At 40.1% G+C, this 72,089-nt stretch overlaps 1 pseudogene; it reads left to right on the top strand.

The window, feature by feature from the left end:
- The first annotated feature begins 14,981 nt into the window (after positions 1-14,981).
- LOC149015727 (uncharacterized) lies at positions 14,982-67,212 on the top strand (annotated as a pseudogene).
- Positions 67,213-72,089: the final 4,877 nt, after the last annotated feature.

The following is a 72,089-nucleotide window of genomic DNA, read 5'->3' as shown; positions in this document are numbered from 1 at the left end:
AACTTTCCTCGGATTTTGCAAGAATATGGTAAAGGATTGCTCTGATCAAATATTTTCAGAAATCCTTAAGATTCATCCTGATTTAGATTTCAAACTGTTATCCCCAGAATTTCTCCCATCCAGAACCTTTTTTGACCTTAGGAACTTGAAATATCCCAACTCTGATTACTCATCAGAAGATGATTCTGACAATGATATGAGTGAGTCTTCCAGTTCTGGCCAAGACCATTCTGCTAGTGATTCAGATAACAATGGTGATGACAACTTACCTATTTAAGATGATAAAGAGACTGCTACTAATGATACTGCTGATGTTGATCCATCTGGTAATGTTACAAATGTTGATCCATCTGCAAAACCACAAGTTTGAAGAATGCACTTTTTTTTTTTGTTTATGAACTTACCTTTTTTCCTCCTTGTTTACCTCTTCTGCATACGAGGTTTTTGAAGTTGTCAATCTTTTATATTAATGAAATTTTCTTCCTTTCTTTTGCTCTTTTTGGCTTTGACAGAATAGTATCTTTTGCAATGCTGGCTATCATTCTTCTGATCAGATACCTAGGGATGATGATTTATAGATAATCTTTGAACTTCGATAAATAGCCTTCGATGTAACCTGATCCTTGAGTTATATTTTTTATTAATTCCGTTGTTCTAGATCCGAATGCTGCCTTAGAAAGATGGCTACGGGAGCCTGACTTCGGAAAGTCGGGATCATCCTCGGAAGGAGTGATCCAGGATCATCCTCGGAAGGAATGATCCGTGATTAGCTTAGCATGACCTGGCTACCTGAGCCTGACTCACGTAAAGTTGGGATCATCCTTGGAAGGAATGATCCGTGATCAGCTTCGGAAAGCATGACCAGGCCTCGGAAGGTTGGCTACTTGAGCCTAACTCACGAAGAGTCGGGACCACCCTCAGAAGGAATGATCCGTGATCAGCTTCGGAAAGCATGACCAGGCCTCGGAAGGCTGGCTACTTAAGCCTAACTCACGAAGAGTCGGGATCACCCTCGGAAGGAATGATCCGGATCAGCTAGCATAATCACGCCTCAGATGGCTGGCTACTTGAGCCTGACTTCGGAAAGCCGGGATCATCCTCGGAAGGAATGACCCTGAATCAGCGTTGAAAAGGCATGACGTGACCTCGTAAGGCTGACCACTTGGGCCTGACTTGAGAAAGTCGGGATCATCCTCGGAAGGAATGACCCTGGATCAGCGTTGAAATGGCATGATCAGATTTCATAAAGCTGACCACTTGGGCCTGACTTCGGAAAGTCGGGATCATCCTCGGAAGGAATGACCCTGGATCAGTGTTGAAATGGCATGATCAGAAGACTAGTTCGCAAAAATGTTCCTTATATTAATAATGAAGAAGAAATTTTAGATGACCACGCTTAATAAGATGATTTCTCCAAGAATACCAGAAAAATCCTGTCTCCTTTCTACTGATAATATTTCTTAAGGTGAATTACATTCCACAGTCGTTTCAAACAGCTCCCATGAGAATCTTTCAGCCAATACGTGTTTATGCTCACAGTTTTTGTCACCACATATGGCCCCTCCCAATTTGCAGAAAGCTTTCCACAGTTCCTTGGATCTGATGCTGACTTTTTCCTCAAAACCAAATCTCCTACTCTGAAAGACTTATGTCTGACTCGAGCATTATAATACGCCGTCGTTCTCCTCTGATATTCTATATTACGGTATAAGGCTTTTTCTCTGACTTAATCTAAAAATTCAAGGTTTGCTCGCAGTCCTTCTTCATTAGTTATTGGATCAAATCCCTCATATCTGTTTGATCCCACCATAACCTCCACTGGAGCCAATGCTTCTGACCCATATGCCAATCTGAAAGGTGTTTCTCCTGTTGGAGTCTTGATTGTAGTCCTATACGCCCATAGTACATGAGGTAGTTCATCAATCCACAAGCTATGTGCTTCATCCAGCCTCCTTTTTATTCCTTGCAAAAGTGTTCTGTTGGTTACCTCAATTTGGCCATTGCATTGAGGATATGCCACAGACGAGTGTTTGCATTCAATATGATAGTCTGCACAGAATTCTTTGAATCTTTCATTGTCAAATTGTGGTCCGTGATCAGTCAGTAGAATCTTTGGTAGGCCATATCTGAATATGACGTGATTTCTGAAGAACTTTTCAATTTGACTTGTGGTAGTTGTTGCCATTTCGTGAAATAATCGATTGCAGCCACTACAAACTTTTCCCCTCCAGTTGTAATAGGAAAAGGCCCCAACAAATCCATACCCCACATAGCAAATGGAAGGGGATTAAGAATTGATGTTAGATGCTCTATTGGCTGGTTCTGAATTGGTGCATGAATCTGACATTGATGACACCTTCTTACATATTCAATCGCCTCAGATTGCATACATGGCCAATAAAATCCTTGTCTTATAATTTTATAAGCCAAAGCTTTCCCACCTAAGTGGTTTCCACAGATTCCTTCGTGGACCTCCGCTAAGGCATAAAGAGCGTCAGAGGGTCCCAAACATTTCAAAAGTGGCCCAGAAACTGTTCTTTTATATAATAGCTCATTCTTTAAAATAAACCTGGCAGCTCTTCTTTTCACAGTTCTGGCCTTTTCCCCATCTTCAGGTAGAAAACCATCCTTCAGATACTGTATAATAGGATCCATCCAAGATATCTCTGCGTCAATTTCCATTATCTCTGGCTCTGAATATGCCTGAATATCTAGCTCCTCATAATATACAGCTTGTGGAATAGAAATAGATTTTGCAGATGCCAATTTTGCTAGAGAATTTGCTTCATTATTTTGATTTCGAGATATCCTCGTGACTGAGAATTGTGTGAACCACTCCTTACATTGCCATACTTTTTTAAGATAGCTGACCATTCGATCATCTTTCGCACCATACGCTCCCGTGACTTGACTGACCACCAGCTCAGAATCACTCTTTACTTCAATGCTTTGTACACAGAGGGATCTGGCCAGTCGTAATCCTGCAATAAGAGCTTCATACTCTGCTTCGTTGTTTGAAGCATGAAAATTAAACCGGAGTGCATTCTGAATTACAAATCCGAACGGACTTTGTAAAATCACCCCCGCTCCTGATCCCTATGAATGACTTGACCCATCTACATGTAAGGTCCACACAGAAGACACCTCACTAGAATCTTTTTCCCCTTCTAGTGATGAAATACTTTCAGCAATAAAATCAGCCAAAACTTGTGCTTTTATCACAGTTCTAGGTTTATAATCTATATCATGTTCTGTTAACTCTACTGCCCATGACACCATTCTCCCCGCCAAATCAGGCTTATGCAATATTTTCTTTAAAGGCCAGTTGGTAAGAACAATAATTGGATGAGCCTGAAAATAAGGTCTGAGCTTCCTGGCTACTATTATTAAGGCGAAAGCCTGTTTCTCAAATTCCGGATATCTAGATTATGCATCTAACAATGTATGACTTACAAAGTAGATAGGATTTTGGACAGTACCTTCTTCCCAGATTAACACCGCGCTTACTGTCGCCTTTGAAGAAGATAGATATATCTGCAAGCTCTCTCCGGGCTTTGGTCAAGATAAAACTGGTGGACTGGTCAGCCTCCTCTTTAGCTCTTCAAATGAATTCTAACAGTCCTCCAACCATTTGAATTCGTTGAGTGCATTTAGATTTTTCAACGCCTTGAAGAATGGTGCACACTTATCTCCTGATCTTGATATAAATCTACTTAATGCTGCAACTCTTCCTGTTAAGCTTTGAATTTCTTTCATACTACTGGGTGCTGTCATATTTAAGATAGCCCTGATTTTTTCTGGATTTGCCTCAATACCCCTCTGCGTGACCATGTAACCAAGGAATTTACCAGATGAAACCCCAAATGCACACTTCTCAGGGTTGAGTCTCATTTCATTTCTCCTCAATACATCAAAGCACTCTCTTAAATCAGCGAGATGATCATATCTAAAATGACTTTTTACAAGAAGATCGTCTACATAAACCTCCATATTTCTTCCAATCTGATTAGCAAACAGCTTGTTCATCGCCTTTTGGTATGTTGCACCGGCATTTTTTTAACCCAAAAGGCATAACCTTATAACAATAGCTTTCCCGATTGGTCATGAATGCCGCATGAGGTTGGTCTTCCTTTTTCATAAGAATTTGATTATAACCAGAATAAGCATCCATAAAACTCAACATTTGCTGACCTGATGTAGCATCAATTAATTGATCAATTCACGGCAAAGGATAGCAATCCTTGGGACATGCCTTGTTCAAATCAGTGTAATCTACACACATTCGCCATTTTCCATTATGCTTTTTTACCATTACCACATTTGCTAGCCACCTTGGACACTCGATTTGCTCAATAAACTCAGATCTCCTAAGCTTGTCCACTTCAACTTTAATTGTATCATGTTTTTCTAATGAGAAATTCCTTCGACTCTGTTTCACCGGCTTGATAGATTTATCTATCCAAAGGCAATGCTCCGCCACTTCTCTGCTTAAACCTGGCATGTCTTGTGCTGACCAGGCAAAGACATCTGTGTTTCGCTGAAGAAATTCTCTCAATTGCTCCTTGTCCTGACTGTTCTGATCAGCTCCTATCATGGTCCCTTTTTTTGGATTCTCCAAACCAAAACAAATTTTCTCCAGCTTTTCTACCGGTTCACCTCTTTGATTTTTTTCCTCATCCCTGTTATTTGTAACTTCCACAGTAAGGGCGAGTGCCTTACCTTGTGCTTTTGAATCCTTCAAAAAGGTTGTATAGCTTTGCCTTGAAGTTTTCTAATCCGATTTGCATTCTCCAATGCCTCCTTCAGTTGGGAAGTTGACCTTCAAATGTCTCGTCGAAACTATTGCCCCAATAGCATTCAACGTTGGTCTCCCGAGAATTATATTGTATGCTGATAGACTTTTTATTAACAAAAATTTAGTAACTGTAGTTACCATTTGTGGATGTGTTCCCAGTGTTATTGTTAGTTCCACAGTTCCTTCTACCGATTTAGACTCTCCAGAAAATCCAAATAGCCTTGTGCCGCAAGGTTTTATCTTGATTGTATCCAACTTTAATCGCTGAAAAGCTTCGTAAGACATTATGTCTACAGATGATCCTGTGTCGACCAGAACTCTGTGAATATCTCTATTTGCCACCTCAATGACCACCACAATGGCGTCATCGTGTGATTCTTGAATTCCTTCCATTTCTTCCTTCGTGAAGACTATCTCCTTCATCATTTTGATTCTTCTAGGAGTAACATGAGATTCAACAGGCATTTACGTACTGGCATGTGCCTTAGATTTTGAAATTGAATTCAAATCTAAACTTCCCAGGATGGTCATGACAGGAGACTGCTTCTGTTGAATCTGTCGATTTTCCTGTTGTTTAGCATTTTCCTCTGGAGAGTTGTACTGAAAATCTCCGTTGGTTTGATCTTCTCTAGCTGGTGTTTGATTATTCCACCTTCTCGGCTGATCAGCGGCATTTCTTCTGTTGCCTCCATTTCTCCTTTGAACAAACTGGTCTATGATCGTGTCGCTAACCAATCAAAAATAAAATCCTATGCTAATCTAGCAAGCAGAAAGTACGGGGTCGAACTATGGGGAACTGAAAGGCTAAGTCACTAAGATTGAATTCAACAAAACTAAATTTAAACTAAATCTACTAACTAATGTAAAACGTTAACTTTGAATATGTGAAGATCTTTGGGATTTCGAATCCCCAATGCTTTTCCCTAACCGATATAATTCTATACTTCAAAGCAAATTAGGGATGGTCTTCCTAGGTATGCCCTATCTTCGCAAGACTATCGTCCTTCGTGGAAGCTTGGCACGCTTAGTTCGCTGAGTTATAGAACATCTTTGGCCAAACTCAAACACAATCAACTAGAAGATATAGAACAATCAACTTAATGAAATAAGCATGGTTCATCTACATCCCAAAGCAAAGGAACTAGCTACTCATTATTACAAAGTTCATAAGAAAAAATAAAGATGAAACATAGGGAGAGAGAGAGAGAGAGAGTGTGGTCTTCTTCTTCAGCGGTGAGAGAGATGAGAGCCGCATTCGCCGTCCTCTTTTCTGTGGTTGGCTTCTCTTTTATGTCTCCCGCACACAATGAATCCCCCCTCTTTACCCGTCAATTTGACCTTTATTCTTTCGGAATTTGGAAAAACTCAAAACTGAAAAGTTGTATATATTTTCAATATTGTTTCATAGCATCTTGAATCATTGAAATCCAAGCTCATACGAGAGAGATATGCTCAAAATACTGAAGGTAGGTCTGTTTACCCGATTTTCAGATTTATTACCAATTTTGTTCCTTAGACCTCCACCTATTTCCAATTTGGCTAAGATCTCACTTTTCATGATTTCTTGAGCAGCAAGATTGAATGCCATGATTTAAAATCCACCAATATCTAATATATTTGCCAACTTTACTCCATATTATCTCTAATATCCAAAATCTCCTTATTCCTGAAAAATACACAAAAATACTCAATTAGATCTCTTTAATTAAATAAGTATGGGGAATTAAATCAAATAAATAATGGTAAATGCATGCTTATCAGTCTAATCTCCCCTGATTGATTAGTCGCTCGATTTCATTTTTCAAAATTCTGCGATCATCTGTGTCATGACCATGATCTTTGTGATATTTACAGAATCTATTCGGATTCCTCTCATCCGCCTTTGCTATCATAGGTAATGGCCATTTCATAAATCCTTGATGCTAAATTCGCATCAGAATTTCTGATCTTCTTGCGTTGAGAGGAGTGTAGTTTTCCTGGAATGGTCTTGGGATGTCCCTTCTGTATTGACGATCAGGAATATTTCTCAAAAAACTCCTGCTATTCCTCCGCTCTCTCTGATCTCTCTGATCAGATCTCAAAATTCCATCATCTTTCTTCTTAACTCCACTGCTGTCAGTTTCTTTTCTTGCCTGGAGAATGTCCTTTATATTTGCATACTGGTTACAACGAGTCGTCAATTCCACTATATTCGCCGGCTTGTTCATGATCAGGAATTCCAAAAGATGCTCATCTGTTAGGCCTCTGAACATAGCGTCATATGCCACCGCCTCATTCAAATTTTTAATTTGAATCGACTCCTGATTGAATCTCTTCATGTAATTTCGAATCGATTCTCCTGATTTTTTACGGATTGCAGCTAAATTATCAACAGTTTTGCTGCTATTCATGCTACTTTGGAATCTTGACAAAAATACTTTCGTCAAATCCTTAAAATCCTTAATGGAATCTGGTAATAAGCTGAAGAACCAGGTTATTGCAGATCCTTTCAAGGAAGATGGAAATGAGCGACACTTTAAAACATCAGAGTTACCTGCCAGCATCATGACAGAGTTGAACTGAGCCAGGTGTTCCATTGGATCTATGCTTCCATCATACATCGTGAATATCGGAAGTTTAAAATTGCGCGGCAATGGTGCTGACATAATGTCCTTAGCAAATGGATTTTGGTTCATCATTTCCTCAACTTTTTCTCCGTCATCTTTGTTCGACAGTCGCTGAATCTGATCATCAAGGATACGAAATCTTTTACTGATTTCCGATCCATAGACTTCAGATCTGCAATCTACTGATCTTCCTGTTTCTTTCTTATCTCTCCAATCCCCAACGCTTCTACTCTTTTTTCTCCAGATATGACTCAATTGATCATCCCTAGACGATTCTCTATCTTCACTCTCCAGTGGAATATAGTTTGGATCCGCACTCTCTCCTGATCCTTCCTTAAGAAATGACCTACTTCGGCTTCCTCCTAACTTTTGAATCTGAGAATTTGGGACAGAAGTCGTCTTTGCTCGGGAAAAAGTTCGAGATCTTCTAGCTGATAAGACCGAAACTCTTTCCTCAGGATGTACTCCGATTTGCTTGATGAATATCCTCATCAGATTTTGTGTGCCAGGATTTTATGCTGCATGCTCTCAAATCGCTCAGTGATCAGATTTGGATCTAACTCTGGACGAGATGCCGCCAATTGCTTCTCTTGCCTTTCAAACTGATCAGTTGGATGAGGTGAATGATCCTCCATCATTCTCTGCCTCTGTCGAGTCTGCATCATTGGGATTTGCGGTATCGGAACCACTTCTCTCGTCCTTCTTTTTGGATTTACTCTCCTCGGCTCCCTCTGGCTTGTTTCCGCCATTTCTATTGGTAATTCCTCCTCCCTCTCAGGTGATTGAGCCATAGCTTCTGCTTTGAACTTCTTTCCACAGACGGCGCCAAAATGTTGGTGCTATTTCTGCTGATCGCCTTGAACCGTAGTTTACTACACCGAACTCCTCAGATCTGATTCAATCTGGTTTGCTCTACGATCGATCAACCTCTCACTCCTGAAAGAAACAGAATACCAGTAAGAAACGGAGCCGATCGTCTTGATCAGCGTCTCGTCTCCGACGATCTAGTCAGTATGGTGAAGATGGTGTTTTAGAGCTCTCTGGAGCTTCTAAAAATGCTAGTAATGGAGTTCAATCAAAGTGAGCTTAGAGTTTGGTTGATCCTTTTTTTTTACCTTATTACGAATCTTCCCTCCCTTTTATACTGTTTTTCCCGCTTATAACACTTTTTCAATCACAGCCATTGGATCATCGCTCCTCTTTGGACGTCGCTGATCATCCTTCCTTTATCTCTCAATCGAACCCGGCTAAGATTGGTTTGGCTGGTATGAACCGGCAGTGGATATTTTAGTCACAACAAGTGGTACCATTAAGTATGGTTCCGTGAGGTATGTCTTCATTCTCAGTACCGCTAGTACCAACATGGCGATTCCTCAAATTAACCATTCTGCAAAAATCGAAAGAAATAAAAAACACCGAAAATCGAGGATTCGTCAATATCCAATTGAATCAAATGTTTGGACAACTCAAATCAGCCTTAGAATCATCAATATATGCTTCAAATAATCAATCATAGGCCCAAAAATCAAAATTTCCAAAATCCAACAGCATTTGGGCTTTTTACCCTGGTTGGTCGACTGCCTAGTCGACCAATCACTCACAACATACGAAAATCAGGGTTTTAAGGCTTGTTTCTTCATTCCAAACTCATTCTAAAGAGTCAAGACTCGGGATTGAGCTCTGGAGAAAAGTTTTGTTAGGATTTCTAAGTGTTCCAAAGCTTGTAAGAGGCTTCAACAACAATTAAAGGACAACTTTCCATTCAATTCCATGCCTTAACAAACAAGTTCTATTGAAATCTTGCTCACTTTTACTATTCATACAATAAAAAATTCCTAATTTGAAAAACTTCGATTATTTTCAAAATGCTAGAAATTTTAACACCAAATCAATTCCTACATGTTTGATATGATATGGTGGTTATGTGCATGTACTTTGATTGAGCAAATTCCAAAAAAAAATAAAAAAATAAAAAAATAAAAAAATCCAATTTTGACTTGATTTGCAAAATCCCCTCTTTTCTACTTGCTGAATTTTTGCTTTTAGACCATGAATTTGATAGATTTCTCTCAAATAAACTTTTCTAACATGTTAATCCAAGTATTATGCACATGCTAGTATGTTCAATTTGCGATTTCGGCAAAATCAAAAGGTTTCAAAAAATTATGAAAATGCCCTTCTTGCTGAATTTTTCGCAAGTATACTAACATCAGTCTTCTTTTTGTCTTCTTAAGAGACATTATCATCATGCCGCCACGAGATGAGGACGAGGACGAGGATGAGGGTGACTAGTAGGTGCTAGGAGAGGCAGGGGTCGAGTACCAGCTCATCCACGAGTGGAGATCATTCGATTTGATCGATTCGATATGCCGCAGGCAGAGTTTCTGTATGAGACATATTTTGAGTACTGTCACATAGAGTATGGCCGGCTGCTCCATCTACAATAGCTTAGGATCTTTAGGATTCGGTAGAGGTTCGATCATGCGGTGGACACATCTTTTCACTGCGGATCTTCTTGTATACCCTGAGTTAGTGAGGTTGTTCTTCAGCAACCTTACATCCGTCGAGGAGGCCAGAGGTTAGGGTGCTTTTCGATTGATCCTTCAGAGTAGGGTCCGGGAGACACAGATCAGGTTTTCCACAAGGACATTGGCTGAAATTTTACAGGTACTGTATTATCCACATGAGTGTAGGTGGATACCTATTGGTGTTGAGGTGGACAACCACTTACTACCTTATGAGTTTCACGAGATATGTTCCACTCTTTGGAATGACTATCGGTGATATCATCCACAGAACAGGTGTCAAATGACAGATTCGCCTAGTGTCATCTGTCGCATTGTGGGCCGAAACATCATGCCTAAAGCCGATCATCACCATCGGGTCACAGTGATGGAGGCTCTTGTCATCTATCGCATCTACATGGGGTTCGAGATCGACTTGTCTTATATCATCTAGAACACTATGCTAGATATAGTAGAGCATCCGGACGGCTTCTGACATTTGTCTTCCGGTACTTCGAGGTGAGGCTGGGGGGCACAAATGAGGTTACTGGAGATCTGGGCTATGCCATTGGGACTAGGAATATCTGTCACATGTAGCATACACAAACAGAGAGATCTGAGGGTGAGGATGATGATAACTTTGAGGATGACGATGAGGATCTGGAGGATGAGGGTGATGCTGGTCCAAATTTTGATGATCAGGCAGGAGATGACACTGAGATGCATGAGGCTGATCCAGAGCATCTGAGATTCCCGCATCTTCACACTTTGAGGTTGGAGATCCTTCACACACAGCTCCATAGACACTAGATTTGTATGCATAGATGTTAGCTATGACTTCCATCCTGGAAAGGATAAAGGTTAGACAAGAGCGAATGGAGGCTCAGCTGACATAGGTCGTAGAGGATGTTCGGATTCTTAGAGAGCAGAGATAGTTTCTTAGATAGATTGTACTAGGATTTTCCTTTTATGCTTTATCAGATGTAACTCATTGTAGAAATTTCCTAGAAATTAATAAAGTTCATTTTGTTTCACTTTGTTATTGTGTATTATGCATTTTCTTTTATTGCATTAAGTGATGTTTGTTAAATCATAATTATTGTGCATTATTCAACAAACATATTATGCTACATTTAACAAATTTCTAGTCCAAGTTCTCTATTATTCACTTCTAAGAATACTTGAGTCACTTTTGGATCTATGACTCAGGAATGTTCCATTATTGTTTCATGTGGTTAGGATTTCCTTGAACTATGGGCTCTGATACCTCTCTGTCACATCCACCCAGCCAGTACCCTGTCTAAAATACCCAAGTGTGTGATCCACAGTCTCGAAGATCCAGTATTCGAGGATATCATCCTCCCACATTTAGAATAATATAATCAAGAACATGATTAAATCAAATGTTACTTTATTAATCAAAAGATCTAGATAAGGTTCAAGAATATAATCGAGTGTGAAAAAAATGATACCAATAGAATAAATCAAAATGTAGAGTGTAGCGGAAATATATACTTTACAGTAGTAGCAGAAAAGTAGATCAAAAGCAAAACAAAGATTACAACCGGTTCCCATTTTAAAAGGTGAACAAACAACTAAGGTCTCAACGAATCTAATAAATATAAAAAGAGAATGAGACGATGTCCCATCAATGGCACATAAGTGCTAGAGTTGAACTAATCCTGATAAATATCAGTCTTGTACTAGTAATTATCACCGACGTAGTCACCTTAGCCAGTACCTTGAGTACCATACGAATCATCAAGTTGGTCTTCATAGTATTGACCATCATAATATCAATTCCCGCAGACAAGTCTAACAAAAGATGTTGCAAAAATGAGTGAATTCAAAAGAACTCAACAAGGCAGTCATTCCATAGTAACATAATAACACATGGTAGCAAATCATACAGAAGGCAATATCATATAAAGCAGACAATGCAAATATGTGTCTAACTCTATGTATGCTGGTCTCTATTGGCAGACATGCTTTAAGTCATAGCACCATACTCCCATGGGTAGGGTCCATATCACACTCCCTCAACCATCTCGGTATCTTGGGTTCTCCTGGTTGGAAATGGGTAATGAAACCTTCTTGGACAACCTTGGCTGGGGTTTAGGTCAACACTCTCTCACGCCTCTGTTTGGTCAGAGTATTGGCGCATGTCAGGGTAAAGCGTAGCCAAATGCAAGTCTTCTACTTAGTTATATCAACTTAGATCCATATACTTTCATTCCTCACCCCGGGCGATCCTTTCATTCCTACGGACTCATCAACCCTATTGGTCAATTTCATCAAGTTAACTGAAAGTTCCTATATCTTCTCACGGGTTGGTTACCGGTATTGATGTCCAAGGGCCCATGTTCCACTTCTACAACCGTACCAATGGATGGCCCCCACAATGTGATTTGTGTCCTCTCACGGATATAACTCACCAGTCTTGAGCACCCACAAATCCCCATTGCTACCACGGGTTGCTCGGTCTCAATTCCCTTTCGATCAGCTTTGATATAACAGGGATATCCTAGCCAAACATTTCTAGACATGCCCTAGGTATGTCAACCAATAATTAGAGCCCACAATTCAAGGAAATCCTAACCACAGGAAACAATAATGGAACATTCCTGAGTCATAGATCCAAAAGTGACTCAAGTATTCTTAGAGTGAATAATAGAGAACTTGGACTAGATTGTTAAATAAAGCATAATATGTTTGTTGAATAATGCACAATAATTACGATTTAACAAACGTCACTTAATGCAATAAAAGAAAATGCATAATACACAATAACAAAGTGAAACAAAATGAACTTCATTAATTTCTAGGAAATTTCTACAATGAGTTACATCTGATAAAGCATAAAAGGAAAATCCTAGTACAATCTATCTAGGAGATTGTCTCTGCTCTCTAAGTATCCGAACATCCTCTATGACCTGTGTCAGCTGAGCCTCCATCCGCTACTGTATGACCTCTATCCTCTCCAGTATGGAAGTCATAGCTAACATCTGTGCATACAAATCCGGTGTCTCTGGAGCTATATGTGAAGGACCTCCAACCTCAAAATGTGATGGTGCAGGAATCTTAGGATGCTCTGGATGAGCCTCATGCGTCTTAGTGTTGTCTCCTGCCTGATCATCAGAATCTGGACCAGCATCATCCTCATCCTCTGGATCCTCATCGTCATCATCATCCTCACCCTTAGATCTCTTTGTTTGGGTAAGTTGCATCTGACGAATAGTCCTAGTCCCAACGGCATAGCCCAGATCTCCAGTAACCTCATTAGTTCCCCCCAACCTCACCTCGATGTATCGGAAGACTAATGTCAGTAGCCGTCCGAAGCAAAGGTTCTGCTTACTTGGATGCTCTTCTATATCTAGCAAAGTATTCTGAATGATATAAGACAAGTCAATCTCGAACCCCATGTAAATGCGATAGATGCCAAGAGCCTCCATCACCGTGACCCGATGGTGATGTCCAGCTTTAGGCATGATGTTTTGACCCACAATGCGACCGATAACCCTAGCCGAATCTATCATTTGACTTCCATGGACGATAGCACCGATCATCGTTCCAAAGAGTGGAACGTATCTCGTGAAGCTCGTAGGGTAGTAAGTGGCTGTCCACCTCAACACCCGTAGGTATCCACCTACACTTGTGTGGATAGTACAGTACCTGTAAAATCTTAGCCAATGTCCTCGTGAAAAACCTGATCCGTTGATCCCGGACCCTACTTTGAAGGATCAATCGAAAAGCACCCTGACCTCTGGCCTCCTCAACGGATGTAAGGTTGCTGAAAAACAACTTCACTAACTTAAGGTATACAGGAAGATCCGCAGTGAATATATGTGTCCACTACAAGACATTGAACCTCTGCCGAATTCGAAAGATCCTAAGCTGTCGTAGATGGAGTAGCCGTCCATACTCTATGTGACAGTACTCAAAATATGCCTCGTAGAGAAACTTTGCCTGGGGGTATCGAATCGATCAAATCGAATGATCTCCGCTCGTGGCCGAGCTGGTAACTCGATCCCTGCCTCTCCTAGCACCTACTAGTCGCCCTCATCCTCGTCCTCATGGCCACATTATGATAATGTCTATTATGAAGACAAAAAGAAGACTGATGTTAGTATACTGGCAAAAAATTCAGCAAGAAGGGCATTTTCGTAATTTTTCAAAAATTTTCAATTTTGCCAAAATTGCAATTTGAACATACTAGCATGTGCATAATACTTGGACGGACATGTTATGAAAGTTTTTTTGAGAGAAATCCATCAAATTTATGGTCTAAAAGCCAAAATTCAACAAGAAGAAAAGAGAGGATTTTGCAATTTAGGTCAAAATAGGAATTTTGAAGTTTTTGGAATTTGCTCAATCAAAGTACATGCACATAACCACCATATCATATCAAACATGTAGAAATTGATTTGGTGTTAAAATTACTTACGGTTTGAAAATAATCAAAGTTTTTCAAATTAGGGATTTTCAGGTGTGTGAATAGTAAAAGTGAGCAAGATTTCAATAGAACTTACTATTAAGGCATGGAATTGAATAGAAAATTGTTAGAGCATGATTCTAAACATATCTAGGCAGGATTCTAACCAAAAAGAACAAGCATTGCTTAGTTTTGAAAGAAATCTAAGTGAAAATCATGATATGAGAGAGTTGAATAGTACTTACCTTGAGCTGAAGATCAATGTAAGCAATGGAGTGTTTGCTGAAGCTCTTGCAAGCTTTGGAACACTTAGAAACCCTAGCAAAACTTTTCTTCAGAGCTCAATCCCAAGTCTTGACTCTTTAGAATGAGTTTGGAATGAAGAAACAAGCCTTAAAACCCTGATTTTCGTATGTTGTGAGTGATTGGTCGACTGGGCAGTCGACCAACCAATCGACCAACCAGGGTAAAAAGCCCAAATGTTGTTGGATTTGGGAAATTTTGATTTTTGGGCCTATGATTGATTGTTTGAAGGCTATATTAATGATTTTAAGCCTATTTTGAGTTGTCCAAACATTTGATTCAATTGGATATTGACGAATCCTCGATTTTTGCTGTTTTTGATTTCTTTCAATTTTTGCAAAATGGTTAATTTGAGGAATCACCATGTTGGTACTGGCAGTATTGAGAATGAAGACATACCTCACAGAACCATAACTGATGGTACCACTGATCAGCAGACTCCACTGACTGATCAAACTGCTACTAATGCACTTGGTGCTCCCCCAGTAAATAATTTCCAGGATATTGCCAACATCATGGGCAATATCATGCAGCAGCAAGCTACGTAGTTTAATCAGATGATGATGGGTTTTATTACTCTACATAATGAGACCCTTACTGCTGCTAATGGAAATCCTAATGCCGCTGTCCCTAATGCAGAAAGGCTAGCAGGAACTCCCCACACTCGGCTGATGGAGAGTTTTCTGAAGTTGCAAGTGCCTACTTTTACTGGCGTTACTAAGGACACATTGTTTCTGAACAAGTGGTTGCGGGAACTAGAGAAGGCTTTTTGCAACCTGCAGTGCTCTGAAGCTCAAAAGATTCTGTTTGGTAACAGAAGCTCCAGCATGAAGCTGATGCTTGGTGGACCTCCACCTGTCCGGTTCTTGAAGAGTTACATGCTGGTGTAGTTACTTTGGAAATTTTTAAGGAATCATTTTGTAAGAACTATTTCCTAGAAGCAGTAAAGGATGCTAAAGAAGCCGAGTTCATGGCTCTAGCTCAAGGAACTGTGTTGGTACTTGACTACTAGCAGAAATTTGAGGAACTATTTTTCTTTGTCTTGGAATCTATGAGAGCTGATCGTGCGAAGGGCAAAGAAGTTTATCAAGGGATTGTGACCTACAATCAAGGCTTATCTTATTGTTCACCCTATTGAAAGCTATGCCCAGATTGTTCAAAATGCAAAGAAACTAGAAGAGATGGAAAATGATAGCGCTCGTGTACAGAGGCCATGGAAACAAAGGAATCCTGGATTGGTTGATCGCCTGTAAAGGAGATTCATTAGACCTACACCCTATCCTACTCCTGCTTTTCAGCCTAGGAGTGTAGGCCATAATTCATGATATGCACAAACCAGCCAACGGAATCAGATCAATGGGAACAGACAAGCAATAAGTGTTCCAGTTAATAGGCCAGCAAATGGGAATCCTAGACCAGTGATTCAAAAGCCTCTAGTGACAATATCTCCAGTTGCCCAAGACAACCCGTTTGCTTTCTCTGTAAGCAGACCGGACATTTCGCGCGTGCTTGCCCTAACAAGCCGAATCAGCCGTCTGCCCTAGTAGCAAAGAGTACTCCTGCTCCTCTGTCTAGAAGAGTGTTCAGTATAACTAGTACTGAACCGGATGCAAATCATGAAGTCGTGATAGGTACATTGCTAGTCGCTTCTATACCTGCTTTTGTACTATTTGATATGGGTACATCTCATCCATTCATCTCATCTACATTTGTTGAAAAGACTGACTTGACAACCAAGGACTTATCTAGTTGTTTAATGATTAGTACACCTACAAAATCTGTCGTGAAACTAGATAAAGTATTCGAAGAATGTCCTGTCTTGGTTTGTGAGAAGAATCTGAAAGCCAATTTAGTTCTCCTTGATATGAAGGACTTTGATGTCATTTTGGGAATAGATTGGCTGACAGCCCAATAAAGTTGTGATTCTTTGTTCTTCAAAGAAAATCCAATTTTAGATTGGTGGAAAATCCGTATTTGAATTCCAAGATGAGAAAGGAAGTGTTAGTGAGAAAACTTTAACCTCATTCATGCAAGTTTGTGCATTTGTGGAAAGTGTTTCACCTAGAAGCAAGGTCGAAGAAGAAAAAGAAGCTTGAGGAAGTCAAGGTAGTTTGTGACTTTGTGGATGTCTTTCCCGATGATTTGTCAGGATTGCCTCCTGATAGAGAAGTGGAATTTTTGACTGATTTGATTCCAGGAGATGCTTCGGTATCTAAAACCTTGTATAGAATGGGACCTACCGAATTAAAAGAACTTCAGATCCAACTGAATGAACTCTTAGAAAGAGGTTTTATACAACCAAGTGTATCACCTTGGGGAGCTCCGATTCTGTTTGTGAAGAAGGACGGTAGCATGCGCCTATGCATTGATTACCGGAAGTTGAACAAGCTGACCATTAAGAATAAATATCCACTACCTAGGATTGATGACCTCTTCGATCAGTTGAAAGGTGCAGCTGTGTTCTCGAAGATTGACTTGAGATCTTGATATCACCAACTTAAGGTGAAGTCTAGTGACATTTTCAAGACAACCTTCAGAACGAGATATGGTCACTATGAATTTAGAGTTATGCCCTTTGGTTTGACTAATGCTCCTTGTGAAATCCCCCAGATTTCTACCCCTTTAACCCGTGGTTTTAAGACCGAGAACCTGGGCCTTGATTCGGCGACAATTGTGAACCATTCAATTCGAGCCCGAAGGATTGGAAATTAAACAAATGTTGGTAGATGACCCTTATAATGACTCAAAAACTCTCTTAGAGTTTAAGTGAAGAGAGAAGATTAGTCTCGATAGTGTAAAAATGATAATTTTGGAATATCTGTAGATCCGTGATGGAGAATCTGATTGACGTAAATAAGATATCAAATCGAAGATCGTCGAAATACCTTTCCAACGAGCCAAAGATCATCAAAATCGGAGTTTGTTTGGGGGTCCAACCATGAGCCAGAAGTTTGAGCCGTTTAGGTGAAACAACCCCCACCCTATTTTCTATTTAGGGGCAAAATTGGAAATTCGGATTTTAAAACCCTATTTATGTTTTATCTCATCCGTAAACGCATTTTTGGAGGCTAGAAAGAGGCGGAGACTTTGGAGAAAAGGAGAAACGAAAGAGAGGAGCGATTTCCATTCTTCCGAAGGTGTCTGTGATCCGAATCTTCGCAAAATCATTGCGAAAAGGTTAGTTTTCTTTAATGCTTCTCTTACTCACAATTTTGTGAGTATTTTCTCTCCTTTCCTTTTGAGGAATCTTGAAAGGGAAGGTTGTTAGGTATCTTGGTTGCTTTCCTTTATTGTATTAATGTCCCTTCCTAGTTTGTGGGAGTGATATCTTTTCTCTTCTATTGAGGGATCTGTGAAAGGGAATAATGATAGGTATCATACAAGCTATCTTTTCTTATATTAAGGTTCCCCTTGAGTTTGGGAGTAATGGTTTATCCCCTTGCAAAAGATTTTAGAATTTGACTCCCCGGGTCACACACGGGTGATTTATGAGAGTCAAATTTGGGGCTTTTTGAGATGGGTCAAATTTAATAAAATTGAAGGTACCCGTAGGATCCTTTTGTTTCCAATTAGATTTTCCCAAAGTTTTGCTTCATTATAAACTTCGAGTTGGTGGCAAATTAGTGACCATTCACTAGTGAGGTTGAGAACTACCCATTTTAACCTAGTTTTCAGATTTGAGTTTTTGTGGGAAGATTTTAAGATATCATTTGGAACCCAAATTGGCTCTAATTTGTGATAATTATTTCTTTTGCATGAATAGGTTAATATATCTTTAGTCACTAATTTTTGAGAAGGAATTATTGATCATTGGAGGAAGAATAAAGTAAAAGGTGAGGAATATACTTAACTTTATATTACATGTGTAATGATGTCAGTTATTTTTCATTATTGATATCTTATATTGCTTTAGTATTATCTTGTGGTTATTTTATGTCATTTGTTAAATATGAATTGCTATAATTTATATTTATTATTACTTCTGATATTGCTCCTTGTTTTGAAATCTATTATTGTTGTTATGAAATGGAATGTGATTGTATGAGAGGAGAAATATTATTATTTCTTCTACCTTGTATTTTCTACTAGGGTTGTGGGTTCACCCATTGCCCTGGTGATATTATATGATTGCTTATATTGTGGTTGGGAATGGGGAATGCCCTTTGGGCATTTCTGCCATAGGATACCAAAGGAGGTGGTATGAGACGCATTCCTATGGTGCCCTTGGCTCTTTCCCGATTCCTAATTTACATATTAGGGCATGTCTAGAAGTGTTTGGTTAGGTGACTTCATGAGTACTACTACCCTTTCGGCAGGGGTATTGAAGCCGGTTAACCCGTGATGTTAGTGGCTGGGTCCTGTATGTCAAGCGTGCCCACTATCATCATAGAGAGGTAGGGTTGCATATAATAGATAAGGGCTCATGGACACTCAAGACCGGTGAAATGACCCGTGAGAGGACATGGAGATCATCCTGTCCATTATATGTGGATGACCATTGGGTTAATGAATGGGGTCCAACAGATGCCTCCATTGAGGATTCCATTCATAGGTGGGAAGGTATTGAACCAACAGAGCACTAGGCGTGAGGGGAAATATCCGGACCATATGTAGTACGAAACCATATGACTTTGCATTGGGCCTAAGATTATCCTTGACACGCGCCAGATCTTATACCAATGGTGATGTGAGAGAGTGGTGACCTAATCCCCAACCATGGCTTGACAAGACTTTACACAACAACCACGGAGAACCCAACAGACGTGCATCAGAGCCGTGAGGGAAGAGTGATGAGACCGCCCAAAGAAGACTGGTGTGTGACTTAATGCGTGTCTACCATAGAGACTTCATGATACAGTTAGGAGCATAATCATTCACATATCATATCATTGTCATTAATTACATTATTGATATTCATGTTATATGTGTGGTGTGGAATCTTGAGAATGAATGTGTGATATGATGTTGAGTTGACCTCACTGAGTTCTGTTGAACTCATTCCTTTTATATGTCTTTTTTTTTTTTTTAGATGATTCTACAGGTTATGAGGACTTTTTCCAAATGGAGGATGCGTTACCAACATATCTTCTTGAAGGAGTGATTGAAAAAGAAGTGGACGCACATGGAGCTTCATGCCAGTATCAAGACTATTCTTTTGGGTGGGATTCCATTAGAGAACTAGTCTAGTTTAGTTTTCCGCTGCGTTGAAAATTACTCTCTTTTCTTTTCAAAACTCTGATGTTATATTTTTATTTTGAAGTAATGGATGATTGTAACCATTATTTCGGTTTTGATAACTTAGTATGATAAACTTGATTTATTCTTGTCCATTTAATTATGCTATATCATGTTTTGTATGGATTTGTCACTGAACCTAGATCTTGCGGTGTATCACCCCCACGGGCATTCGGGTATGACCGGATCCGGCTGGGTGGGGTGTGACAGAAGAATTGTGAGTAAGAGAAGCATTAAAGAAAACTAACCTTTTCGTAATGATTTTGCGAAGATTCGGATCACAGACACCTTCGGAAGAATGGAAATCGCTCCTCTCTTTCGTTTCTCCTTTTCTCCAAAGTCTCCGCCTCTTTCTAGCCTCCAAAAATGCGTTTACGGATGAGATAAAACATAAATAGGGTTTTAAAATCCGAATTTCCAATTTTGCCCCTAAATAGAAAATAGGGTGGGGGTTGGTTCACCTAAACGGCTCAAACTTCTGGCTCATGGTTGGACCCCCAAACGAACTCCGATTTTGATGATCTTTGGCTTGTTGGAAAGGTCTTTCGACGATTTTCGATTTGATATCTTATTTACGTCAATCGGATTCTCCATCACTGATCTACAGATATTCCAAAATTATCATTTTTACACTATCGAGACTAATCTTCTCTCTTCACTTAAACTCTAAGAGAGTTTTTGAGTCATTATAAGGGTCATCTACCAACATTTGTTTAATTTCCAATCCTTCGGGCTCGAATTGAATGGTTCACAATTGTCGCCGAATCAAGGCCCAGGTTCTCGGTCTTAAAACCACGGGTTAAAGGGGTAGAAATCTGGGCAATTTCACATTCCTCCCCCCTTAAAAGAAATTTCGTCCTCGAAATTGGGAGAGTACTAGGCTTCCAAAGAGATGAATATACATTGCTTTTATCTTGACTTTCTTCTCCCAAAATCTACGAGAAACAAATAACAATAAGTCTTTTGTAATAAAAACAAAGGAGTAAATCTAACATGCTTTAAAATCAGGAGCAATCACAAGGGTTAACAATCATGAAGGTCACACTTGATTTCCCTTCAAAATCATCATGTGGAGAAATCACAAGGTTATTGAGTATATGAAGATTCACTCTAGAACAACAGGGATAGAAGGATCAGTCATGGGAATGACTTAAGATCACCCTCCTATCAAAAGGAATAGAAGGCACAAGAAGAACTCGAAGAGAGAATATGTCAAATTTAGGGTAAACGTCTACTAAACGAAATTAGGCAACTCATATGATAGAGAATAAATCGAACAATGTATATGGTAGGTATGCATTAAGCACAACAGCAAGGTTAGGGTTAGGTGGGATTTTACACTCCTGCTATCTTCATGGATCTTATGAACCAAGTTTTTCATGATGTGCAGGATAAGTTTGTAATCGTCTTCATTGATGACATCTTGATTTACTCGAAGAATGAAAAAGAGCATGTGAAGCATCTTAGTTTCACCTTGTAAAGACTAAGAGAAAATAAGCTTTACGCTAAGTTTAACAGGTGTGACTTTGGTGTGTCTGCACGGAGTGCATGTGAGCATTGTCTTTAACAGAGATCCTAGGTTCACCTCAAGGTTTTGGAATAGTCTACAAAAAGCCTTGGGAACCCAATTAAATTTGAGTACTACTCATCATCCACAGTCTGATGGACAATTTGAGTGGACAATTAAGATTTTGGAAGATATGCTTAGGTCTTGTATTGTGGTTATGGGTGGTAATTGGGATGAACACTTAGCTTTGGTTGAGTTTACCTATAACAATACTCATCAAGCAACAATAGGCATGGCTCCATTCAAGGCTTTGTATGGAAACACTTGTATGACACCTTTGTATTGGACTGAGACTAGTGAAAGAAAAGTCTTAGGTCCAGAGATGACTGAAGCTACAAGTGCAATGGTAGATATGATAAGAGAAAGGATCAAGTCTGCCCAATCAAGATAGAAATCTTATGCGGATACGAGAAGGACTGACTTAAAATTTCAAGTTGGAGAGAAAGTGTTCCTGAAGGTGTTACCTATGAAAGGTGTAATGAGATTTAATGTGAAAGGAAAGCTTAGCCCTCGATTGTGAAACCCAGCCCTGGCCCTAATCCGGAAACTTTGTTATTTGTAGGTCCAGTGACCCGAAGAAAGGCAAGAAGTCATCTTTGGGCCATTTCTGTTGAAGACTTGATGGCTGGATTGGAATCCATGAGTGTTGATGCCAGTGTTCCAATGGTGGAAACTGCACCCTGATGAAGATTGGATTAGTTGATGGTCTTGGAGTGGTCTTTGTATTGATTCAAAGGCATTTCTAACTCCTAGGTATGTCACTCTAGGTGTGTGCAAAACCCCTTGATGTTTGGACTTGATCTGAGCCTTCAAATCCACATTTTGAAGTTGCTGTCTCGATTGGTCGACTCATTGGTCGATTGGACCAATCGACCAATCAATCGACCAATTGATTCTGTTTTTGAAATTTGAATCCTGTCTCTTCTATTTAAGTCTAATCTCGGGAATACTCCGCCTCATCTGCCTCCTAAGCCTCTGGAACGAGTTAGAACCCTAATCTAACCCATTCCCTTGCATTCTTTGGTGATCTCTCACAAAGACTTGAAGAATTCTTCATCCTCCTACAGCAAAGGTATGATTTCACTCACTCTTTCTTCTATCTCTGATTTTCTTTTGTTAATTATGTTCTTTATTGAGATCAGGAAGAAGATGATGCACTCTTGCAACCATCTATTCCATGATCTCATCATGTTCTTAAAGATCCATGATCATCATCATGATCTTAACCTCAGCCAGTGGAATCTTCGAAACCCTAACCCTAATCCTTTGAAACCCTAACCTGTGTGATCATTTGGAGAACTTTTGGTAACCTCCCTTGTGAAGGGAAACCTCTTGGGTGACATTGTGTTAACCTAAACTTAATCATCTATATTTTTCCTGTTTTGATAGTTAACAATTTATCTCCTCTCATCCAGAGCTCTCAATTATTTTCCGGGGTAACCAAAAAGGGTGAAACCCTAATTTTATGGAATCAAACCAAGAACCCCTAATTTGATCTTGGTAACCCAATCAATGTGTTTTCTTACTATATCTGTAATCTTCATATCCTAGTTCTTTTATCTTTGATTATAATATTTTTCCCTCATAATCTATGTTTAACCTAGTAGGTTAACCTTTTTGTTCCTAGGTTACAACTTGGGAACTTGATTTGATTTATGAATTGATATCCTCTATACCCTAGAATACTACCATGATAATTTCCCTCTGATTTGTACCCTTTTGAACCATCAAATCCGGTTCTTGATTCTCAAAATTCGGATTCTTGTAGGCCACTATCTCCATTGGTCGACTGGTCCAGCAGACCAATCAATCGACCAATGAGTACAACAACCTCATTCTTGGTCTGTTTCGATTGATTTATGATCTTTTCCTTAATGCATCTTTCCTAACATGTTGTATGCACTTGTTTAGGACTGTCTTCTCAGGTTAAGTCAAGATCATACTTGATTCTTTAAGATCCTATCCAAGTTAGAAGGAAAGGACAGTTAATTCCTTAACTACATAGATTGCTTGTTCTCTTGTTTCTACTTTATGAAACTATGAGATTACCTACTGTTGTTGTACTTTAATTCTAATCTCCTACTGTGGGAACAGTAGCATTGGTTTATATTGTCTTTTTATTATTCATGATATATGAATTACTTATTATTGCCTAATCTGATTTTTGCTTTTACATTCTCTTGTATATGATGAACTGCTAGTTGTGTATGTCATGACTGTTCTGAGAATGTGTTTGCTTAAGTTTGGTTTGGGATTGGGGAGTATCCTTTTGATGCTTCTGTCCTTGGACATCGGAGGGAATAGTATGGGATGTTCTCCGAAGATGCCCATCGACGCTTTCCCGAATCATTGGTTGTCATACCTAGGGATGTCTAGCAGTGTTTGGCTAGGATATACCCCTGTTATATCAGACCTGATTCGGAAGGGTATTGAGACCGAACGACCCGTGGTATCAATGGGGATTCACGGGCACTCAAGACCGGTGAGTTATATCCGTGAGAGGACGGGAATCACATTGTGGGGGCCATTTATTGGAGGGTTGCATATGGCTGGACTTGGGCTCATGGGCGCTCGAGACCGGTGAGTTATATCCGTGAGAGGACATGAGAGCTTCCCGTTTACCATATGTGGATAACCAATAGGGTTGATGAGTCCGGTGAGTAATATCCATGACTCTAGTGGAAAGGATACCGGAAAGGATCGCCCGTGGCGAGGAATGGAAGTATCTGGACTTGAGTTGATGTAACTGACTAGATGACTTGCATTGGGCTAGGCTTTTCCCTGACATGCGCTGGTACTTATGCCAAATGGTTGTGAGAGAGTGTGTTGACTTAACCCCCTTCCATGGTTTGTCCTGAGGGATGCCGGACCCACTACCAACAGGAGCCGTATGCGTGACCTACCCAAAGAAGTATGGTGCTATGACTTAAAGCATGTCTACCATAGAGACCAGCATACATAGAGTTTAGATGCATTCATACTTTATCTGTTTCATACTGCATTGCATCATGTTATGTTTTGCCACATGTTATCTATGATGTTATGAATTACCTACCTTACTGAGTTTCTTCGAAACTCATTCCTTTTTGTATATTCTTTGTTTAGATTATCCTACAGGTACAGATTATTATGACGAGCAGTACAGTGAAGCGCAAGCCGATGAAGCGTATTACACGCAAGGTGCTGGCGACGATCAAGATTACTCCGATGATTCCCCGGCGAATCAAGCTGCGTACTACATTTGAAGGCAGCATAGAGTTAGAACAGATTAGTTGGATTGACGAAGTCCATACTTATGAAGACGTTATCTATAAACTAGAAGACGCTTGATCTTAGTTTATTTCTTAATACATTTGTTTCAGTTGTATTTCCTTTTAGACTTTCATACTGCGTTCCGCTATATTGGTGGAGTGAGTTCCGCCTCACTTTACTCTTTTTGATATCATTGGATGTCTGGTATCTTTTCCACACTCTGATTATACTGATTATTCATTATTGTTTTGAACCTTTGTTTATAATATTAAACCTTGATTATTTCATGTTTATGATTATGTTATTGTATATGTGGGAGGATGATTTCCTCGATACTTGATCTTCGGGGCTGTGGATCACACTCTCGGGTATGCCAGTTAGGGTACCAGCTGGGAGGATGTGACAACAGAACATTCCTGAGTCTTAGATCCAGAAGTGACTCATCTACTCTTAGAAGTGAATAATAGAACACTTGGACTAGAAACTATTAATGAAGCATAATTGAATACTTCTGAATAATGCACAATAATTATATTTAAACAATTGTAACTTAATGCAATAAAAGAAAAGTGAATAATACACAATAATAAAGTGAAACAAAGAGAACTTCATTAACTTTAAGAAAAGTTTTACAACGATTACATTTGAAAAGCATAAATGAAAATCCTAGTATAGTCTATCTAGGTGATCGACTCTAATCTCTATAAGCTCGGAACTCCTCTGAAAGCTGAGTCACCTGATACTCTATCCTATCCTGTCGTGACTCCATCCTCTCATATAGCTGCTCCTGTCTGACCTCCACCCTCTCTAGCATGGAAGTCATTGATCTCATCTGTGCACTGAGATCTGAAGTCTCTGGAACCGCATGAGAAGGACCACCTGTCTCGAAGTGTGAGGAAGGGAAATCGTGATGCTCCGGCACAATCTCGTGCATCTCAATATCATCTCCGGCCTGATCATCATCACTGTCAGGACCGATATCCTCTCCACCATCCTCTGACTCCTGCTCATCCTCTGTTTCATCATCCTCCTCACCCTCTAGACCAGGAGATCTCACTGTCTGTGTCAGCCCCATCTGACGTACCATCCTAGTCCCCATGACGTATCCTCGTGGACCAGTGTCCACTGGTGTATCCTCGAATCTGACCCCGAAATGCCTGAGGATCAAAGTCAGTAACCTCCCATAACAACGATTCCGCATGCTAGGCCGCAGAACCATATCCAGCATGACCTGTTGTATGATGTAGGAAAGGTCGATCTCGAAGCCCATGTAGATCCGGTAGATGACTATGGCCTCCATCACTGTGACCCTATGGTGATGTCCAGCCTTCGGCATGATGTTTTGACCGACGATGCGACCGATAACTCGTGCAGAATCTGTCATCTGTCCGCTGTTCCTAGGAGTGAAGCACCGGCGACTGTCCCACAGTGTGTTGCATATCTCGCGCAACTCGTATGGCATCAAGTAACTATCTATATCTGCTCCTGCAGGTATCCATACGCGCTGATCTGGGTAGTGAGGGACCCGCAAGATCTCGGCTAGTGATCTGGTGGAAAAGCGAATCTGAGTCTGGAAGACCCTGCTCCTGAGGACAAGTCTAAGTGGATGCCTTGGACCTGTAGCCTCCTCGGTGTTAGTAAGGTTGCTGAAGAACAACCTCACTAGCTCAGGATATACAGGCAAATCCTCTGTGAAGAGATGAGTCCACTGCAAGGTGTCGAACCTCTGCTATATCCTAAAGACTCAGAGCTGGCGAAGGTGTAATAGACATCCTAGCTCGATCTGGCAGTAGCTGAAGTAGGCCTCATAAAGGAACTCGGCCTGCGGAGTGTCGAAGCTCTCTGGCCTCCGGACATACTGTCTAGGCTCTGAAGGAACCTGACTTCTACCTCTAAGTGCCCCTACCTTGCAACCTCTACCTTGTCCGCGTACTCCTCTCAACATAGTGAATATCTGTGGAAGAGACAATGACATTGTTGGTTAAGTACTATTTCAAGAATTAAGCCAAAAGGGTATTTTCGTAATTTTTCGGAAAATTTCAAATTTGGGGAAAATTTGATTTGAAGATACTAGCATGTGCATAATACTTGGAATTGCATGTCTATGAAATTTATTTGATGAAATTCGATCGAAAACTTGATCTAAAGCGAAAAATTCAGCAAGAAGGAATTTGGGGATTTTTCATTCTAGGTCAAAATTGGATTTTTGAAAAGTTGAAATTGGTTAAATTAAACTATATGGACATATTTACATTATCATTTTGAGCATGTAGCAATTGATTTCATGTGAAAACTCCATGCGGTTTGTGAGAAAACGAAATTTTTCTAAAGTTAACGATTTCGGTACGAAAACCTTGCGAGAAGTGCAAGAAGGTGTTAGAACTTGTTGTCTATGCATGGCATTGTGTTTAAAAACCTAGGGAATATGTTTCTAAGTATTCCTAAACATGATTTCTAACAATGGATACAAGTAAAACATGGATTTGATTGAAATGCAAGCATGAGAAGATGAAAGTGAAAGAGAAAATGTTAGGTTTACCTTGTGTTTGATGAATGTGAGTTGTGGTGTTGTTGTTGAAGCACTTGAATCACCCAAGGATGCTTGGAAGAACCTTATAAGATGTTTCCCCATGGCTCACTCACTTGTAGAAGAAGTTAAAATGAAGTTTGGATGTGAAAATGAAGCTTATAATGCGAATTTTCGTATTCTGTGAGCATTGGTCGACTCATTGGTCGATTGGGTCAATCGATCAATCAACCGACCAATGGACCCAGTAACTCCATTTTTGGTTGAAATGTTGGAAAATGTGATTTTTGTCCTATGAATTGTTGTTGGATGACTAAATGGATGTATTTGAGCATGATTTAAAATTTTCAAATCATTTGGACATGTTGATTATATTGAAACTTCGAAATTTGGTATTTTGACGTTTTCGGTTCTTGCAGGATGGTTACTTTGAGAAGTGGGCGTGGCGAATCCAGTGGTCGTGGTGAGATACCTGAAGGTGGTCATGATCAGCAGACTGGTGACCAAGGTACCCATGACATACCAGGTGCCTCGAATGTCGGAAGCTTTCATGATATTGCCAACATCATGGGCAATATGATGCAACAACAAGCAGCCCAATTTAATCAGATGTTGACGGGTTTCATGACACTGCATAATGAGACTCGTGATGGTGTTAATGTAAATCCTCATGCCGCAGTTCTGAATGCTGGTGGCCTTGTTGGAACTCCTCATACTCGCCTGATGGAGAGTTTTCTGAAGATGCAAGTGCCCAGTTTTACTGGTGTTACCAAGGATCTCTTGTTCCCTAACAAGTGGATTCGTGAGTTGGAAAAGGCTTTTCGTCATCTGCAATGCTCCGAAGCTCAAAAGATTTTGTTTGCTGGAACGAAGTTGCAGCATGAAGCCGATGCTTGGTGGACTTCCACTCGGCCTGTTTTGGAAGGTTTGCATGCAGGTGTTGTAACTTGGGATTTGTTCAAAGAGGCTTTTTGCATGAATTATTTCCCTGAGGCGATGAAGGATGTGAAGGAATCTGAGTTCATGGTTCTCGCACAAGGATCCTTGTCTGTGTTAGAGTACCAACAGAAGTTTGAGGAACTTCATTTCTTTGCACCTGATTCTCTAAAGCCTGATATTGCTAAGGCGAAGAAGTTCTTTAAGGGATTGCGCCCTGCCATTAAAGGCTATCTCACTGTCCAGCCTATAGTGAGCTATGCCCAAGTGGTGCAGAACTCGAAGAAGTTGGAAGAAAATGAAAAGGAGAATGCTCGCGTTCAAAGGCCTTGGCAGTCTAGAAACCCTGGTTTGGTGGATTGTAATGATCGGCACTTTATGAGACCTACACCCTATCCCACTCCTGCTTTTCAGCCTAGGAGTATAGGTCAAAGCCCTAGTTTTTGACAGCCTGGTCAGTTTGAGTATGGCGGGAATCGACCACCAGTGAATGCAAGTGCTAGGCCAGTGAATTCGAATCCTAAGCCTCCTGTTGCAGCTACTCCGGTAGGACCGAGCAATTCTGTTTGCTTCTCCTGTAAGCAGTCCGATCATTTTGCTCGCGAATGTCCGAAGAAGCCTGTCCAGCAGCCTACCCCAGTGGTGAAGAGTGCTCCTGCACCTCCCTCTGGTAGAGTGTTCAGTATCTCTAGTACTGAGCAAGATGGAAGCCATGATGTGATCACAGGTACATTGTCAGTCGCTTCTTTTCCTGCATTTGTTTTATTTGATACAGGTGCATCTCATTCGTTTATATCATCTGCATTCATTAAGAAGACTGACCTAATCCCTGAGAAATTGTCTAGTTGTTTATTGATTAGTACACCTACTGATCCTATTGTGAAACTAGATAAAGGATTAGTTAAATGTCCTATGTTGGTTGGTAAGATGAACTTGGAAGCCAATTTGGTACTTCTTGATATGAAAGACTTTGATGTTATTTTGGGAATTGACTGGTTAACAGCCCACAAAGCTGTAATTCTTTGCTCCTCGAGAAAGATTCAGTTCCATACTTGCGTAGGTTCAGTTTTTGAATTTCAAGGTGAGAAAAAAAGGGTTTGTAAAAGGATATTGTCCGCACTGATGCAAATCTAAACCATAGTGGATGATGCTTCTTTTGAAGGCAAGAGCAAAGTGGAGAAAAGAGTTGATGAAGTCAAGGTTGTCTGTGACTTTGTTGATGTCTTCCCTGATGATCTATCGGGAGTGCCTCCAGATAGGGATGTTGAGTTTTCTATTGATCTCGTCCCTAGTGCCACTCTGATATCTAAGGCTCCGTATAGGATGGCTCCTACTTAGTTAAAAGAGTTGCAAAACCAATTAAATGAGCTCATTGAAAGAGGTTTCATACAACCTAGTGTGTCACCTTGGGGAGCTCCGGTCTTGTTCGTCAAAAAGAAGGATGGTAGTATGCGTCTGTGCATTGATTACCGTGAGTTGAATAAGCTAACTATCAAGAATAGGTACCCGCTGCCCCGGATTGACGATCTCTTTGATCAATTGAAGGGTGCAGCTGTGTTCTCAAAGATTGACTTAAGGTTTGGATATCACCAGTTGAAAGTGAAGTCAAGTGATATCTTCAAGACAGCTTTCCGAACAAGGTACGACCATTATGAATTCCGAGTCATGCCTTTTGGATTGACTAATGCTCCTGCTGTGTTCATGGACCTCATGAACCGAGTCTTTCATGATGTGCTCGATGAGTTTGTGATTGTCTTCATTGATGATATTCTGATTTATTCGAAAAGTGAAGAAGAGCATGAAAGGCATCTAGATTTCACTTTGCAAAGACTACGAGAAAAAAAACTTTATGCTAAGTTTAGCAAGTGTGATTTCTGGCTCAAGAGGGTAGTATTCCTCGGCCATGTGGTTTCTGCTGAAGGTATTCGTGTTGATCCTGAAAAAGTCCAAGCAGTTGCTGATTGGGAAAGACCGAAGACTGTAACGGAAATAAGAAGTTTCCTTGGTCTGGTAGGTTACTACAGAAGGTTTATTGAGAACTTTTCTCGGTTAGCTGCTCCTATGACTAAGTTAACCCGGAAAGAAGAGAAGTTTGTGTGGTCTGACGCTTGTGAGAAGAATTTCCAAGAATTGAAGGATAGACTGACAAGTGCCCCGGTTTTGACTATACCTGATAGTTCTGGCGGTATGACAGTCTATACTGATGCGTCGAAGATTGGTTTAGGTTGTGTACTGATGCAGCATGGTATGGTTGTAGCCTATGCCTCTCTACAATTGAAGGATTATGAGCGGAATTACCCCACTCATGATTTAGAGCTTGCCATTGTTGTTTTTGCTTTGAAGATTTGGAGACATTACCTCTATGGTGAGAAAATTGCCATATTCACAGATCATAAGAGTTTGAAATACTTCTTTACCCAGAAAGAGTTAAACATGAGGCAAAGAAGATGGTTGGAACTAGTCTCTGATTATGATTGTGATATTCAGTATCACCATGGTAAGGCAAACGTTGTTGCTGATGCTCTTAGTAGGAAGATTCAGAAGAAGGCTTTGGATTTGAATGCTTTGAGTCTACCCTTGTTGTCTTCTATTGAGAGTTCCGATTTGGAAGTTATTCCTGAGAATTCAGATGTTGTTCTTTCTGCTATGACGGCAAGGTCTGGTCTTAGAGATAAGATTGTTGCTTTGCAGAGTTCTGATCCAGAACTTAAGGACAAAGTTGAGAAGATTTCTTCGAATCCTGAGTCGGATCCCGACTTTGGTATATCTTTGGATGGTGCTTTATTGTTTAGAGGTAGATTGTGTGTGCCAGCAAATGAAGATCTTAAGAAGGAAATATTGAAGGAAGCACACCAATCAATCTTTAATGTACACCCTGGAAGCACCAAGATGTACAAGGACTTGAAGGAACATTTTTGGTGGATTGGTTTGAAGGCCGATGTTGATGATTTTGTTGCCAAATGTGAGACTTGCCAGCGTGTGAAAGCCATTCATCAACCTCCATCTAGATTGCTTCAGCCCCTTCCTGTTCCTAGTTGGAAGTGGGAAGATATCTCTATGGACTTCGTGACTAGCTTGCCTCGGACAAGTAAAGGCAATGACACTGTGTGGGTGATTGTTGATAGGTTGACCAAATCAGCCCATTTCATTCCTATGAAGATCACTCATACTTTGGATAAGCTAGCTAGACTTTATGTGGATAATGTGGTTCGTCTACATGGTGTACCAATGAGTATTGTGTCCGATCGTGATCCTAGGTTCACCTCAAGGTTTTGGAATAGTTTACAGAAGGCCTTGGGAACCCAATTGAACTTGAGTACAGCTCATCATCTATAGTTACATGGACAATTTGAGCGGACAATTCAGACTTTGGAAGACATGCTCAGATCTTGCGTGGTGGATATGGGTGGAAATTGGGATGAACACTTAGCTTTGGTTGAGTTTGCCTATAATAACAGTTATCAAGCAACGATAGGCATGGCTCCGTTTAAGGCTTTGTATGGTTGCACTTGTAGAACACCATTGTATTGGACTGAGACAGGTGAAAGAAAAGTCTTAGGTCCTGAGATGATTGAAGCTACAAGCGCAATGGTGGATATGATAAGAGAAAGGATTAAGTCTGCTCAGTCAAAACAGAAATCCTATGCTGACAAGAGAAGGACTGATCTGGAATTTCAAGTTGGAGAGAAAGTTTTCTTGAAGGTTTCACCAATGAAGGGTGTGATGAGATTTAATGTTAAAGGAAAGCTTAGCCCTCGTTTCATTGGACCTTTTGAGATTTGGAAAAGGTTGGACCCGTTGCTTATCGATTGGCATTACCTCCGGCTATTGTTGCTGTGCATAATGTGTTCCACGTTTCGATGCTCCGAAAATATATTGAAAATCCGGAACATGTCTTACAGCAAGCACCTGAAGGACTTAGTGCTGATCTTACCTATGATGAAGAGCCAGCAGAAATTTTGGATAAGAAAGACAAGCAATAGCGGAATCGCACCATCCCTTTGGGAAAGATTCGTTGGAAGGACCATACCCCTGAAGAAGCTTCTTGGGAGAAGGAAGAAGATATGAAGGAGAAGTTTCCTCACCTCTTTGGAAGCACAGGTACGCTTTCAATTTCGAGACGAAATTTCTTTAAGGGAGGGGTGTGAAACCCAGCCCTGACCCTAATCCGGAAACTTTGGTAATTGTAGGTCCAGTGACCAGAAGTAAGGCAAGAAGTCATCTTTGGGCCATTTCTGTTGAAGACTTGATGGCTGGATTGGAATCCATGAGTGTTGATGCCAGTGTTCCAATGGTGGAAACTGCACCCTGATGAAGATTGGATTAGTTGATGGTCTTGGAGTGGTCTCTGTATTGATTCAAAGGCATTTCTAACTCCTAGGTATGTCACTCTAGGTGTGTGCAAAACCCCTTGATGTTTGGACTTGATCTGAGCCTTCAAATCCACATTTTGAAGTTGCTGTCTTGATTGGTCGACTCATTGGTCGATTGGACCAATCGACCAATTGATTCTATTTTTAAAATTTGAATCCTGTCTCTTCTATTTAAGTCTAATCTCGGGAATACTCCGCCTCATCTGCCTCCTAAGCCTCTGGAACGAGTTAGAACCCTAATCTAACCCATTCCTTGCATTCTTTGGTGATCTCTCACAAAGACTTGAAGAATTCTTCATCCTCTTACAGCAAAGGTATGATTTCACTCACTCTTTCTTCTATCTCTGATTTTCTTTCTTTAATTCTGTTCTTCGTTGAGATCAGGAAGAAGATGATGCACTCTTGCAACCATCTATTCCATGATCTCATCATGTTCTTTAAGATCCATGATCATCATCATGATCTTAACCTCAGCCAGTGGAATCTTCGAAAACCTAACCCTAATCCTTTGAAACCCTAACCTGTGTGATCATCTGGAGAACTTTTGGTAACCTCCCTTGTGAAGGGAAACCTCTTGGGTGACATTGTGTTAACCTAAACTTAACCATCTATATTTTTCTTGTTTTGATAGTGAACAATTTATCTCCTCTCATCCAGAGCTCTCAATTATTTTCCGGGGGAACCAAAAAGGGTGAAACCCTAATTTTCTGGAATCAAACCAAGAACCCCTTAATTGATCATGGTAACCCAATCAATGTGTTTTCTTACTATATCTGTAATCTTCATATCCTAGTTCTTTTATCTTTGATTATAATATTTTTCCCTCATAATCTATGTTTAACCTAGTAGGTTAACCTTTTTGTTCCTAGGTTACAACTTGGGAACTTGATTTGATTTATGAATTGATATCCTCTATACCCTAGAATACTACCATGATAATTTCCCTCTGATTTGTACCCTTTTGAACCATCAAATTCGGTTCTTGATTCTCAAAATTCGGATTCTTGTAGGCCACTGTCTCCATTGGTCGACTCATTGGTTGACTGGTCAAGCAGACCAATCAATCGACCAATGAGTACAGCAACCTCATTCTTGGTTTGTTTCGATTGATTTATGATCTTTTCCTTTATGCATCTTTCCTAACATGTTGTATGCACTTGTTTAGGACTGTCTTCTCAGGTTTAGTCAAGATCATACTTGATTCTTTAAGATCCTATCCAAGTTAGAAGGTAAGGACAGTTAATTCCTTAACTACATAGATTGCTTGTTCTCTAGTTTCTACTTTATGAAACTATGAGATTACCTACTGTTGTTGTACTTTAATTCTGATCTCCTACTGTGGGAACAGTAGCATTGGTTTATATTGTCTTTTTATTATTCATGATATATGAATTACTTATTATTGCCTAATCTGATTTTTGCTTTTACATTCTCTTGTATATGAACTGCTGGTTGTGTATGTCATGACTGTTCAGAGAATGTGTTTGCTTAAGTTTGGTTTGGGATTGGGGAGTATCCTTTTGATGCTTCTGTCCTTGGACATCGGAGGGAATAGTATGGGATGTTCTTCTAAGATGCCCATCGACGCTTTCCCGAATCATTGGTTGTCATACCTAGGGATGTCTAGCAGTGTTTGGCTAGGATATACCCTTGTTATATTAGACCCGATTCGGAAGGGTATTGAGACCGAACGACCCGTGGTAGCAATGGGGATTCACGGGCACTCAAGACCGGTGAGTTATATCCGTGAGAGAACGGGAATCACATTGTGGGGGCCATTTATTGGAGGGTTGCATATGGCTGGACTTGGGCTCATGGGCACTCGAGACCGGTGAGTTATATCCGTGAGAGGACATGAGAGCTTCCCGTTTACCATATGTGGATAACCAATAGTGTCACATCCTCCCAGCCGGTACCCTATCTGGCATACCCGAGAGTGTGATCCACAGCCCAAAAGATCAAGTTTAGGAACGATCATATCCATTTCGCACAATAACATAATCAAAAGCAAGAACAAACCATAATGTTCAAGTAATTTATAATAAAAGTCAAGAAATGATCTCAGAAGGATCACTATAAAATATCAGGTGGCGGAATAACAAGATACCAAATCAAAAGACAACTATAGAATATAGCGGAAATATACCCTACAAACACATGCAGAAGGTAGATCGAAATCTAAATAAAGCTCTAAGCTAATACAAATAAAGTAAAAGATAAGTCTAGAAGAAACAAAAGAAATCTAATCCACATCTTCAGTCATTTCTTCTTGCTCTTCAGTCTTCATCTTCTTCACCTTGTGCTTCCTCATACGTACCGTCAAAGAAATCCAAACCTGTAGAGAAGTCTAACAACAAATTGTACAAAAAAAGGAATGAGTTTCGAAAGAAACTCAATAAGGCAAGTTAATCCATAACAACATAAATAACATGGAAGCAAACCATAACAAGATGCAATGCAATATGAAACAAACAATGTATGTATGCATCTAAACTCTAAGTATGCTGGTCTCTATGGCAGACATGCTTTAAGTCATAGCACCGTACTTCTCTGGGAAAGTCCGCTCACATCCTCAACCATTTAAGATATCTTGGATTCCCTCAACCATTTAAGATATCTTGGGCAGCCGGTTGGTAATGGGTCCTGCATCCCTCTCGGACAAACCATGGTAAGGGGTTAAGTCAACACACTCTCTCACAACCATTTGGCATAAGTACCGGCGCATGTCAAGGAAAAGCCTAGCCCAATGCAAGTCATCTAGTCAGTTACATCAAGTCAGGTCCAGATACTTCCATTCCTCCCCTCTCGGGATCCTTTCCGGTATCCTTTCCACTAGAGTCAGCGTATCCGACTCTCTCAAATACGGACTCATCAACCCTATTGGTTATCCACATATGGTAAACGGGAAGCTCTCATGTCCCCTCACGGATCATTTCACCGGTCTTGAGCGCCCATGAGCCCAAGTCTAGCCATATGCAACCCTCCAATAAATGGCCCCCACAATGTGATTCCCATCCCCTCACGGATCATTTCACCGGTCTTGAGCGCCCGTGAATCCCCATTGCTACCACGGGTCGTTCGGTCTCAATGCCCTTCCGAATCGGGTCTGATATAACAAGGGTAAAACCTAGCCAAACACTGCTAGACATCCCTAGGTATGACAACCAATGATTCGGGAAAGCGTCGATGGGCAACCCCGGAAACATCCCATACTATTTCCAATAATGTCCAAGGACAGAAGTGTCAAAAGGACACTTCCCAATCCCAAACCAAACTTAAGCAAACACATTCTCAGATTAGTCATGACATACACAACCAATAGTTCATCATATAAAAGAGAATGTAAAAGCAACAGCAGATTAAGCAGTAATAAGTAATTCATATAACATAAACAATGAAAAGATGATATAAATAAGTGCTACTGTTCCCACAGTAGGAGATCAAAATTAAAATACAATAACAGTAGGTAATCTCATAGTTTCATAAAGTAGAAACCAGAGAACAAGCAATCTATGTAGTTAAGGAATCAACTGTCCTTACCTTGATTATCGCCGAAGATAATCCAAAGATCAAAGAGAGAGACACCAAACATGGCAAATAAACCCCTAAGAAGCATAGATACAACATTAGGAAAGATACCTAAAAGATCAGAGAGAAAACGAATCAAATCGAGCGAAAATTGAAGCTACTGTCTTCATTGGTCGATTGATTGGTCTACTGACCCAGTGACCAATCAGTCGACCAATCAAGTCAGTACGGGATAGTGAAAACTGTTTTGGCCATAACTTCTTCGTTTGAAGTCGGATTGATCCGAAATTCGAAGGGGAACTTCCTAGGATGTATTAGAATCATATGGGAAGATAAAATCATCAAGTCATGGTAAAAATATGGGTTCTTGATTTGACCCAAGAAACTAGGGTTAACATAGATCATGAAGGGAATATAGTATGGATCAAGGATAATGAACTAGAGGATGATAGGTTATGATTCTAGTAAAGAAAACACATTGATTGGAGGTTAACAAGATCAAACAAAGGGTTCTTGGTTTGATCCAAGAAGTTAGGGTTTCACCCTTTTTTGGCTCCCATGAAAAGGTTGAGAGCACCGGATGAAGGGAAGTAAATTGTTAGTCAAAAATAACAAGAAGAATCATTCAATGATAAAGTTTAGGTTCACATAACTTTTACCCAAGAGGTTACCCTCACATGGGAGGTTACCAAAGGTTCTATGGATGACCACACAAGGTTAGGGTTTCAACAATTCAACTGGCTGGGGTTGAGATCATGATGATGATCATAGATCTCAAGGAACAAGATAAGATCATGGAGTGGATGGTTGCAAGAGTGCATCATCTTCTTCCTGATCTCAGCCAAGAACAGATTAAAGAAAGAAAATCAGAGATGGGAAGAAAGAAAAGAGAGTAGACATACCTTTGATGCAAGAGGAAGAAGATTACTTCAAGTCTTGTGAGAGATCACCAAGGAATGCAAGGGAATTGATTAGATTAGGGTTCTAACTCATTCCAGAGGCTTAGGAGGCATAGGAGGAGGAGTATTCCCAAGATTAGACTTAAATAGAAGAGACAGAACCAAATTGGTAAATTCAGACACCATTGGTCGATTGATTGATCTGTTGGTCCAATCGACCAATGAATCGACCAATCAGACAACAAAGGTTCAAACAGGGATTCAGAGGGCTATACAGGGTCAAATTGAGTGGGGTTTTCTCCTGGAAGTCCATTAAGGAGTCTAGTTTCGGGAAATATAATCGGATTGAGCACAGGAGTTCATTAGGTATTTCAAATAATTCACTCCTCTTCGGTGCATAGATTCAGAACAAAACTGATGGCCCTCATGGAAAGGCTAGGGGTAATCAAGATTCACCCTAGGGAAAGAGAAATAAAGAATGCACAATCTAAAAAGGTGTTGGGAAGTTTCCAACAGATAAAAGAACATTAGGGTCTCAGATATGATTACCTCTCATAAGAGTTGGTTACCTCCCATGAGAGTTACCCATAATTAACTCTTACAAAAACAACCCAAGATAGATAAAGGAACATCTCATTAATATTTCAAAATCAAGAATGGAATTAGGAAGGGTCTACCAATGAGAGGAAAGAATGTAAATAAATTCAAAGGAAAGAAATCCTAATATCCCATGGGAAGACTAGGGAGAATAAAGATTCACCCTAGGGAATAAAGATAAAGAAATCATAATAAAGAAAGTCTTGGGGAGGATCCAATGAATTAATAGAAAATAGAAGGGTTGCCAATTGTTCCAAGGAAAAACAAGGATCAACTCCTCAATCATGAGGACACAAGGGAAGGTCATGGTAATAGTATGAGACCTTCCCCACAATCATAAAGATAGGTAGAAAATTCAGGGAAAGTATCATCAAGGTTTTGGTGGAGTCAAATTCAAGAATCATCGCCATATGGCTTCAAGAACATAGAGTGAATTGGGGAATTCACTCTAAGGCTAAAAGAATTAGAGAAGAGGTCATTACAGCAGTGTAATACGCTTCTCATAATCAGAATATCAGAAGTAGAGAAGAAAGAATGAATTAAAGAAGAAGCGAATTGAATATTAACCTTTTAGAAGAGAAACCGATGAAGAAATTTGAACAAATGCTTGAGGGTCTTCCTTGGCTTCGAAGGAGAGGATCTAGGGCTCTTCCCACGTTCTCCAAAGGCTTAGAACAGATTGAGAGTGAAAAACATGGAGTTCCCCCTTTTAAATAGCACAAAGAGTCCAAGAATTACTAGGATTTCACCAAACTGACCAAATTGACCCTGCTGATTGATTGGTTGGCAAAGAGGAAGATCTAAGGTCCTTTCCACGTTCCATAGAGAGTTAGAAACCTAGTGGGAATGTTTACCACGAAATTAAAAGAAATAAAGCTTTTAAAAATCTTTAAAACAGAAAATTACCAAAATGCCACTGCCTAGACAGCTTGTTCAAAAATAGGGATTTAATGGGCCTAACTTCAATATTTTTGGATGGGCTTCTTTCAACACATCATACTACTTACCTAGTATGGAGGGATATCTTCAAACCAGGTCCAACTAAGCTTTAGGTCCATCAACCAAGTTCTTTTTCACTAGTGAGTAGTTCAATACCAAATCAATTAAAGTTTCCATAAGGAAACACCATCATCAATATCCATGGGTTTTGGGTCAAACACCATATCTTCTATTGAGATGGCCCACGAAGACATCATCCCTCATTTTGGGACATTGGATCAACCCTAAGAGAAAGGTCTGACATGGCTTCCTAAGATTTTCAAAGATAGTAAAACTGAAATCACGGTCAAACTTCAAGTCAACATTTAAACAAAACTGAAATCACGGTCCAACTTCAAAGTCAACATTTAAACTAACCCTTCTTTACCCAAAACAGATAGGGTGCCCTGGCTAGGTTTGGGCTGGATTTCACATTCTCCCCCCCTTAAAATAATTTTGTCCTCGAAATTGGGAGAGAACTAGGTTTCAAAAAGGCAAGGGTACTTTCTTATTATCTTGGCTTCCTTTTCCCAAAGTCCACGGAAAACAAATAACAATAAGTCTTATGTAAGGAGACAAGGAATATATCTGACATGCTTTGAAATCAAATCGAAAGTATGATCATGGCTTCATGAAGATTTCACAAGGATCATGGCGAAGATTAATATGAAGATCATAAAACTTTAAGAATGAAAGGAGATTGTAGAAGAGATGGTTGCAAGGATCAATATGTTGCAAGGATGCAACATCTACTTCATAATCTCAATCTCAAAGAATAAATCATAGCAAGAGTAGATCAATACAACACAAGAGAGATTACAATTCTTTGATTGAAGAATAGGAGATGAAAAGCTTGAAGTCTTGAAAGAATTAGAAGGAATAACAAATCATGAAGATCACACTTGATTTCTCTTCGAAATCATAATGTGGAGAATTCACAAGGTTATAGAGTGTATGGAGATCCACTCTAGAACAGCAGGGATAGAAGGATCAGTCATGGGAATGATTTAAGATCATCCTCCTATCAAAGGGAATGTAAGGCACAAGGAGAAATCATGGAGAGAATAGATCAGCTTTGGGGTAAACTTCTACCAAACGAAACTAGGCAATTCGTACAGCAGAGAATAAATTGAACAATGCATATGGTATAAATGTATTTAGTACAACAGCAAGGTTGGGAATAGGTGGGATCTCACAAATAGGGTTGATGAGTCCGGTGAGTAATATCCATGACTCTAGTGGAAAGGATACCGGAAAGGATCGCCCGGGGCGAGGAATGGAAGTATCTGGACCTGAGTTGATGTAACTAACTAGATGACTTGCATTGGGCTAGGCTTTTCCCTGACATGCGCCGGTACTTATGCCAAATGGTTGTGAGAGAGTGTGTTGACTTAACCCCCTGCCATGGTTTGTCCTGAGGGATGACGGACCCACTACCAACAGGAGCCGTATGCGTGACCTACCCAAAGAAGTACGGTGCTATGACTTAAAGCATGTCTACCATAGAGACCAGCATACATAGAGTTTAGATGCATTCATACTTTATCTGTTTCATACTGCATTGCATCATGTTATGTTTTGCCACATGTTATCTATGATGTTATGGATTAACTACCTTACTGAGTTTCTTCGAAACTCATTCCTTTTTGTATATTCTTTGTTTAGATTATCCTGCAGGTACAGATTATTATGACGAGCAGTACAATGAAGCGCAAGCCGATGAAGCGTATTACATGCAAGGTGCTGGCGACGATCAAGATTACTCTGATGATTCCCTGGCGAATCAAGCTGCGTACTACATTTGAAGGTAGCATAGAGTTAGAACAGATTAGTTGGATTGACGAAGTCCATACTTATGAAGACATTATCTATAAACTAGAAGACGCTTGATCTTAGTTTATTTCTTAATACATTTGTTTCAGTTGTATTTCCTTTTAGACTTTCATACTGCGTTCCGCTATATTGGTGGAGTGAGTTTCCACCTCACTTTACTCTTTTTGATATCATTGGATGTCTGGTATCTTTTCCGCACTCTGATTATACTGATTATTCATTATTGTTTTGAACCTTTGTTTATAATATTAAACCTTGATTATTTCCTGTTTATGATTATGTTATTGTATATGTGGGAGGATGATTTCCTCGATATTTGATCTTCGGGGCTATGGATCACACTCTCGGGTATGCCAGTTAGGGTACCGGCTGGGAGGATGTGACATCGATTCATCGGACCCTATGAAATTCTTGAGAAGGTTGGATCTATTACATACCGTTTGGCCTTGCCTCCGTTTCTTACTGGAGTTAATAATGTGTTCCATGTATTAATGCTTCGCCAATACATAGAGAATCCGGAACACATACTACAGCGGGAACCTGAAGGACTTAGTACTGATCTTTCTTACAATGAAGAGCTAGCCGAAATCCTAGATAAGAAGGACAAATAGTTGCGGAAGCGTACCATCCCTTTTGTAAAGATTCGGTGGAAGAACCACACCCCTGAAGAAGCTTTTTGGGAGAAGGAAGAAGACATGAAGGAGAAGTTTCCAAATCTTTATGGAAGCCCAGGTATGCTTTCAATTTCGAGGACGAAATTTTGTTTAAGGGAGGGGGGAGAATGTGAAATCCAGCCCTAACCCTAACCCTAACCCGGAAACCCTGTTGTCTATAGGTTCGAAAACCCGATGTCAAGGTAAAAGGAAACTATGGGCCATCTCAATGGAAGACATGGTGTTTGACTCTGAACCCATGGAGATTGATGATAGTATTCCATACTTAGAAACCTTGTCTGAGTTGGAGAAGATGTAATATCCAGCCCTATTCTAACCTTGACCCTGACCCGGATCCACTGTTGTATTCAGGTCCGAGGACCCGAAGCAGTGGAAGAAGAGATTTATGGACCATCCTGATTGATGATCATGATTCGGAGACCGAGCCCATGGACATTGACAATGATACCCCTTGCTTAAATGCATTGTCAGTGTTTAAGGAAAGTCTGCGCATCGGAGAAGATTAATATGGTTGATGTAACAAATGACCTCCTGTGCACAATCCGAAGGTATTCCCCGAAACTAGACTTCTTGATTGAATTGTGGAAGAAAACCTCACTCAATTTGACCTTGTATAGCCTTTCAAATCCCTACTTGAAGTTGCTGTTCTAAACCTGAGTTTTCTGCTGAAAACATTTTGGTCGATCATTTTGGTCGATACCATCGACCAAAAGCATCGACCAAAATGTCCCAGTCTGCCAAGTTAATGATTCCATGGAATATTCCTTTTCTATTTAATATGACCTCGAGCCTTGAGCCTTTTGCAATCATTTTTCTCACCTGGGAACGTGGGGAGAGCTTCCCAAAGCAGCTCCTTGGTTAGTGTGAAGGGTATCTCATCAAAGACACTTAGTTTATCATTGATTCTTGCCTTCATCTTCTACACTAAGGTATGACTCTTCATTCCACTCTCTACCCTACCATTTTCTACTCTTTTCTATTGTCATCTTGCTGATGGGACATTTGGAATGGTGCTGCAACCTTGCAACCACCACTCCAAGTGCCTACTCATGCTCAATCCATGATTCCCTTAGCCATTCATTGATGCTAATGCTTATATCTCATGCCTAGCATATGTATTCCATGATTTACCTATTAACATCATACCATTTGATATCAAACTGAGCTATAAAGTGTATTATGTTCATGTTTAACATTGCCATATGATTCCAATCGAATTTCTATTAGTTCCTCTAGCTATTGCATGCTATTCCTCATCAATGCAATCAATTCCAACTCATGCCATGATGTTTATCACTTGAACTTGATAGCTCAAATTGGGGCTTTTTAATTAGACCATTGGATTGGGTTAATTCCTTGATTTATAGTGTCCTACTACTGTTGTTAAGTATGCCTCCAAGTTTCAGATTGATCCGAACACCGGAAGACTCATTTCGGACCAAAATCCACTATTCTGCCTGAGGACTATTTTGGTCGATCATTTTGGTCGATACCATCGACCAAAACCATCGACCAAAGTTGTTGCTGACAGCAACCTTTGCCAGTTTTGACTCAAATGACATCCGATCTTCCCGACTTCTTTTCTAACTTATTATTGATGTTTGTTTAGGGCCTTAACACTTCTATTGGACTATTCTTGGTATTCTCAATTCATCATCAACTCATCCAAGGTAAGGATGGTTATATCCATAAACATATAAGTCATCAAATATTGAACTATGCTTTATTCAAGGAATGAAATCCCTAAATTTCTTTCAATCATTATGATACTGATACATATGTGTTAGAACAGTAACATTTAAATCTTTATACATTTGTTGTGTTACTCTATCATTTTGATTTGCTTATGTTTATAATGATTCGTTTCAATATCATGATTTGAGTACTATTATGAATATGCATTGGATGCATGAGAAATGATGAGATTTGATGTGTGATTGCTTACGTATGACTTGGGATTGGAGGGTGTCCTACTGACACTTCTGTCCTTGGGCATCGGAGGGAATAGTATGGGATGTTCTCCAATGGTGCCTATCGACACTTTCCCGAGTTATTGGATGACATACATAGGAGTGTCTAGTTGTGTGGCTAGATTCATCCTTGTCGTGTCAGACCCGAATCGGAAGGGCATTGAGACTGAACAACCCGTGGTAGTGTATGGTTGGATGGGCGCTCTAGGCCGGTAGCCAATCCGGTAGGGGACATAAACCATGCTACGGATACCCGAAAGGGGCCATTTATTGGTAGAGTTGCATATGGATAGACTTGGGCTCACGGGCGCTCAAGACCGGTAACCAATCCGTGAGAGGACGTGAGAGCTTCCCGTTTACTATATGTGGATGACCAATAGGGTTGATGAGTCCGAAATCCGGGATTTCGCTCACTCTAGTGTGAAGGATACCGGAAAGGATCGCCGGGGGCGAGGAATGGACGTATCTGAATCTGACTTGACCGACTGAGTAGATGACTTGCATTGGGCTAGGCTTTACTGTGACATGCGCCAATACTTGACCAAATGGTGATGTGAGAGAGCGGTGACCGATTCCCCTTACCATGGTTTTGATGACTTTACCGATCTTCCCCGGGCATTCCCAAGATATGGAAATGGGAGAGTGACTGACGACCCAGAGAAGTACGGTGCTATGACTTAAAGCATGTCTACCTTAGAGACCAGCATTCATAGAGTTAGGCTCATATCTGCATCATATGTTTCATATCACATTGCATTATTATATGTTCTGAATGTGTATGATTTCTAATTATGGAATAACTTCCTTGCTGAGTTCTTCGAACTCATTCCTTTTGTGCAAATGTTTTAGATTACATTCCAGGTACCGAAGATTATGATGGCACCTCCTATGAGGCGGACTATGATTCCACATACTACCCTCCGGGTAGTGGTGTCGGTGAGGATTCGTATATTGGAGCCGAGGAGGATTATTATTCGCACCAGCATAGTGCTGTTGAGGAGACTACCATTAGTATAGAAGAAACCCTAGCATAGTGCCCCATTCCCCTGGTGTATTTGTGGAACCATTGGTCTTGTAACTAACTTATCTTTGAGATTATCTTTTGACACTTAGACATGTATTTGACGTTATCACACTTCTTTTCCGCTGTTCTGAGAGAGTGGTTATCATACCTTCTCTCACCCTTATGATTATGCTTTAATGTTATTGCCTTCCGCACTCTGATTTATTTAGTCTTATCTTATTCATGATATTTAGTATTAATTGTTTTTACCATTGATTATTACTGTTCATGATTGTGTTACCGTGTATGTGGGAGGCATGGACCTCAGATCATTGATCCTTGGACTGTGGATCACATCCCGGGTATTCCAAATGGGGTACCGGCTGGGTGGATGTGACAAATTTGTATCAGAGCCCAAGATCAAGTGGAACCCCGACCACAGAAACGGTGACGGAACATTCCGAGTCACAGATCCGAAAGTGACTCAAGTGCTCTTAGAAGTGAATAATAGATAACCTGGACTAGAAACCAAAATATGGAAACATAACTTGACTCATGAATAAGACACAATAATATAGACAAAACAACTGAACTTCATTGATTTCATAGGCAAATTTTTACAAGTCTGAAAAAGAGAAATACATCCATAATGACATAAAAGAAAATTCCTAGTGATGTCTATGTAGGTGAACGACTCCTGCGATCTGTCTGATCCCTCCTAGATCTGAACTCCTCTTCCAGTCGTGCAAACCTCTCACTGAGGGTGCACATGTGTAACTCCATCCTCTCCTGCCGAGCCTCGATCCTCTCAAGAATAGAGTAAATCGATGACTGATGGGAAGCCACATCTGGAGCCTCAGAAGTCGTGTGTGATGGGCCTCCGACCTCAGTAAATCGTGGAGCGGGAACCTCCTCATGCCTCGAAACCTCATCATGACCCTGATCATCATCCTCACTATGCTCATCATCGTTACCACCGTCATCATCATCAGTACTATCATCCTCTGAGTCGTCATCTCCTGATACATCATCGATATCATCCTCATCCTCTGATCTGTCCGCATCCTGGAGCCCCATCTTCCTGATCAACCATGTACAAATGGGCTCACCTAAATCTCGACCCTGAATCGTAGGTGTATGCTCCATGTCCACACCAAAGTACTCAAAGATACGAGTCAAGAGTCGACCGAAAGCCTAGTTCCTATCCCCAGGAAACTCGATCCGATCAATCATGACATTTTGCATGATGTATGCTAAATCGATTTGTACTCCAGTATACATACTATAAATGATCATTGCCTCCATCGCCGACACTTTGCTATGATGCCCTGCCTTCGGAAGGATGTTTCGCCCGACGATGCAAGCGATAACTCTAGCTGAAGGATGCATCGTGGTACCACACCAGGGCATATAACAGTCAATGTCATCCCATAGAGTCATGCACACCTCGTATACCTCATAAGGAAGAAGCACCTCTGTGATATCTGTACCAGCAGGAATCCACCAACGGGAATCTCGTACGATCGGTACATCTAAGATGCGAGCCAGTGTCCTCGTAGTGAAACTGATCTCTCTACCTCCGACCATGGAATCTATGACAATCCTAGAACCATCCCTCGGATCATCCTCTATACGGTAAGTCGATTACTATAGAAGTATCTGATAAGATCCGGGTAGATCGGCTGTGCCGTAGTGTATAAGTGAAGCCAATCCATAGCCTCTAATCTCTCTCGGATGCGAAATACCTCTAAATCATCCACATCCACCAATCGTCTGTGCTCGATCGGTATATCATGGAAATAATGCTCGTATAGAAACTCCGCCATAGGAGTAGTGAAATGCTCCTCGTCTATGACCTCAGCCCGGGGAACAAGTCCTCTACCCCTGTCTACTCGTCTCCCTCCTCTAGGCATGGTGTATCTGTTGAAACAAGGAAAGAAACTCATTTGGGTTAGTCTCAGTGTATGATTGTTAGATGAAGGGTATTTTCGTAAATTTTCAGAAAATTCGATTTTTGGTGAAATTTTGATTTGAACATTCTAACATATGCATAAGACCTATACAAGCATACTAGAATACTTTATTTGGTGAAAATCCATTTTTTGGCATATTCAAAGTGAAAATTCAGCAAGTAAGAGAGAGAAAAATCCCTCTTTTGGCTTGCATTTGTGATTTTTGAAAAAAATTGGAATCTGACCGAATGGAGAGTGGGAACACTTTGCCCCTAGTAGATCAGTGTTGTAGAAATTTGTTTCATGTCAAAATTCCTTTTGGGTTGAAAATGAGACAAGTGCTTGTAAAGTTGAGTTTTTGTGAAATGAATAGTGTTTTGGTAACCAAAATGGATGCAATCTTGTGTTTGGAACTTAATCTTATTTGAAAAGTTATGAAAACATGTTTCTAATCATTTATATGTATGATTCGAACCATTAGCTGCAAGTATTACTCAGTTTTATTGAAGAACACAACAATGGTGAATGAAGTTTACAAGAAAAGAGAAAAAGAAAGAGAACTTACTTGTGTAGATGATCAAGTGAGATTATCAAGAATGATTGAAGCCTTGAATCAAGTCCTAGCACTCTTGAAAACCCTAGAAAATCGCTTTCTCCAGAGCTAAACTCGAAATGGTTGAGTGAGAAATGAAAATGAAATGAGAAGTGGGCCCTTTAAATCTGATTTTTCGCGCATAATTTATTTTGGTCGATACCATCGACCAAAATCCTTCATTTTTCTGCATTGGGTTATTTTGGGAATTTTTGATTCTTGGACTCATTTCCTTTGGATTTTGATCAATGCTGATTTATTTTACTGTTATATTGATAATTCTAACCATGATTTGATTATCCTATTCGTTAGCCAAGTTGTCTTTGTCAAATTTGAAATTTTGGTATCCTTATCTTTGATCCTTGCAGAATGGTCTTACTTAGAAATCGTTTCGTCGGATCCGGAAGCAACGGAAACGAAGAAACCCCTGCTGGGGGCTCTGATCAGCAGACACAGGACGATAGCCACACCACGAATGGCATTCCTGGTGCCCCCGATATCGGAAGCTTTAGAGATATCGCCAGCGTCATGACCAACATGATGCAACAGCAGGCTCCCCAATTTAATCAAATAATGACTGGTTTTGCTACCCTTCGCAATGAGAACCGTGCCGGAATTGGAACTTCTGGAGCCGCAGCCCCTCTTATGGAAAGATTCACCGGGACACCCCACACCCGTTTGATGGAAAGTTTCCTAAAGTTGCAAGTACCTTCCTTTACTGGTGTAACAAAGGACACCCTCTTTCCGAACAAGTGGCTTCGTGAGTTGGAGAAGGCCTTCGGACATTTGCAATGTTCTCGATGCTCGAAGGTGTTGTTCGCCGAGCGTAAGCTTCAGCAAGAAGCCGATGCATGGTGGGCTTCCACTAGGCCTATCCTTGAGACCTTGAATGGTGGTGTCGTTACACTGGAGAAGTTTAAGGAAGCTTTTTGCAAGAACTACTTTCCGGAAGCTGTAAAGGATGCAAAGGAGGCCGAGTTCATGGCCTTAGTACAAGGTACTTTGTCTGTGCTTGAGTATCAGCAGAAATTTGAAGAACTTTTCTTCTTCGCCCCGAGTCTATTAAGTCCGAAGAAGCCAAGGCGAAAAAGTTTTTCAAGGGTTTGCGACCTTCTATTAAGGCATACCTCACTGTCTTGCCTCTTGAAGGATATGCTCGGGTGGTTCAAAACTCGAAGAAGCTTGAAGAGAATGAAAAGGAAAATGCTCGAGTTCGAAACCCCGGCAACCTAGATCTTCTGGGATTTGTGGACCGCACCGATCGGCGTTTTGCTAGACCTACTCCCTATCCCCGCACCCGCCTTTCAGCCGAGACATGTTGGTCGAATCCTAATTCCCTTCCCGTGAGCTATTATGGTCAGTCCAGTGGAGCCAGACCTCAAGGAGCTACTTATCCTCCTAGGCCTGGGATGGTGAATCCTAGACCAGCTTATCAGAGACCTCCCCCTGCGGCAGCTCCTATTGGACCGAAAGATACTACTTGCTTCCTCTCGCAAGCAAGCAGGCCATTATGCTCGTTCTTGCCCCAACAAGTCCGTGCAACCTCAAGCTCCCGTAGTGAAGAGTACTCCCTGCTGCTACTTCGCCCCTCCCTCCGCGCAGTGTTTAGCATATCTGGGTACCGAGCAAGACCCCCGCCACGATGTTGTAACAGTACTCTGTTAGTAGCTTCTCTTCCCGCATTTGTATTATTTGATACGGGTGCATCACATTCATTCATATCATCTACTTTTGCCTTGAGAACTAACTTGACACCTCGATGTTTATCTAGTCATTTGTCTATTTGTACCCCTGTTGGGTCTGCTGTTAAACTAGATAAAGTGTTAGAGGATTGTTCTATTTTGATTTGTGGAAGAAATCTGAAGGCAAACCTTGTATTATTTGACATGAGAGATTTTGATGTAATCTTGGGAATCGACTGGTTGACCTTCTACAATGCCGTGATCTTATGTTCCTCAAAGAAGATTCAGTTCCGTGTAGAAGAGAATTCAGTTTTCGAATTTCAAGGAGAGAAGGGAAGATTTAGCAAAAAGACCTTGTCCACTCTAATGCAAGTCCATGCCTTTTTGGGAAATGCTTCATCTGGAAGCAAGGTCGAGAGAAGAAGAGACTTGAAGAAGTCGAGTTGTTAGTGAATTCCCCGATGTTTTTCCGGATGACTTGTCGGGTTTGCCTCCCGATAGGGAAGTTGAGTTTTCTATAGACTTAATTCCTGGAGCGGCTCCCGTATCCAAGGCCCCTTACAGAATGGCACCTACCGAACTCGAAGAGTTGCAAACTCAATTAAATGAACTCTTAGAGAGAGGTTTCGTGCAGCCAAGTGTGTCGCCTTGGGGAGCTCCGGTCTTGTTTGTAAAGAAGAAAGATGGTAGTATGCGTCTCGGGCATTGACTACCGGGAATTGAACAAGCCGACAATCAAGAACAGATATCCTTTGCCTCGGATTGATGACCTTTTTGATCAGTTGAAGGGTGCTGCTGTCTTTTCAAAGATTGATTTGAGATCGGGATATCACCAGCTGAAGGTGAAGTCAAGTGACATCCTTAAGACAACGTTCAGAACAAGGTACGGACATTATGAATTTAAAGTGATGCCTTTCGGCTTGACTAATGCCCCTGCCATGTTCATGGATCTCATGAACCGAGTATTTCACGATGTACTCGATAAATTTGTAATCGTTTTCATTGATGACATCTTGATTTACTCAAAGAATGCGGAAGAGCATGCGGAGCACCTGAACTGCACGTTGCAAAGGTTGAGAGAAAAGAAACTCTATGCTAAATTTAGCAAGTGTGACTTCGGCTCTCAAGTGTAGTGTTTCTTGGCCATGTTGTTTCAGCCGAGGGTATTCGTGTTGACCCAGAGAAAGTCCAAACTGTTACTGATTGGGAAAGACCGAAGACCGTGACCGAGATAAGAAGTTTTCTTGGATTAGCAGGATACTACCGGAGATTCATTGAAAACTTTTCTAGGTTGGCTGCCCCTATGACTAAGCTAACTAGAAAAGAGGAGAAGTTTGTCTGGACCGATTCTTGTGAGAAGAACTTCGAAGAGCTGAAAGTTAGATTGACAAGCGCGCCGGTTCTGACTATACCTGATAGTTCCGGTGGATTGACAGTCTACACTGATGCTTCTAAAATCGGTTTGGGCTGCGTGTTGATGCAACACGGAAAGGTAGTGGCTTATGCCTCTCGACAACTAAAGGATTATGAGCGGGAACTACCCCACTCATGACTTAGAGCTTGCAGCTATTGTATTTGCTTTGAAAATTTGGAGACACTATCTATACGGTGAGAAGATCGCCATCTTCACGGATCATAAAAGTTTGAAATACTTCTTCACCCAGAAGGAGTTGAATATGAGACAGAGAAGATGGTTGGAGTTGGTCTCTGACTATGATTGTGACATCAAGTACCACCCAGGTAAAGCAAATGTAGTGGCGGATGCTCTTAGTAGAAAGAGTCAAAGAAAAGAGTTGAATTTAAATGCTTTGAGTCGGCCTTTGTTGTCCTCGATGGAAAGATTTGGTTTGGAAGTGGTCCCTAAGGGTTTGGATTGTATTCTCTATGCCATGACTGCAAGATCCTCCTTTAGAGATAGAATTGTTGCTTTGCAAAGTTCTGATCAAGAGTTGAAAGAGAAGATAGATAAGATTGCCTCGAATTCAGAAATGGACCATGCTTTTAGTACATCTACGGATGGTACATTATTGTTTAGAGGTAGACTCTGTGTGCCCGCTGTTGATGAAATCAAGAAAGAAATATTGAAAGAAGCACACCAGTCCATCTTTACAGTACACCTTGGGAGTACCAAAATGTACAAGGACTTAAGGGAACATTTTTTGTGGAATGGTTTGAAAGCAGATGTTGAAGACTTTGTTGCCAGGTGTGGAACTTGCCAACGTGTGAAAGCTGTTTGCCAACCCCCATCTGGATTACTTCAGCCCCTTCCTATTCCTAGTTGGAAGTGGGAAGATATCTCAATGGACTTTGTGACTAGCTTGCCGCGAACGAGTAAGGGAAATGGCACTGTGTGGGTGATTGTTGATAGGTTAACTAAATCAGCCCATTTCATTCCTATGAAGATCACCTACTCTTTGGATAAGCTAGCTAGACTTTATGTGGACAATGTAGTTCGTCTACACGGAGTACCAGTGAGTATCATTTCGGACCGTGATCCTAGGTTCACCTCAAGGTTTTGGAATGGATTGCAGAAAGCCTTGGGAACCCAATTGAATCTGAGTACAGCTCATCACCCACAGTCTGATGGACAATCTGAGCGGACAATTCACATTCTTGAAGACATGCTTAGGTCTTGTGTAGTTGACATGGGTGGAAATTGGGATGAACACCTAGCCTTAGTCGAGTTTGCCTATAACAACAATTATCAAGCAACAATAGGCATGGCTCCGTTTAAGGCTTTGTATGGTAACACTTGTAGAACGCCCTTGTATTGGACTGAGACTGGTGAAAGAAAAGTCTTAGGTCCAAAGATGATTGAAGCTACCAGTGATATGGTTGACATGATTCGGGAAAGGATTAAGTTTGCTCAATCTAGACAGAAGTCGTATGCCGACAAGAGAAGAACCGACTTAGAATTTCCAATTGGAGAGAAAGTCTTCCTTAAAGTGTCACCTATGAAAGGGGTGACAAGATTCAATGTGAAAGGAAAGCTTAGTCCCCGCTTCATTGGACCTTTTGAGATTCTGGAAAGGGTTGGACCGGTAGCATACCGCTTGGCCTTGCCTCCGTCACTTGCTGGAGTTCACAATGTGTTCCATGTTTCAATGCTTCGGAAATACCTAGAAAACCCGGAGCACATACTACAGCAAGCACCCGAAGGACTTAGTGCCGATCTTTCTTATGATGAAGGACCAGCCGAGATCCTAGATAGAAAGGACAAGCAGTTGTGGAATCTCACCATCCCTCTGGTGAAGATCCGATGGAAAAACCATACCCCTGAAGAAGCTTCATGGGAGAAAGAAGAAGACATGAAGGAGAAGTTTACTCATCTTTTTGGAAGCACAGGTACGCTTTCAATTTCGAGGACGAAATTCTTTTAAGGGGGGGAGAATGTAATATCCAGCCCTATTTTAACCTTGACACTGACCCGGATCCACTGTTGTATTCAGGTTCGAGGACCCGAACCGGTGGAAGAAGAGATTTATGGACCATCCTGATTGATGATCATGATTCGGAGACCGAGCCCATGGACATTGACAATGATACCCCTTGCTTAAATGCATTGTCAGTGTTTAAGGAAAGTCTGCACATCGGAGAAGATTAATATGGTTGATGTACCAAATGACCTCCTGTGCACAATCCGAAGGTATTCCCCGAAACTAGACTTCTTGATTGAATTGTGGAAGAAAACCTCACTCAATTTGACCTTGTATAGCCTTTCAAATCCCTACTTGAAGTTGCTGTTCTAAACCTGAGTTTTCTGCTGAAAACATTTTGGTCGATCATTTTGGTCGATACCATCGACCAAAAGCATCGACCAAAATGTCCCAGTCTGCCAAGTTAATGATTCCATGGAATATTCCTTTTCTATTTAATATGACCTCGAGCCTTGAGCCTTTTGCAATCATTTTTCTCACCTGGGAACGTGGGGAGAGCTTCCCAAAGCAGCTCCTTGGTTAGTGTGAAGGGTATCTCATCAAAGACACTTAGTTTATCATTGATTCTTGCCTTCATCTTCTACACTAAGGTATGACTCTTCATTCCACTCTCTACCCTACCATTTTCTACTCTTTTCTATTGTCATCTTGCTGATGGGACATTTGGAATGGTGCTGCAACCTTGCAACCACCACTCCAAGTGCCTACTCATGCTCAATCCATGATTCCCTTAGCCATTCATTGATGCTAATGCTTATATCTCATGCCTAGCATATGTATTCCATGATTTACCTATTAACATCATACCATTTGATATCAAACTGAGCTATAAAGTGTATTATGTTCATGTTTAACATTGCCATATGATTCCAATCGAATTTCTATTAGTTCCTCTAGCTATTGCATGCTATTCCTCATCAATGCAATCAATTCCAACTCATGCCATGATGTTTATCACTTGAACTTGATAGCTCAAATTGGGGCTTTTTAATTAGACCATTGGATTGGGTTAATTCCTTGATTTATAGTGTCCTACTACTGTTGTTAAGTATGCCTCCAAGTTTCAGATTGATCCGAACACCGGAAGACTCATTTCGGACCAAAATCCACTATTCTGCCCGAGGACTATTTTGGTCGATCATTTTGGTCGATACCATCGACCAAAACCATCGACCAAAGTTGTTGCTGACAGCAACCTTTGCCAGTTTTGACTCAAATGACATCCGATCTTCCCGACTTCTTTTCTAACTTATTATTGATGTTTGTTTAGGGCCTTAACACTTCTATTGGACTATTCTTGGTATTCTCAATTCATCATCAACTCATCCAAGGTAAGGATGGTTATATCCATAAACATATAAGTCATCAAATATTGAACTATGCTTTATTCAAGGAATGAAATCCCTAAATTTCTTTCAATCATTATGATACTGATACATATGTGTTAGAACAGTAACATTTAAATCTTTATACATTTGTTGTGTTACTCTATCATTTTGATTTGCTTATGTTTATAATGATTCGTTTCAATATCATGATTTGAGTACTATTATGAATATGCATTGGATGCATGAGAAATGATGAGATTTGATGTGTGGTTGCTTAAGTATGACTTGGGATTGGAGGGTGTCCTACTGACACTTCTGTCCTTGGGCATTGGAGGGAATAGTATGGGATGTTCTCCGATGGTGCCTATCGACACTTTCTCGAGTTATTGGATGACATACATAGGAGTGTCTAGTTGTGTGGCTAGATTCATCCTTGTCGTGTCAGACCCGAATCGGAAGGGCATTGAGACCGAACAACCCGTGGTAGTGTATGGTTGGATGGGCACTCTAGGCCGGTAGCCAATCCGGTAGGGGACATAAACCATGCTACGGATACCTGAAAGGGGCCATTTATTGGTAGAGTTGCATATGGATAGACTTGGGCTCACGGGCACTCAAGATCGGTAACCAATCCGTGAGAGGACGTGAGAGCTTCCCGTTTACTATATGTGGATGACCAATAGGGTTGATGAGTCCGAAATCCAGGATTTCGCTGACTCTAGTGTGAAGGATACCGGAAAGGATCGCCGGGGGCGAGGAATGGACGTATCTGAATCGACTTGACCGACCGAGTAGATGACTTGCATTGGGCTAGGCTTTACTTGTGACATGCGCCGATACTTGACCAAATGGTGATGTGAGAGAGCGGTGACCGATTCCCCTTACCATGGTTTTGATGACTTTACCGATCTTCCCCGGGCATTCCCAAGATATGGAAATGGGAGAGTGACTCGACGACCCGAGAAGTACGGTGCTATGACTTAAAGCATGTCTACCTTAGAGACCAGCATTCATAGAGTTAGGCTCATATCTGCATCATATGTTCCATATCACATTGCATTATTATATGTTCTGAATGTGTATGATTTCTAATTATGGAATAACTTCCTTGTTGAGTTCTTCGAACTCATTCCTTTTGTGCAAATGTTTTAGATTACATTCTAGGTACCGAAGATTACGATGGCACCTCCTATGAGGCGGACTATGATTCCACATACTACCCTCCGGGTAGTGGCATCGGTGAGGATTCGTATATTGGAGCTGAGGAGGATTATTATTCGCACCGGGGTTAGCCCCACGATCGTGCGGGAGCGGCAGCGCTGGGTTTACTTCATCCGTACTGTTGAGGAGACTACCATTAGTATAGAAGAAACCCTAGCATAGTGCCCCATTCCCCTGGTGTATTTGTGGAACCATTGGTCTTGTAACTAACTTATCTTTGAGATTATCTTTTGACACTTAGACATGTATTTGACGTTATCACACTTCGTTTCCGCTGTTCTGAGAGAGTGGTTATCATACCTTCTCTCACCCTTATGATTATGCTTTAATGTTATTGCCTTCCGCACTCTGATTTATTTAGTCTTATCTTATTCATGATATTTAGTATTAACTGTTTTTACCATTGATTATTTTTTTTTTTTTTTTTTTTTGTTTTTGTGGGGGGGGGGGGCCCCGCTCTTGTCCTTGGTTTTTTTTTTTGTTTGGGGGGGGGGGCCCCTCCTTGCGTGGATCACATCCCGGGTATTCCAAATGGGGTACCGGCTGGGTGGATGTGACAGAAGAAGCTGCACATTGATGAAGGAGAGCTTGGTTGTTGGACCTAAAGCCTATTTGGAGATGGTTTGAAGGCATCCCTCCATGCTAGGTATGTTGTAAGAAGCCCATGCAAAGATATTGAGGTTTGGACAACTAATTCCTTGTTTTAGAGTTGCTGACATGGTTGGTCGACTGATTGGTCGACTGGCCAATCGACTAACCAATCGACCAACAGGGGCATAATGGTCAGTTTGGTGAAATCCTAGTATTTTTAGGACTTTTTGGGCTATTTAAAGGGGGGGGGACTCAGTGTTTTTCACTCACAATTAGTTCTAAGCCTTTGGAGAACGTGGGAAGAACCCTAGAACCTCTCCTCCAAAGCCAAGGAAGATCCTCAAGCATCCGTCCAAGTTTCTTCGTCGATTCTTCTTCTAAAAGGTTAGTAATCGATTCGTTTCTTCTTTGATCTATTCGCTCTTCTATTCTTCTGATCTTATGATTATGAGAAAGTTATTACACTATTGTAATGGCCTCTTCTCTAATTCTATTAGCCCTAGAGTGAATCCCCCAATTCACTCTATGTTCTTGAAGCCATATGGCAATGATTCTTGAAATTGACTTTACCTATGATCTTGATCACTCCCTCATTATTTTTCTACTGATCTTGGTGATTGTGAGGTCTCACAACAGTGTTACAATCTTTCCTTCTATCCCCTTTATTGAGGGGTTGATCCCTAATTTTCCTTTTACCATGGGAAACCAAAAGTAGGGTGATTTTGGGAGGAAACCCTTGGGTAATCCTCATGAGAGGGTAACCAAATTGGTTAAAACTAATGTTTCTATTAATTTGATGGATCCTCCCCAATGCTATTCTTGATTTTGAAATACTAATTCTATGTTTCCCTTACTCCTTGTGAACCTGCCTTGGGTTATTTTGAGCGTTGATTTTGGGTAACCCTCATGAGAGGTAGCCAAATTGGGAAACTCTAATCCTCTTTTAATTTTTTGGATCCTTTCCAATACTTTCTTGATTGTAAATTCTAAGCTTCTCTTACCTAGGGAGAATCTTTATTCTCCCTAATCTTACCATGAGAGCCATGGACTATATATGATGAAATCCTAATTTTATGGCTCAATCAAGATCCTATATTTTGACCATGATTTGATGCGTTGACCTTCTTAGATAGTCTTACTATGTTCTAGGAAGCTTCCCTTCGAATTTCAGAGCAATCGGACTTCAAACGAAGAAGTTATGACCAAATTAGGGTTTTCTACCCCATTGGTCTACTGGTTGGTCTACTGACCCAATTGACCAACCAAGGCCAACCATAACACCAGCTTGTTTCTTCGCCCAATTCGATCTGTTTGATTTCTAATCTTCTAGGGCTTATTCCTAATGATGTGAGAGAGTGTTGACCTAAACCCCAGCCAAGGTTGCCCGGAAGGTTTCAGGACCCAATTATCACTGACAGAACCCAAGATACCAAGATGGTTGAGGGAGAGTGATTTGAGACCTACCCAAAGGAGTATGGTGCTATAACTTAAAGCGTGTCTGCCAATAGAGACCAGCATACATATATATAGAGTTAGAAGCATACTTGCATGTATTGTTTCATATCATTGCATATATGTTTGCCTATGATTGCATGTGAAGATGCTTATTGTGATTGGATATACTTGCTATGTCACATCCCCCCAGCCGGTACCCTAACAAGCATACCCAAGTGTGTGATTCACAGCCTCGAAGATCAAGTATCGAGGAAATCATCCTCCCACATATGCAATAACATAATCATGAACAGAAAATAATCAATGTTTTAATATTATAAACAAAAGATCTAAATCAGGAAATGAATATCAGTATAATCAAAGTGCGGAAAATGATACCAGATGTAAGCACATCAAAAAGAGGTAGAGTGAGGCGGAAACTCACTCCACAGTTACAGCGGAATGTAGCACGTAAGTCTAAAAAGAATTACAACTGTTTCTAAAGGAAAGTGAGGAAAAGAAAGTCAAACTGAACTACGAGTTGTCTATTCTATAGATAACATCTTCAAAATAGTGGACTTCATCAATCCAACACAGATGTTCCAATTCTACGTTATGTCTAAACGTAGTACGCAACTTGATCGCTCGAGGGATCATTAGTGTGATCTTCATTGTTGCCAGTACCTTGCGTGTAGTATGCTTCATCGGGTTGCGCTTCATCGTATTGTCCTTCATAATAGTCAATACCTGTAGAATAATCTAACAGAAAGATTGCACAAAAAGGAGTGAGTTCGAATAAACTCAGCAAGGCAAGTTAACTCATAACAACATAAATAACATACAACAGAACATAACATGATGCAATGCAATATGAAACAGATAATGTATGTATGCATCTAAACACTATGTATGATGGTCTCTATTGGTAGACATGCTTTAAGTCATAGCACCATGCTTCTCTGGGTAAGTCTCAGTCACTCGGCTCCGGTTGGTAATGGGTTCGTCATCCCTCGGGACATTCCATGGTTGGGGGTTAGGTCACCGCTCTCTCACATCACCATTAGTCTAAGTATTGGCGCATGTCAGGGTTAAGCATAGCCAAATGCAAGTCATCTACTTAGTCATATCAAGTTAGTTCCAGATACGTCCATTCCTCCCCTCTCGAGATCCTTTTCGGTATCCTTCACACTAGAGTCCTCATAGTCCCGGACTACGAACTCATCAACCCTATTGGTTATCCACATATGGTAAACGGGAAGCTCTCATGTCCCCTCACAGGTTGGTTACCGGTTTTGAGCTCCCATGAGCCCAAGTCTATCCATATGCAACCCTCCCAATAAATGGCCCCCACAATGTGATTCATGTCCTCTCACGAGTTGGTTACCGGTCTTGAGCGCCATGAATCCCCATTGCTACCATGGGTCGTTCAGTCTCAATACCCTTCCGACTAGGGTCTAATATAACGGGGGCATCCTAGCCAAACACTGCTAGACAGCCCTAAGTATGACAACCAATGGTTCAAGAAGGTGTCAATGGGCAACCCCGGAAATATCCGATACTATTTTCGTTGATGTCCAAGGACAGAAGTGTCAAAAGGACACCTCTCAATCCCAAACCATACTTAATCAAACATATTCTCAGATCAGTCATGACATCAAAATCAACACCTCATCATACAAAAGAGAATGTAAAAGCATAATCCAATCACTAAACAATATGCAGTAATAAGCATTTCATATAAGCTTGAATAATGAAAAAGAAAACATAAGTGAAGTGCTATTGTACTTACAGTAGTACATCATAAGTATAAAATACAATAACAGTAGTTAAACTCAGAGTTTCTTAAATTAGAAACCAAAGTATACACAATCTATGTTATTATGAAATAACTGTCCTTACCTTAATTATCGTCGAAGATAATCCAAAGATCAAAGAGAGAGGTTCCAAACTTAGCAATTAAACCCCTAACAATCATAGATACAACATTAGGAAAGAAGCCTAAAAGATTAGAGAGCAAACGAATCAAACAGAGCGAAAAACAGAGCTTCTGACTTCATTGGTCGATTGATTGGTCTACTGACCCAGTCGACCAACAGAGTCAGTACGAAGCAAATACGAGAAAATTGATCCGAAACTCAATCTACGGGTTCGGAACTTCACGAAACTTGGAGGAAAACTTTAGGATAGTATTCTAACACTAAGGGAGTAAAGATTGGGCACTAATAATGATTAAAAACACTACCTTTTTAAAATCATGGTTTGCCCAATTGGGAGAAAACCTTAGAATTCGATGAAAAATATACTATGAAAATCACAGAAAAGACAAGGGATGATTTAGATCTCATCCAAGAAACAGGTAATCAAAATCAAACACAAGTACGTCATGAAATTTAGATTTAGTTGGCTAAGAAATCAGATCCATAAGAAGAACTAGGGTTTCAAAGGATCTTACAAGAATTAGGGTTGAGATCTCTATGCTGATCATAAACCCTAAAGAAAAGAATGAGATCATGGAAGAGATGGTTGCAAGAATGAAGCATCTTCTTCCCAATCTCAAACAAGAACAAGATCGAAGAATGATAAATCACAACACCAAAAAATTACTAACCTTGAATTGACAGATTGGAGATGAGAGACTTCAGATCTTGCGGAGAATTCTTCGAAATCACCAAAGAGAGTTTCAAATGAGTCTTCCCACGTTCTCAGAGTGTTTTGGAGGTAGAGGACACTAAGAAACACGAAGTGTGTTTAAATAGAGAGTGAAAAACCCTAAAATTGGAGTTTCTCGGGTTTAACACACTATTGGTTGAATGCTTGGTCGACTGGACCAGTCGACCAATCATGTCAGCAAGGTTCAAACAGGGAATTGAAGGATCAATTGGACACCAAACCTAAAGGGCTTTTACACACACATCAAGTGACATACCTAGGGTGTAGAAATGCCTTCAAACCAAGTCAGATAATACTCAAAGTCTTTCAACTAATCTCATCTTCAGTCAGGTGTAGTTTCCTTTCTAGTTTTGCACAAACTTCCAAGATTGGAACACCAACATCAACATCCATGGGTTTAGATTCAGACTTCATATCTTCCACTGAGATGGCCCACAGTTGACTTCTTCTTTTACTCCGGGTCATAAGATCTAGTTTCCAAGTCAAGGTTAGGGCTAGGTTTCACATGCTAAGTTCTTTTGAGCTTACCCTTTAGGGGACTTGTTTTTATATGACATTGCATGTCACATCCCGCCCTAAATCCACCAAGGGGATACCCTATCTGGATTACCCGGGGAGTGAATTACTGTCCCGCCGATCAAGTTTAGGAACGATCATAGTCACTTAGCACAATAATATAATCAAAAGCAAGAACAATTCCTTATTTCCAAATAATTCAATAATAAAAGTCGAGAAAGTACCTCAGAAGGATTCACAAATAACATCAAAGTGCGGAAAGGATTTCATTAGTATAAACAATCAAGTGTAAAATGGAGGGAGGAAACCCGTCCTATAATATTAGCGGAAGATGAAACGACTAAAAGTAAAGGTTACAACCGATTCACCAAATAACAAGTGAAACAACTAAGCTATAGTCCCGACAATTCAAATAAAAGGTTAAAAAGGGAATGAGGCGACATCCCATCCCTAACACACAATGTAAAACTGAACTGCTACAAAAAGTCCCGATCTCGGTCTACTCGTCTTTATCAACTGGTTCATCGCCACCAGTATGATACAAGTCTTCAACTCGGCCTCCAGAGGGTTGACTGCTACAGCCAACAGTGGTATTACCTGCAGAAAAGTCTAACAAGATATGTTGCGAAAAGGAGTGAGTTCAAAAGAACTCAGCAAGGAAAGTTATTCCACAATAACATAAATCATATGATGCACAGCACAGCATGATGCAATATGATATGAGACATATGATGTAAACATGAATCTAACTCTAAGTATGCTGGTCATCTAGGGTAGACATGCTTTAAGTCATAGCACCATACTTCTCTGGGTCGTCAGTCACTCTCCCATTTCCATATCTTGGGAATGCCCGGGGAAGATCGGTAAAGTCCTCAAAAAACCATGGTTGGGGATTTAGTCACCACTCTCTCACATCACCTTTTGGTATAAGTATTGGCGCATGTAACAGTAAAGCCTAGCCCAATGCAAGTCATCTACTCAGTCATATCAACTCAGATCCAGATACGTCCATTCCTCACCCCCGGCGATCCTTTCCGGTATCCTTCTCACTAGAGTCAGCGTAATCCCGGATTACGGACTCATCAACCCTATTGGTCATCCACAAATAATAAACGGGAAGCTCTCACGTCCTCTCACGGGTTGGTTACCGGTCTTGAGCGCCCATGAGCCCAAGTCTATCCATTTGCAACCCTACCAATAAATGGTTCCCACAATGAGATTTATGACCTCTCACGGGTTGGTTACCGGTCTTGAGTGCCCACAAATCCCCACTGCTACCACGGGTCGTTCGGTCTCAATGCCAGTCCTATGTATGTCATCCAATAACCCGGGAAAGAGTCGATAGGCACCTTCGGAGAACATCCCATACTATTCCCTCCGGTGCCCAAGGACAGAAGCGTCAATAGGACACTTCCCAATCCCAAGTTATACGTAGGCAATCACATATTCAAGTTCATCACTTCTCATGCATCCAATACATCTTCATAATACAAGTTAAATCATGATATTGAAATGAATCATCATAGACATAAGTAAACAAGAATAGTAATGTAACATGACAAGAGTATAAAGATTTCAATACTACTGTTCTAACACGTATATCACAGTCTTATAACGATTAAAAGAAATCAAGAGATTCTATTCATAAATAAGAACATAAATCATAAGTTGATGATCTATATGTTTATGGAGATAACCATCCTTACCTTGGGTTGAGTTAATGATGAATTGAGAATACCAAGAATTAGTCCAAAAGAATTGTTAAGACCCTAAACAAACATCAATAATAAGTTAGAGAAGAAGTCGAGAAGATCGGATATCATTTGAGTCAAAACTGACCAAGGTTGCTGTCAGCAACAACTTTGGTCGATGGTTTTGGTCGATGGTATCGACCAAAATGATCGACCAAAATAATCCTCGGGCAGAATAGTGGATTTTGGGGATTTTGGTCCGAAATGGGTCTTCCGGGGTTCGGATCGATCTGAAACTTGGAGGAATGATTAATAACAATGTAAGAACACTACCTAGCAAGTATTATCAAAATCCAATGGTCCAAATGAAAACCCCCAAATTGAGGTCCTATGTTCTAAAGACAAGAATCCTAGCATTCATGAGAAATTGATGTAATTGAAAGGGAAGCTAGAGAATTAGTTGGGGAATAGGTTAGGAACATGATTACAATCATTTGCAAGCCAGAGATTTGACTAATCATACTCCACATCTCAGTTTAGTATAAGAAATCAAGTTGTTAAGCAAGGAATCATGGTAATGTATATGTAAGGATCAAGATGCAAGTGAAGCATAGCAAGAATGAAGGAAAAACAAGTATAAATGGGAAGAGACGTTCATGGCAAGGTGTTTGCAAGGTTGCAGCACCTTGGCCATGGTCTCATCAGTAAAAGAAGAAGAGAAGTGAGTAGAATAGAGAGCAAGAGAGAGAATCATACCTTAGAAGATGGTAGTTGGAGAAGAGAGACAAGGATTCTTGTAGAAGGTCATCACCCAAGCTAAGGAGGAGCCTAAGAGGAGCCTTCCCACGTTCTCAGGTGTTGAAATGAGTGAAATATCGTTCTAGGTTCGAGGTTTCACTTAAATAGAAGAAGGAATATCCAAAAAGCATCTTTTTCTCGATTCTGGGCAACTTTGGTCGATGGTCCTTGGTTGACCAAAACCATCGACCAAAATAGGTAACAGGTTTCAGCAGAAAATCCAGAAATAGTTCAGCAACTTCGAACAGGGATTCGGAGGGCTATACAAGGTCAAATTGAGTGAGGTTTTCTCCTACAAGTCAATCAAGAAGTCTAGTTTCCAGAAATACCTTTGGATCAAGCATGTGAGGTCATTAGGTCCACCAACTAAGCTCACATTCTTCGATGCACAAGCAGGATTTGCCAGACACAGTTCAGCAACTTCGGACAAGGATTAGGAGGGCTATATGGGGTCAAATGGAGTGGGGTTTTCTCCAAAAAGTCCATCAAGAAGTCTAATTTCCGGAAATATATTTGGATTGAGCACAGGAGTTCATTTGGTATTTCAACTAATTCACCCCTCTTCGGTGCGCAGATTCAAAACTAACACTGACAATGCTCTCAAGTGAGGGGCATCATCGTCAATGTTCAAGGGCTTGGGTTCCAACACCAAAATATCAACCAAGAGGGTCCACAAGTCTCATTTCCCCCACTTTGGGTTTTCGGACCTACAAACATAATAGGTCCCGGGCCGGGCCAAGGTAGGATAAGGCCAAACATTACAAATCTATCCTAAGGGAAAGGTCTGACATGGCTTCCTAAGGTTTTCAAAGATGATAATATTGAAACTAAAGTCCAACTTTTAAGGTCTAACATTGAACAAGTCTTTCTTTATCCCAAAATAAAAAGGGTGTTCGAGCTAGGTTTGGGCTGGATGTTACATTGCAGGTCCGAAAGAGAACCCGTGCCACAGTACGGAGAACCCTTCCATATATGATGCAGCTTCGGAAGTCTCTGGAGACGGTTATGATCAATGGGGCAGCCAACACCCAGGTTTGGACTGCATTGATGGCTCCTATTGACGGCAGCCGGCATCGTCTTGTTCACCAATGGGATCGTGCGCTAGATGCTGATCTGAAGCTTCAAGAGAATAACCCAAAGGTGAAGAAGAAGAAGAGCCGATGGAAGATGTTTATTAGATTTCTCTTTTCTTCTAGAGTTTTCCTTTTTCATATATTAGGTTAGAGCTTTGCTTTAGATTTCGATCTACCTTTCGCATATGTTGTGAAGTATATTTTCGCTATACTCTACAGTTGTCTTCGATTGGTATCTTATTGTTTAGCACTCTGATATTCTTTTGTGATCCTTCTGAGATCATTTCTTGACTTTTATTATTAAATTACTTGAATTATAATTTGTTCTTGCTTTTGATTATGTTATTGTGCTAAATGGATATGATCATTCCTAAACTTGATCTTTAGGGTTGTGGATCACACACTCGCGTATTCCAGATAGGGTACCGACGGGGTGGATGTGATAGGAATTCACTCTAAGACTATGAGGATTAGAGATTAGGTCATTAAATTAGTATAAGACCTTCCTCACAATCACAACAATGGGTTATAACTATAGAGAGAATAGATCTAGAGAGAGTAGATCTAGAGAGAATAGATGCGAATACTAAACTTGTAGAAGAAAATTCATTGGAGGAATCTTTCACGGATGCTTGGAATCAACCTTGGCCTTGAGGAGGAAGCTCTAGGGTTCTTCTAACGTTCTCCAATAGATAAGAGGCAAAGTGGTACGAATTATATCGAATTTTGAATATATGGACTCCAAAAACCTAATTTTTCAAAAAGTGGCAATTCTGTCCTGCACCAGCTTTGGTCGCTTGGCTTGGTCGCCTGGGACGACCAAGGCAGTGCCTTTAGGTCAATTGCTGAATTTTGGTCTCCAAAAGCCATATTCTCCACTTGGGTCCTCTTCCAACTTAAAAAAGGGTCTTACCTGATTGTGTAGGACTTCCAAAGGTGTCAACACTGTACTCAAAGTCCATCTCCCAATTCAAGCTACATCTTCTATCAAAGTCATTCAGGGTTTCCATATAGGATTTTCATTATCAATCTCCATTGGTTTTAGGTCAGACCCAATGGATTCAAATGAGAGGGTCCACAGCTGTCTTCTACCTTGACTTCGAGTCTTCGGACCTACAACATAAATTTATGGGTTAGGGTTAATGAGGGATTTCATAGTTGAGATCCGTGAGGACACACATGCCTGATGTCATATCATTCATGGTAGGGTTGCATAAAGTATGGATTAAGCTCGTGGGGCGCCCAAAAGATGGTTGAGAGTCGTGAGGGTACACGAGAGGCATCCACCTTATTATATGTGGATGACCATAAGATTACCGGGTAATTTATCCAAAAATCAGTGAGAAATTGTGAGGATCAACATTTCTAGACTTGGTAAGGATACTGGACCAAAAGGGCATGTGGCATGAGAGAAGGTATCTAGATCTTGAGTAGTACGACACATTGATGACTTTATATATGGTTAGGAATTCTCCCTGACACGCACCAATCTTAGACCAGTGGTCGTGGTAAATATGATGGATCTACTCCCCAAATACCTTGGTCGCGGTAAGAGAGTGTTGACTTACCCTTAGATCTTTGGGCTTGTCACCCAAGTCATGAGGGGACATGATGCTGATAAGACGGTAAGGAGGCATGAGGGATTGTAATGCTCGAAAGACGGTTGAGAGCCGTGAGAAATCAGTATGTGTGAAATCTTACGGCACAAAACATGCATTTTACACACTTAGAGCAAAGCTACCTATGGTTTAATGTTGTTTTTGCAGACTTTAGGATTTTTTATGGACTAAGCAAAAATTTGGACTTTTGAATATGAAACATGCAATTTTACAAATCAAGTGGTCCAATTCAAATTCTCAAGTGCAAAAAGGGTCTGATTTGGAGGATGATGGGCTAGAGATGAGATTATGAGCCAACTCCAAGAATATTTTAGAAATAAAGAAGCCAATTTTGGTCGATGACTAAGACTTGTTAATATTTTTATTTTATTTTACTTTATTGTAATTGGAAAAAAGAAAAAATATATATATTGGTGTCCATATGGGGCCCCAAGTAGTTAAAGATTTGGATTTTGTAGAATATTTTATTTTATTAGATTTTATTTATTTTCTGGATTATGTTTCTCTCTCATCCCACTTTCTATTTTTCTTTTACTTTACTATTCTATTTTTTTTTCTTTAATTAACTCACATTACTTTTCTTAAAAATATTTTTTTTCCTCTCTTTCTTCTCAAAGCTTTCTAATTCAATATTTATTATTTTTATTTCCCTTTAATAGCTCCCACTCTCTCTCTCTCTCTCTCTCTCTCTCTCTCTCTCCTCTATTCTCATACCAATAAGGTCTTTCTTTATTTGTTATTTTTTCTTTTCTTTTCCTATTTCATTTTTTATTTAAATTATTATTATTATTATTATTATTATTATTGTTATTTATTTTTTATTTCCTTATTTGAAACCCTTCATCAACTCCTATAAATAAATACCCCTCTCCTCTTAAACTTAGGTTACACTTCTTTTCTCTTTAGTTTTTTAGGTCTTCGACACTTCTTTTCTCTTTAGTTTGTTAGGTATTCTCTAGTCCTTTGATTTCTTTGTGGAGCTCTAGTTTTTAGATTCAATGTTTAGGTTTAATATTTCTATGTAATGCAATAGTTAATCGAGTTATTTAGTTTCTTTTATACAAGTGTATTTCTTTCTTTTAATCAATATAATTTCAAGTTCAAGTTCAAATTTCAAGTTTTAATTTTTCAAAGGATTTGTTTTTCTTTGGGCCTAGCAATTTTAAATTTGGATCATTCCAAATTTTGTTGCTAAGGTTGGTTGAGATTTGAATTGATTATTCAAGCTTTTTTTGTTATTCAAAATTCAATGATGCAAGTAACTTTCGTTAGTAATCTTCTCTCCTTTCTCCATTCCCGCTTCTATCTACTCCTCGATATTCTTAACTTAGGATTTATTTTTCAGTATTTATTTATTGTTTTTCCATTCTTTTGGCTCCTTGATCAAAGATGCCTACCATCTTACCTCTCTTTGGTTAAGGTTCCTTTTTATTTATTGCTTAGTTATTTACTTTATACATTTTATTTTTCCTTAATATTTGTTCCCCCGATCAATGGATTGTAAGCTATGACAAAGGGTCCACAATCAAAGTCATCTTAGTTATATAGTATACTCCACTTCTCTTGATTTAGAGCTAACACTCAGATCACTTCCCTTTTATTTATTTATTTATTTATTGTTCGCATCTTTTATTCTTGTCTTTATTATTTATACATTTTTTTTATTAGATAATGAATGGTTAGGTTATATCTGAGTTTTAATCTCAATTCGATCATATTAAATATGTGTTAGGAACGCTTATTTAGATTCGCTAATTTAGTTTAATTAATTAGTTAGTGATACGGAAGATTTCTACCCGACCGGGTCTAACCCGGATGGGGCTCCACATGCCAGTTAATCGGGAAAGATGCCGATCATCCATGACCAAAAGCGTAACATATGCCACAGATATAGCAATCATCCTTGTTATAGAAAAGTCAACTCAGCGAGTGATTGAATGGGACCAACGACAAGGGAGCATGATCCGAGGAGAAACATCAGCCCTTGTCTGGCTAACTTACCAAATACATAAAAGGTAACACCCACACTATAAATGCATAGATCTACCCTTCCGGTAAGCAACCAATACACTTTGAGCATAATCTTGTGTAGCTTTTGCACGAGACCTCATTCGGTTCATCATCTAACTTTGCCATCGGAGGCGGCTGCCCGGCACACAAGCCGGCCCGCATCTAACCTTTCTTGCAGGACTCATCTTCCGGGATACGAGAGGAGGCTCAGTCGGATCCAGAAGCATAATTGATCCGCATCAGTTAGAAAATTGAATAATCGCACTCTCGCATTACCATTAAGAGTTTAAATTGTAAATTGGTACATCTCCCTAAGATTGACCCATTAGCGACACAATATTGTGCACTTACGGTTATTTTTATTTTGCAAAAAGAGACTAGCATAGTTAGCACACTACATACCTTATAGGATATCATTGGATTTGTATATTGGCATATATTATTCATGTGTGATATGTTCTATCTTGCAAGTTTTTTAGAACTCATTTCTGTTGGGAAAATATTTTCAGATTTTCTTGCACGTTACGATGGTGCAATTGCGCTGGAGTTCTTTGCCTGGCAGAGGAATACAAGACACCGGTTGTGAATGATTACAAGCCACACAGTTAATGTGCATGTGTGGAATTTCCTATGAAACTCAGTAGATTTGATATGAGGATTATTAATTTTCAGCACTTTGAAATTATTTGTTGGAAGGAACATCACTTAGTTTTCATTGAAGGATGTAATAAACACTTTTTCACTTTTCCTTTCTTTCTTTGTTATAATTGACTTGCCTTTGTATGCTGGAATTTGTGGCTAGCTCGGAATGAAGCAACATTCAAGTACAAAGGCCCTGATCCAATAGAAGTTGTGGCTAGATCCCAACGCGCATTCAAGAGTACTAGAATGCAATGGGGAACTTTCAGGGTGTGACTACTCAGTATCATCCTCCAACTCAAAGAGAGAACCAAGAGGCAGGTGTTGCAATTGATAATCTTGATGCGACCATTTGGTGTGATGCGGCTGTACCTTTGAAGGGTCATGCTGGAGGTGCGGGCTTTACTGTAATGGATCACAACAACAACATCCTACATGTTGTATCTAAACCGATTATAGCTTCAGATAGTTTGGTTGGGGGAGGGTTTAGCTATACCGCTTGCCATGCAATGGGCAATGTGACACAAGGAATTGGCAGCGTGTATATTAAGTCGGATAATACTACATTGGTGGATTGGCTCAATGGCAAGTGTGGGAATGGTTCTGTTGTGGTGCAATCAATTGTAAGAGATATCAACTATGTAATACACCACTTTCATTAATGTTCTTTTGTGTATGGTTATAGAGAAGTGAACCTTGTTGCTCATTCTCTAGCTAGGAAGACCTTGTCCCTTGGAGGCAGGACTACATGGCCATCTTCCTCTCCTTGGCTCCTTGAACTATGTAATCAGGGTGCTTCGGCTATTGCCTTTGAATGAATGTTGGGTTACCAAAAAAAAAAAAAAAAGATACTCCCTATTATTTTTGTATATATACATGACAATTATTCTTTTGTTCACAATTATGATACCCTAAGGTTTTATTCTACTAATTTATACGTTATACTAAATTACATTATTACCTTAGTAATTAGGAAAAAACTAACCCTAATTAGGTAGTTCTTTATCTTTTAGTTTTTGTTATTCACTTTCCAATTTGATGTTATTAATTCTAAGAAGTTCTCATTTTCATTAGATTTTTTTTTTTTTTTTTTTGAAGCTGAGGTTCATCCTTGTGAACACCTTGATTACAAGGGTCGAACCCAAGACCTCTCCACCGAGAAGCATGGATCTCAACCACTCTACCAACCCTACATTGGCATTTTTTCGTTAGATTTTCATGTATTTACTATCTAATTTGGGGTTATCAATTTTAGGAAGTTCATTTTTTCAGCAAAAAATAAAATAAAATTTAGGTAATCTTTTTTTGAAATTCAAAATAATAAGAATACAACTCTAAAATTGGTACTTTATGGGTTTTTACTAAATGAGGACAATATTGAATTTTGACTTTAATTTTAGAACGATAAAATAGACATTAAACATTTAACAGTAATAGTCTTTTAACATTGTTAGAACTGAGAGGGGCAACAGTAATTTCATAAAAATAAAGTCCTTTTAGTACTTAAACTATAGTACTGGGAGGCAATAGTAATTATTTCTCCTATTTTATTTTTATTTTTTTGGATCTTGTGACTGTGGATTATATTTACGAGTAATCGGGTTGGCCTGGTACCGTTAGGGCTGCAACTGGGCCGGGCTTTTGCAATCCCAAGCCCAGCCCTATATGGTATAATTTGAGTTCATTCCCGCCCTGACCCTAGTTCAGGGCCAATGGGCCAATGATTATTGTCCCTGGCCCTAAGCCCTACAGGGCCAAGCCAAGCCCATTCCCGCCCTAATTGGCCCTAATTGGGCCGGGTCGGGATGCGTTGGCCCTGATTGGCCCTGATTAGCCCTGATTGGCCCTGATTGGCCCTGTCCCTGGCCCTGTCCTTGGCCCTAATTGGCCCTGATTGGCCTTGACCCTGATTGGCCCTGTCCCTGGCACTGATTGGCCCTGTCCTTGGCCCTTATTGGCCTTGTCCCTACCTTTAATTGGCCATATCTTTGGTCGTAAATATCAAATGTAAGACAGGTAGTAATTAAAATACATATTAAAGTAATTAAATACTTAAATTCCAAACTCAATTCTGGAAAATAAAATAGTAAAGATATCAACAAATGATCCAAAACTTATATTCAATATGTATTTAATTATTTATACCCATTTAGATTTTAGAGAAATAGAGAAATCCAAATTTCTAGGGTTTTTTAGTTTGCTATTCGATGAAAATTATGGTTATTATATGTAAGCTCGAAAGGAAAAAGAAAAAGATTTATCTCAATTCCCAATTAATTTCTAGCTTCTAAGACAATGGTCAAACTTCATTCCAAATTTTCAATTTGTCTTTCCCCCAAGTCTCTCTCTCTCTCTCTCTCTCTCTCTCTCTCTCTCTCTCTCTCTCTCTCTCTCTCTCTCTCTCTCTTATTTTGTTTTTCCCTTTGGTTTTTCTCTAGCAGCAAAGAGTTAAAATTATTCATGAAATAGAATAAGTAGAGAGAAGAATTGTAATTAAATTTAGGCATATTTGAAAGTCAAGTCAATTATAGATAATGTCACACAAACTCTTTTTGTAAACTTAGAAACATCAGAGATTCAGAATTCAAAAGGAATCTGATAAATGAAAATTTTTATCTTCAAAGTCAAGAACTTAAGCCGTAGGTAGGTATGTTTTCATTCACAGCTGTTCAATAAATTGATATATTTATTCAATACAAAAAAATTCATATTCAAAACCTTGTTAACAAGTAAATTGACGATAATTTAGTATTCAACAAAAAAAAAGTATTTTTTTCATAGTTAAAGAAAATGATGTTTTAGTTACAAACATAGCTATATGTTTTTAATAAATTTTTTTGAAATATCACAGTAGATTTGTTAGATATTCATGATGAAAAGTTGGGGTATAGATTTGTTAGATATTAATTCTTTATGTAATAGTTTTTATTATTTATAATATATTATCTCGCCTTAGTCAAAAAACAAAATTCATATTTTATTGAACTAAAAATGACTTTGTTGGAAAATAAAAATTACCTTAAAAATAATATAAAAAGTGAATTTATAATCTAATATGATCAAAGTGATTAAATGCCAAAATCAAGACTCATATCAATGTTAGTATGAAGATCAGGGTAAAAATCTAGTACTGTAGTACATGATTATCGTCAAATTAATATTAAGATTAGAACCAAAATTAGGCTCAAGATCAGAGCCAAAATCAAATAGATGCTTATTACATTGGTAATGAGGTTATATATATATATATATATATATATTGGTTGCCAACCCCGGGTTTGGGGTTTGACCCGCGTCGCACACCTAGCTGTGGTAATGAGGTTATAATTTATTTTTATTAATTTTCTACAAAACATGATCATGTTTCTAAAATTTGACACGTGTCAAGTATCCACCTATATGTATTACAATTAATTCTTCTCCATGTGGGTGGAGGGTCCAGAGTCTTTAGACTCAAATCAAGGCTAGGATCAGGGTCAGGATTAGGGTTAATATCAGGGCCAGGATCAGGGCCAAGATCAGAGCCAGAATCAGGGCCAAGATCAGGGCCAGGATCAAGGCCAAGATCATGGCTAAAATCAGGGCTAGGATCAGGGCCAAAATCAAGGCCTGGGTCAGGGCCAAGATCAGGACCAAAATCAGGGCCAAAATCAGGGCCAAGATCAGGGCCAAAATCAGGGCCAAAATCAGGGTCTGGGTCAGGGCCAAAAATCAGGGACGGCCGGGATGGGCCAGGTGAGCCAAAGAGTAATCCCAAGCCCGCCCTTGGCCCTAGTTCAGGGCCAGAATTTTGGTCCTAACCCGCCCTTAGGGCCAAAATCTTTAGCGCAAGCCCTATCCGGGCTCTGGGCGGGTCAAGGCCGCCAGGGCCAAACTTGCACCCCTAGGTACCGTCGGGTGGGGTGTGACAGCCTATCTTCTTAAGGACCGGCCATTGAAAATCTTACCAATCAATACCAGCTCTTCTTGCTAATTTTTGCAAATTCCTAGATCCTCATCAAGAAAGACAGTCTCCTTATCAACTCCTTGAGCCAGCAGGGGATTTGGTACTGGTAGACAGGGTGGAAAAGATCGAGAGGATTCAGCTTTCATGGTTGGAAAAGTAGTAGGCAAAGAGCAAGACTACAAAGAAAGAGCACTCCGTTACGAGGACATTAACACTTCGGACAGAGGACCAAGTTAGCTCCATACACAAAAAGTCACAGCAAATGACTAGAGAACCAGTATTCTATTCTCCTTGGCCAAGTAAATGATGCAGACTCCAAAAGAGAGATTATCCTCACTTGATTCCCAATCGAGTTCCTCTAGGCTCTACTCTCAGAGCTTGTACTTATAATTGTGGGTGTATTACTTTAGCATACCGATCCAATTGTGAAACCTTTTATTTTAATCTCCAGAATTTAAGTTTTGAATTGGAAATTAATTGTCAAGCACCAACTACAAGATTTAAATTTTAGATTTAGAAATCAACGACTAAAACAGGAGTTCTCCACCCCTCTTTTTTTTTTTTTTTTCCTAAATTGTTTTAGAGATATCCCTCATGTTATCTTTTCATGTGTGAAATACTTGAACGACCTCCACCTCTCCCCCTCTCTTTTTTTTTTTTGAAATTTTTTTAAAGATACTTCTCTAGTTATCTTTTCATGTGTTAAATACTTGAACCTGATCTCCACCCCCTCTCCCGATTGAAGAAAATTTTTAAAGGTAAATACAATAGGTGAAAAGATTATTGTCAATAATTAATTTTTAAATTATTGAACAAATTTGTAAAAACGAAGGTGTGCACATGATGCAAACTGCTGATTTTCTAACTGACTTTATCAT

This window comes from Hakea prostrata, chromosome 5 (assembly GCF_041222555.1).
Source record: "Hakea prostrata isolate BN-2017 chromosome 5, UWA_Hpros_2, whole genome shotgun sequence".
NCBI lineage: Eukaryota > Viridiplantae > Streptophyta > Magnoliopsida > Proteales > Proteaceae > Hakea > Hakea prostrata.
Note: the sequence above shows the minus strand (reverse complement) of the source record. Positions and strands in the feature narration are given on the sequence as shown.